Below are 66,804 nucleotides of genomic sequence, written 5' to 3' on the forward strand. Positions count from 1 at the left end.
TACCAGTATACTTGAACTGATATAAACTCATATGTTGTGTGCAGTGTTGTTGTAGTTGTGTCAGTCCCAGGTGGGTGAGGTAATATCTTTTATTGGACCAACTTCTACTAGTGAGTAAGCTTGTATCTCTCACCAACAGAAGTTGGTCCAATAAAAGATATTACCTCACCCACCTTGTCTCTCTAATAAACCCATACAGACACTCTTATTCCAGTATAAAAATGACTTTTTTGGTTTAGTTTAAATCCCTTCCCAAGGAAGATGAGCTAAACGAAAGAAATGGGATTATATTGATGTAACTATATTGGTTTAAATTCACACTTTAGCTTAGACCACTATAACTTTGCCCTCATACTAGGGCCTGATGATGTATGTGCCAGTAGCAAAACAGATACTTTGAAAGTGTTGTGATGATGTTTGTGCCATTGGGAGGCAATGGTGAAAAAGTTTAAGGGCAAAATTCTGTCCTCCGGATTTACCCCCATGTTACTGAGAGCAGAGTTTAGCCCCAAACGTTTAACCAAAACAAACAAAAAAGCAGTTTAATTGTTTTAGTGTACTTTTTGTGAGCCTTGTAGACAGTTTCTCTTCCTACTGAAACAATGTAAAAAATTGGAGACAACTAATGTTCTGTTCATGTCAGAACAAACACTTTGATATAAAAAAACATAATAAAGGCTCAAATTAAATGTATACCCCAAAATAAAAAAACACACTAAGAGAACCAAAAGAGTGCCATCATGGCTAAACAACAAAGTAGAAGCCGTGATTAGAGACCAAAAAAAGCATCCTTTAAAAACTGGAAGTCAAATTGTAATGAGGAAAATAGAAAGGAGCATAAGCTCTAGCAAATCAAGTGTAAAAGTATAATTAGGCAGGCCAAAAAAGAATTTGAAGAGCAACTAGAAAAAGTCTCAAAAACTAACAGCAAACATTTTTTAAAGTACATAAGAAGCAGAAAGCTGCCAAACAATCAGGAAGGCCACTGGACAATAAGGTGCTAACGGAGCACTAAAGGAAGATAAGGCCATTGCGGAGGAGCTAAATGAATTCTTTGCATCAGTCTTCACTGCAGGGGATGAGAGGAAGGGTATATCTACACTACGAAATTAGGTCAATTAAGTCGATTTTTTAGAAATCGATTTGATACAGTCGATTATGTGTGTCCCCACTTAAGACCATTAAGTTGGCAGAGTGCGTCCACAGTACCGAGGTTAGCGTCGACTTTCGGAGCGTTGCACTGTGGGTAGCTATCCCACAGTTCCCGCAATCTCCGCCGCCCATTGGAATTCTGGGTTGAGCTCCCAATGCCCGATGGGGCAAAAACATTGTCATGGGTGGTTCTGGGTGCATGTCGTCAGCTTCCTCCCCTCTCCCCCGTGAAAGCAACAGCAAAAAATCATTTCTCACCTTTTTTCCTGGGTTACCCATGCAGATGACATACCACGGCAAAACTCCAACACCTGAGCCATTCTTTTTAGGTGACAAATCTGAGGAACTGTCTAAGATTGAGGTGTCAAGAGAGGCAATTTTGGAATAAATTGATAAATTAAATAGTAATAAGTAAAGCTCCCTGTGACTTTCTGTGACCTCTGTGACTTCTGCTGTGGCCCGTGTGGCTGGCCTGGGAGCCACCTGAGCAACTTGGGCAGCCCCAGAGCCAGTTGCCCTGGCTGCTGCTGGGGCAGTCTCAGGACCGCCTCCCCAGCAGCAGGAGTTTGGGTTTGCGGGGGGCTCAGGACTGGTGATTGGGGTGTGGAGCTGGAGGTCGCTACTTCTCAGGAGCCAGGTAGGGAACCTACCCCAGCCTCGCCAATCCTCCACCTCCCCTTCCCCTCAGGACCCGCGGCACCCTCCCCCCCGCGACCGCACCCTCCTGTACGCACAGCGCCCTTCCCAGGTCATGCTCCCCCCCATCACCTACAGCACCCCCCAGGCCACTTCCCTGAGCTGCCCCCCCCCTCCAAATTTTAGTCAGGGGTATATAATAAAAGTCATGGACAGGTCACGGGCCGTGAATTTTTGTTTACTGCCTGTGAGCTGTCCATGATTTTTACTAAAAATACCCGTGACTAAAACGTAGCCTTAGTAATAAGTTACCAGGTCCGGATGGTATTGACCCAAGAGTTCTGAAAGAACTGAAATATGAAATTGCAGAACTACTGACTTTGGTATATAACCTGTCACTTAAATCATCATCAGTACCAGATGACTGGAGGAAGCTAATGTGACACCAATTTTTTTAAAAAAAAGCTCCAGAGGTGATCCTGATAATTAAAAGCCAGTAAGCCTAACTTCAGTACCAGGCAAATTGATTGAAACTACAGTAAAGCACAGAATTATCAGACACATAGATGAATGAGATATGTTTGGGAAGAATCAACATGGCTTTTGTAAAGGGAAATTATGCCTCACCAACCTATTTGAATTCTTTGAGGGGTCAACAAACATGTGGACAAGGGTTATTAGTGGAGATACTGTACTTGGACTTTAAGAAAACCTTTGACAAGGTCCTTCACCAAAGGCTCTTAAGCAAAGCAAGCAGTCATGGGATAAGAGGGAAGGTCCTCTCATGGATCAGTAACTGGCTAAAAGACAGGAAACAAAGGGTCGGAATACACTGTCAGTTTTCAGAATGAAGAGAAGTAAATATTGGTGTCCTCCCGGGATCTGTACTGGGACCAGTGCTGTTCAACATATTCCTAAATGATCTGTAGAAAAGGTAAACAGTGAGATGGTAAAATGTGCAGACAATACAAAATTACTCAGGATAGTTAAATCCAAACTAGACTATGAGGAGTTACAAAGGGATCTCACAAAACTGGGTGACTGTGCAACAAAATGGCAAATGAAATTCAATGTTGATAAATGCAAAGTAATGCACATTGGAAAACATAATCCCAACTATACAAACAAAATGATGCAATCTAAATTAGCTGTTACAATTCAAGTGTAAATTGGAAAGGCCTTGGTGCTGCTCTAAGGCCGTACATCTACACTACAGGGGGGAGTCGATTTAAGATACGCAAATTCAGCTACGTGAATAGCGTAGCTGAATTCGACGTATCGCAGCCGACTTACCCCGTTGTGAGGACGGCGGCAAAATCGACTTCTGCGGCTTTCTGTCGGCGGCGCTTACTACCACCTCCACTGGTAGAGTAAGAGCGCCGATTCGGGGATCGATTGTCGCGTCCCAACGGGACGCGATAAATCGATCCCCGAGAGGTCGATTTCTACCCGCCGATTCAGGCGGGTAGTATAGACCTAGCCTGGGGTTTTAGCTACAGATGTAGCTGCACTGGTGAAAATATGCATATTCTTCCAGATCAAGGATAAGTTGAAATAAAGGCAGTGAGAGAGCCCATCAGCATGAGACAAATCCAGACCCGTGACCTGAGGAAGAGCTCTGTGTAAGTTCAAAATCTTGTCTCCTTCACCAACACAGTTCAGTACAATAAAAGATATTACCTCACCCACCTTGTCTTTCTAAAATCCAGCTCTAATGTCACAGCTGCAATGCTGCTTTGCTTGAGGGTTGATGTGTGTGTGTAAAGACACATACTGGGGAACCTGTAGCACAATCAAAATGTTCAATATTTCTGCTATTCCATATTACATAAAACAAACCATTTAAAAGTCTCTTTAAGAAAAGAAAAGGGGATCAGATTTTTCAGTCTCTTACAGCAACATTACACTTGCCTCACAGTGCAAAGTTGCCCAATCATTGGAAAATTCTTCCTATATAAAGAAATCCACCAGTGATGTGGAGTCCCCAGTTTAAGTGGCATGTTCAGGGGAAAGGGAGTGCAGCTGGGATATTCCCTTACACCGCAATCACAAGCTGTGAGAACAACCTCCAGGGACTATTGGAAATGTGCAATTTAAAGAGACTTTCAAGCTGCTGTGAATGATGAGACTGTCCTTGAGGATCATACACCGTCACAGAGGTGGCCTAAGATCACCTTGATCCCTATACTCTAATCTCACACTGAGGGCATCTCAGCAGTAGTGGAGCATTTGGCAGTCTTGAAATTTGTTGCAAAATGGTGAGCAATATTTTTTAAAATCCAAGACAATTTCTGTTAAAATAGCCATTCAATTCACTACAGTAAGAACGTTACCCCTCTATTCCAAAACCCACAAAATCAGAAACATTTTTTGTGAAATCAACAGAATAAACAAAATATACTGAAGTTCTCTTCAGTTCCTTAGAAAGGAACAAACTTCTTAGAAGATGAAGAGAAACTGCAGTAGAGAGCTGATACATTAATACGCTGGTTGTGCGTAAATCATATTTAAGATAACACAGCCCTTCCTCATGTAGAATATATATTTTAGGGCTATTTCAGGTTTTTGTTCAAATCTGCCTATATCCCAGTGGGACCTCAGCCTGAAATACTGCTCCAAGGGACACAGCACATAATCAATCCCTTTGAAACAATTTTGGTCGTGGTAAATCCATATAAGTGCTGATTCCAATTAGGTTGATGAAGCTGCAAGGGGACTGCACTTCTTGTAGTCCTAGAGAGGCTCTCTAACAATGCTGCATCATCATGCATAAGATCACATGGAGGCTGCATTCAAATTCACTGTACGATAGTGGTGTTCGATATTTTCACAGCCTGAGGCCTAGCATATTATTTCAAAAAGGTCAAGAAGGCCACAGTCAATAATTTGGAGCAGATTCTTCGCCCTGGTCTGCTCCCTTTGCACTGCTGCAGTGGAGCAAAGGGAATGGAAAATCCCCCAAGTTTCCTGCTGAGGAGTCCCTAAAGTGGGGAAGGCTCCAATAGGTGCAGAGCCAAGATATCCAGGTCCCACACCTTCCTGCCTACAGCCCCTAGTGCAGCTGGTGTGTCCAGAGTGGGAAGGGGGAGTGGCTGGAGTGTTCTGGACTCCAATTATCTCATTGGGGGGACCAATAGCCAGCTTGTGAAAGCTCTGCTCTCACCTGGGCTGGTGCAGAGAAACATGAAGCCATGAGAGGATGCTGGTTCTCACTTTCTCTTCTTTATTCTCTCTCTCCTGGGCTGTCCAGATTAGCTTCATGGGGGAGAGGAGCCATTCTTTGCCAGGCACTCCCCTAGGCTCAGGCAGAACCGGTCAGGCTCCTAGTTTGCTCACCCTGGGGCTCCTCCTGACCGGAAGGGAAGCAAGCTGATTCAAACATTTCTAATTAGAAATCAGAGGATGTGGCTGAGGGAACATTTTCTATTTGTAATCAGATGCAAATTTTCTTCATATAGTCACCCTTAAAGGCCCCAAGTAGCCTTTGAGTCACAGCTTAGATAGATGTTTTGTGGGTATGTCTACAAGCATGTTAAGCCTGGGCTCTGACTCAGGTTTGAGCCCAAGTCCCCCTTCCGTCCACACACAAATTAGTCTTACTCAAGTCAGGATGCACTCAGGACCCGGTTCCTAAAATCCTGCGTGGCGGAGGTAGAGTCCGAGTCTCACTGTGACTCAGGTCCAAGCCCTTTCATTTTGCAGTGTGGATGCAGCTGAAACCACAGACCAAGTCAGAAGGTCTATGTAGTGCAATATGGACGCGTTAGCACAGCTGTGAGACCCGGGTCCAGCAGTTTAAATCCAGATTTAAAATGCAGCGTGTATGCTAAAGCACAGGCTTGAAAATACTGAGTCCACAAGTCTGGGTTCCACAGACCCAGGCTTAGTGTAAACATACCCTGAAGGACTTACAGCTCCAAAACACATATCCCGACCCTGTCCAGTAGGCTGAAGAAGTAAATCCACTAGCTAGCTAATCAATTGAGCTAACACATACATAAGAAGCAGTGACTTAAATTTTAGTAGAGGGCAGTGGTATACAGCCCTCAAGGCAGCACTGTAGACCAAAGTCTCAAGTCCAGATTTTAATATCAGCTGTGCAATAATATATGTTCATATAAATTATGCAGCAATGTGAACCACTCATCTGAGTTTAGACTCTTTCCATCAGCCCCTCAGAAGCGTCTCAGTAGCATACCATTGACATACTGTCTCTATGAAAGTACAGTGACTGTCCCCTGGCTCTGGGCTAATAATTCTATAACATATTGTATGTCTGGAGAATTATGCCTCAGGAATTCTTTTAATTAAATCCTATCAGGACTGTTACAGTTCCAAAACTGATTATACAGTATTTTGAAAGCCCCTTCATCAGTTCTTCAGACACAGCCATAACATTCTCATGGAAATCTCATGACTGCTTTGAAGTCGCCATTGTACAAAGGATTCTGCTTGCTGTTCTTTGGGCTCTTTGTAGGACTTCACAATTGCAGCAAACCCTCCTTTTTATAAGATCAATAAAAACCTATGAAATCTTTAGCCATTTGTTTACAGTTTACAAAATAATCATCTGTTTATATGTTATTTCCATCCTACCAGCTAGTTGTAGAAAGGAATTCTTGCCAACCAAATAGTGTTTGTGAAATACTACAAATATATGGTATTAATGTTGCTGTTAATGGGTGGCAGTTCATCTACTGATTAGAGCAGGGGACTGGAATCCAGCACACCTGGCTTCTGTTCTCAACTCTGCCACTGATTCAGTGTGTGAATTTGGGAAATACGTTCTTTATACCTCAGTTTCCTCATCTTTAAAACTAGGCTAATGATTCTTACTTATTTCACAGATGTGCTGTGATATTTAATATTTACAAAGGACTTTGAGCTCCTCATCTGAATGGGTGCTGTATAATCACAACGTATTATTATTTAGAAATGAAGTTTCCATTTGGTGTGGTTGTTGGTGAGCTGTAGAAACAGGGCCAGTTTTCAGCAGGGGCGGGCAAGCAACGTGGTCACCTATGCACCAACTTTCAGGGGGCATCACACAGCAATGCCCGCTGCTCAGCTTTTGGATTGTTGTTTGTTGGTTTGTTTATTTTTGTGTGCAAGGCCACTCCATGGTAGCGTCAGCCTGTCTAGAAAACTTTCCGATTTATTCTTCCCCAAATAATTCCATTATCAAACTTGAAATATAATTAAACATACTTTTGTTTAATTTGGTCTTTTAAATATCCCGGTGTATGTACAGCTATCAAGTTTTAACTTCCTATATAAAACATTAAGAAGTAATAATTTATGTAAATAACACAAATATTGAAATTATGAGGAAAATGGTTTAACTACTGATATTATTGGCTTATAGCATTTGGATAATGCAAATATATGTATATATTCTAGCTCTTGCTTGAAAAATTAAAAGTACAATTCTATTTGGCTTCAGTTCCTTGCTATTAAATAGGATTTGCTTAGAAATATTCGTTAGAGAGCTTCATTTTGATTCTGAACTCATTACTCTGGCAGAGTTTGCATTGATTCCAGTGCAAGATATAGTCCCTTAAATGGCAGTTGCAAGGAGAGTGCTCAAGTCTCAGCACAAGGAAATGTTACTGGTAGGAGAAAAAGTGCAGAAGCTGTAGGTATATGTGTTTTTCAAAATGGGCAAGAATAAACCCAATACATTTTTCCATATCAGAATTCTGGGGACATTCTAAATCACAATGGAAATGGCTTGTGTAACTGGAAATATTTCACGGCAGTTCAGCTGTTATTCTATTTACAGTCCTTCAATATATTGTTTGATATTTTGAAATTAGATAAAAGTGATTGTATAGAAACAAAATAAAGTTTAAATAGACAAATTAAGTGGCTTTTTCAGTTTACTTTCAAGCAGGTATAATAAATTGCAACACATCTTTCTAGAATATCTTATGTTCAAGAGGAAACCTTTGCCTTCCTATACCTACTCAAGCTCACAAACAACCAAGATGTGTTATAGAAACAGAGAACTATATACACAGCTATTAAGAATTACCCATATGAAAAGTTGGAATACATGCTTTGGAAATAATCTATCTACAAAATATATCTTGTTTTGTAAAATGTGAAAAGGATTTGGAAATAGATTAAAATTAGGGGGGAAAACAAAGACATATCAGAAATTCCACTATGTATTTCTGTGCTATCTGCCAATATCTTATTAAAATATTTAAAGATACAGCTTGTTTATCTTCTTCATTCCCCCTTGCTCATTGCTCACTGCTGCCACCATGTGTTATCACTAATTCCTTCTGAACTAAGAATACCCCTTGAACAGGTACATACTGAATTTGGTAATGGAGGCCTGCCTGGAAATAGACATGATGCCACACAGAAAAAAATGTAATGTTACAAGCAGGAGGCAAGTCTTCCTTTAGAAAAAGTGGGCACTATTGGGAAGGATATGATGACCTTCAGAAGCACCAATATGGCTAAACAGCAGCCCTTGCAGCATTCTGTGTTGCAAGCCTATGTTGTCTGCTGGCATACAGCCAAAACACAAATAAAATCTGCTCTTCTTCTATGCATGCAAAGGTCATGAATGTTAGTGGAACTTATGCACATGCATTAAGAGTTGTTAGTTTAGAACATTTCATATATACGCAAACACAAATATCCTCCGTCTCCTTCACTTTATAACAACTGAGTGACTAGGACATTTGACCTTCTTGAGCTAGTGCAAGACCCAGAAGTTTCAAAGCCTCTTAAGGGCCTAAGTGGCCAGATAGATACCTGATAATGGATAATTATGGAATAGACTGCCCATAGGAGAAGTTTTCTCCTAACTTCAGGCAGTTAGAGGTTGGCTCATTCACCAAAGTATGAAGGTCTATACACCTCTACCCCAATATAACGCATCCCGAGATAACATGAATTGGGATATAACTCAGTAAAGCAGCACTCCGGGGGAAGAGGGGGGAAAGCGGGGCTGCTTACTCCGGCGGATCAAAGCAAGTTCGATATAATGCAGTTTCACCTATAACGCAGTAAGCTTTTTTGGCTCCTGAGGACAGCGTTATATCGGGGTAGATATCTTTTTTATTTTCTTTCCTATCAAATATAATTGTAGATGTTCTCATTATTCATATAAATGGATATATATTTTTAATCCTAATAACATCCAGGCCTCAATGATAACTTGTGTCAATATGTTCCACATGACAGTTATGCATTGTGTTAAAAAACTTAGTGTACTCAGGACATACTAGGATGAGATGGCAATTTATTATACTGTACAACCTAAACTTCCTTAGTACTTCTTTGCTAAATTTACAGTTATTTAAAGAACTCTTTTAAGATGAGATTAAGTGACAATTTGTTGCTGGTTAATCATAATTAAGTTTACAGGAAATAGTTTCAATTAATATTTGAACTCAAGTTTGTGTAGCCCCAATACAGTAAAGCACTTGAAATATATGCTTAACTAAGGCCTCCATTTAGCAAGACACTTAAGCACATGCCTAACTTTAAGCCCTCAGTGTTGCCAACTCCCACAATATTTGGTGTTTTACTTTTTGCCCCAGCTTCTGGGGACAGTGATTCCATGACAATCTCAGCTTTTGTTGTAAAGAAAGTAAGTTTCTAGCCCTCACGTTTGCAGAGAAAAGTTTGAAAATGTGAACCCTAAAGGCTCAAAAACCAGAAGGCAAAGAAATAGAATTGAAAAATTTTTAAATCTAATGGTTATTAAGCCAATCTCCTGATTTTTTAATGTTTGAGGTTGGTAGTCTAGTTGAAACCACATGCTTAAAGTCTGATCCTGCTTCCCTTAAAATTTAGCCTAATTAAAGGCTAATGCAGCTCCCATGACAAATTTTCCATTAACTTAAATGCATGATAATTCAGTGTACACTAATCTTTATAGTCAAGTGGTCCTCAAAATGGCTAAGCACTCTCCAAATAGCGTTGAAGACATAGTCCCTGCCCCTGAAGAGCACACATCCTAAAATATACTGCAACAAGCTAATTACCTTAGTCTGTAGCTTCAGGAACTTTGTGTAGCTTCCCCCTCCCTATTGTCTCACCTCTAAGGAATTTTCCAAACAAATCCCTGGCATTAAGAAAACCACCACACAGTTGTTGGAAGCACTGCAAAACAGGTCTGGGTGCTCACCTAGCTAATCTGTCATAAACATCCTATTCAATTGTTACCCTGCCTGCCTCCCCACTCCCTTGTTTGTCTCATACACCGGGGATGGGTTGTCTTTTAAACTGTAAATACTTTGAGGCAGGAACTGTCATTTTCTAGATGTCTATAGCACATAGCCCAATTGAGTCCCAGCATGGTTTAGCCTTCTAGTTGCTAATCTACTATAAAATGTTTAATAAAATAAAATAATAAGAAGAACATGGCAGCTGTCATGTTGGCTAACACCTAGAGATTAAATTGTGTACCTTTAGAATTGGAAAACGCATGAGTCTCTATTGGAGCCAGAGAGCCAGGCTCTCACGCTGAAAGCCACATCATTTTGCACACATAGAGAAAGGACTGTACAAGGGGTAAAATGGTGGAGAATCAGCCCCCCAGTTTCTGTGCCATATTCCAGTTGCTCGTGATTTCCAGTTGTTTACACATAGTGTCCATGGTGGTATTTGTTCTTCGGTGTCAGGGAAATGGGAAATACATAACGTTCCTGTAACTTGCTTCAGAACTCAGAAATAGGTGCTGGTGCCCTGAATGCCCTATTGTCTGAAAACAATCAGCTTCACCCTGTTGAAGCAGGTGCCACAGCATTCAAAGGGCGAAAGGGAGGAAAAAAGTATTTTGAAGGAGGTGGAGGGATTCCAACCATAGTGTACATGAATTATATTTGACTACTAAAGTGATCCCCATGAACCTCATACAAAGCACAAAAGGCTCTACATCAACTACCTCTGAGACAAATCTAAATAAAATATTGTAAATGAACTAAGTAGTTATTAAACGTGGCCTCTGTTCTTGGCAGCAGCATGGGAAAAGCTAGAAATAATTAAACAAGTGGTTGTTCAAATGACTGCTGACTGAATTTGTTTCCTGCCCCAGAATGTTGCCGCTCATAATTTCACATTTCCATAATAAAAGTAAGACCCAGTTCAGTGTAGTTTCTAAAAAACTACTTATGGTGCTCAGCATTATTCAGTTTGAATAGCTTTTTTCACACATCCTATGTTACTGTTCACACTTTTATATTTCTTATTTAGTTACAGAATTTTCAGCAATTCTCATAAAGCTGTCAAATAAGGATCAGTTTGTTATCAAGGTTTAGGAAAGTTGCAGTGCTAATATACTGTGCTAAGCACATTGTCAGGGCTTAACAAAAAAAACCAAACAATACACCTTGCTGCGTCCTGTTCTCTGGTCTCAGTGAGGAGGACTGGAATGCTAATATTGCACAAAGAATAGCCTTTGACTTAGGCCCAGATTTTTAAAAGTATTTAGGCATATAAAAATGCGGCTAGGTGCCTAGTGGGATTTTCAAAAGCCTCTAAGCCCCTAACTCTCACGTACGCACCTTTGAAAATCCTTTTAAAAATCAGGCCTGAGTCTCATACCATAAACACTGTCAATGTGATCTAATACATCAGAATAAACTTTTTATTTTTCTGTGACAGAAATACTCTGAGGATTTAAAGGTGTGGTGTCTAATTAAAATAATTATAACTGGGATTAATATGTGCTCCTCACCTTTAATATGTACTTTCTCCCCTCATTGTGTGTGTGTAACGCCCATGATTGTTAAGGGTGAATTACATGTGTACATTGTAAGGAGTGTGAATTCCAATGTGTACACTTCCTTAAAATCTATTACTACTAGGCCAGATCGTGGGCCACCTCTATGGGAAGTCCTGCTCAAAAACTGATAACACAGTCTAGCTCCTTATGAAATATTAAGCACCCAAAATTCCCATTAAGTCTGTGGAAGTTGGTACCTCTCTAGCATGTCTATATTGCAATGGACACAGTGGAACTTGGGTTCAAACTCCATCACTTTGTTGTATGGACACAACTCAGGCCCGGATCCTCAGATTCATGTCCTGAGAGTCTGCCAACACTATCCCAAAATCCTATGGGCTAGTGTTTCTTGTCTTTTCTATCCCAAGACTAGACAATTGACTCCCAGGAAATGATGGCAACCCTCCTGGTTCAAGCATAGCTGCTCCACGTTTAACCCTTCCATTTTATTCTGACTGCTGAAATACAAACAAGGTGAACCATCTCCTGTGTTAGCTATAGCCGCCAATAAGACAAAGTCCTTTGCCAAGTTTGCTGCTACTCTGTCATGGAACCACAGCCAGCTTCTGGTAAATCTCTGGTGTGAGGTGAGCAAGACGTTTGACTGCAGTAAGAGTCCCAGAAATTACCTTCTATACCAAGAAACAGCAGACAAGTTGGCAGTGTTGGGGATTCAGTGGATTGGTGACTAGTGCAGGTAATGGATGAAGCAGCTCAAAAGCAACTATTGGTAAGCTAGAGATGAGAACTGCACTTCTGGGAATTCCCTGTCATCCTGCCTCTTTTACGAGGACTTTGACTGAGTGCTAGATACTGTGCTGAGCACTGAGTAACCAGCAGTTCACAATAGCCTGATCAGCCAGAATGCTTCTGATCCTGAATCTAATATAGCACTGGAGAGGAGCAAGCAGCTGTCAGATCAGGCTAGCAAAGTGACTATGGTGCTCAAAGACCTGAGGAGTCTTTGTCATTGGAGCAGCTGCAGCATGTCCTGGGTCTGTATTCAGAGGAGCTATTTGATGACCTCCTGGAGGAGAGGTCCACTGTAGAACTGGCAGGAGAAACAGAAGAGGCAGAAGTAGCCTTAGAGCCTGGTAAGTTTCTGTCTCTGTTGTTATCAATGTACAAATGGGAGTGATTTCTGGTTTAAGACCCAATTCCATTTTTAGTACAAGCCATGGATAGCAACGTGTACCCCACTGATGGTAGAATGCACACCAGTGCCTTGGTGTCTCCCCCGCACTCCAACCCCACATGGAATTCAAAATGGCACCTGGAAGCACAAACAGTTAAGCAACTATATACAATGAAATTTTTACTAGCTACTCGCACATTCTTATAAAGATTCTTCCAAAGGTTGCAAACTGAAGAAGAAGTAAAAAAGCAACAAAGGTTGCAGGGTCCCATCAACATGCCACTTTTCAGTGCTCCAGAGAACTTCAGCTGTGATAGACCTTCAGAATGGACAGACTGGAAAAACATTTTTGCAACAAAACTCCCTAAAGAAACTGGAGATACTCAGGTATCATCTTTAATTCATGCTATGGGGAAGCTGGCAGAGCATATCTTTAAATCCCTTACCTTTACTGAAAACAGTCACAAAGATGACTGTGAAAGGGTTCTGGCTATGTACGATTTATACTTTATACCTCAGAGGAATATGGTTTATGAAAGAGCATGTTTTCACCAGACAATCCAGGAACCAAGAGAAAATGTTGAATCTTTTTTAAAGAGCTTTGCATACTTTGTCTGAAAACTGATTTTTGATTACAAAACACCAAGATATCAAAGGCAGGTTGATTATTGGGTCAAAAGACAAGAAACTCTCACAGCAACTACAGTTAAGTCCACCCATAGCTATACGGATGGCAAAGCAGTCTGAACTAGTCAAACAGCAGAACAAGAGTCAGAACAACTTGAAAAACCTGAAATTAGTTTATAAGCTATAAACAGATACAGCATGAATACTAAAAGTTATTATCATAAAAGCCCTGAGGCCATTAGGCAGTCCCAGGCAAACAACAAAGCCTTTAGACTAAATTGTACAATATGTGGAAAAATCCATAGCCCAATAAATGTAGGAGTATAAAGTGCACAAAATATGGACATTCTGCAACTGTTTGTTGAATCAAGGCAGTCAGGGAGTTGACTGATATTACAGACAATCAAGATACATTGAGCAGATGTTTTCAGAGAACTGTCCACAATGACTCTAAGATCTTCTTCTTGAGTGGCCCATCATTTTTCATGTATAGTTGGGATTATGTTTTCCAATGTATATTATTTGCACTTATCAACACTGAATTTCATCTGCCATTTTGTTGCCCAGTTTTGTGAAATCCCTTTTTAACTCTTCACAGTCAGCATTGGGTTGAGTAGTCTTGAGTAAGTTTGTACGGTCTGCAAACTTTTCCACTGTTTACCCCCTTTTCTAGATCATTTATGAATATGTTGAACACTACAGATCCGAACACTACTATTTACCTCTCTCCATTGTGAAAACTGATCATTTTTTCCTACCCTTTGTTTTCTGTCTTTAAACCAGTTACTGATCCATGAGAGGACCTTCCCCCTTATCCCATGATTGCTTACTTTACAGAAGAACTTTTGGTGTAGAAGCTGGTCAAGGGCTTCTGAAAGTACACTACATCAACTGAATCACCCTTCTCCACTTGCTTGTTGACATCCTAAAGAATTCCAATAGACTGGTGAGGCATGATTTCCCTTTACAAAAGCCATTTGATTCTTCCCCAACATAGCTCATTCACCTGTGCGTCTGATAATTCTGTTCTTTATGAGAGTTTCAACCAATTTGCCTGGTACTGAAGTTAAGGTGATCCCGTGATTGCCAGGATCACCTGTGGAGACTTTTTTTTAAATCGGCATTACATTAGCTATCCACCAGTCATCTAGTACAGAGGTTGATTTAAATGATAGGCTGCATACCAGAATATGTAGTTCTACAATTTTGTTTTTGAGTTCCTTCAGCGCATCTGGTCCTGCTGATGTATTGCTGTTTAATTTATCAATTTGTTCCAAAATCTCCTCTTTTGACACCTCAATCTGGGACAGTTCCTCAGGATTTGTTACCTAAAAAGAATGGTTCCCTCACATCTCTGCAGTGAAGACCAATGCAAAGAATTAATCTAGCTTCTCTGAAATGGCCTTTATTTCCTTGAGTGCCCCTTTAGCATCTTGATTGTCCAGTGGCCCTCCTGATTGTTTGCCAGGCTTCCTTCTTTCGGTGTACTTAAAAGAAAATTTTCTGTTAGTTTTTGTGTCTTTTGCTAGCTGCTCTTCAGATTCATTTCTGGCCTTCCTAATTATACTTAGACATACTGTACAGGGCCAACAAGCAGCTACAGTACCAAGCCACACAGTCCAGTGGATAAATCCCTTCCAGGGTAGCAAAGAGTTCAACACACTGTCTGCCCTCACCAGGGTCTTCAGTCCCATCTCTGGGCCCCAAAATCCTGCCCTTCACTTGGTCTTCTAAGCGAGCCTTCTCCCCTTCTCAGTGCTTAGGCCTGCACATAGCTCCCTTCCCTGCTCCTCTGGTCCAACCAGGAACTGACCTGCTTAGCCCCTGCAGCTCCTTTTATCTGATCCCACTGGGTTCTGATTGGCTGCTTCCATGCAGCCTCTCTAGGCAGGCCTGGAGGACCAACTGTCGCTGCTCATTGCTGGAGCGGGCTGTAGTAGTACCACAGGGCCTCCAGCAGGGGGGTCTTCAGGACCAGGTATGCCTTGTCACTCCTTTGTAAAGCGTGATGTCACATGCACTGTAGGGACCCCAGAATTAAGTCCCGAAGGGAGCCCCCATACAACAAACACTGCCGCTGGTCCTCCATGTTGCTGGCTCCAGTTACCAGGAGCGTGCAGACACAAAGGACAGCTCAGCAGGATGTGTTGATGAGCTGGCACAATTTCTGGTAAAGTGCCATGGGACGGACAGTCAAGTTTCCCCAAAATTCACCATAAAGGGCTACAGCTGGGGAGGGCACTAGGAAGCCCACAATAGGCCAGATTGACTCAGATCCGTGTATTGCAATGTGGATGTGTGAGTACCGGTGTGAGACCCAGGTCCAGCAATTGTCAACCCAGGGTGACTACCTAGGGTGGACACTCAAGCATGTGCTTACAAATATAGAGAACTGCAGGCTCAAGTCCCAGACATCCATGCTTACATTGCAAGGTAGACATACCCTCGAGTGCTATTGGAGCAACTCCAAAATCTTTCAGTTTAAGTAGTATTATCTGGATAGATGATGGTTGGAGGTGGCTTCTACTTAAGAGAAAATAGATAATACAAGAAAAGTTTCTTATTTATCACCATTTTTATGTAGTTCACCTGTGACAACTTCATTCCATTTACTGTTATCAGACCATGTTCTATGGATTATGTATTATCCATAAGCTGTATTTCACAGTGCAGAAAGCCCTTTTTATAATTGTTTATACCAGAACATTAGCCTTATAATCAGTAGCACTTACACGCATGGAATAGATGGACTGATTTGCATAGCTGTCCTCTAAGGAGTGTAACATCAGTCATATTACTAATTTGTTTCTGAGGCAGAAAATTAAAAGTGGTCTGATAAGAAAATTCATTAGTTATCACATTGTTAGCTATTGGAGGAAGACATCTGCTTTATTTTAATGTCTCTAAGTTTAGAACTTAGCTGTTCTGCAGTAGCTTCATATTTGTGGTTTTCTGTAGTCATTGTCAATGTAGCTTATGCCAAAAATGTAGGTTTTATTAAGATAGTTCAGTGAGGCTTGGGCTGATCAGTCACATCGGGCTGGTTAAACTTATGCTGGGGGCCATATTGGCTCCTGGATTGGTCCAGAATCCTGGCGGTGTAAAGGTGAAAGAAAGCCACGTTTTCCCCTGCCCTGTGCTATGCATCTGATGAGGCATAGCGCAGAGTCTGGCCTAACTTTTCTAAGTCCTCTTTCTCTGAGTTTGGCTACCATCTATCCCTCAGCACTTCCATCTACCCACTGTTAAGGTTTTGGATTCACCAGCTCCTGTCAGCTTCAGAGATAAGAATTTCTGTTTAGTCAGCTCCATATCTCCGAGGAACCTCTGTCTCTACAGCCTTTTGTGAAGCTCAGCCTTTTCAGCAGCCTCTCTTGCAGCCACTTACCCTGACACAAGAATGCTGTATAGAAGCTGATAACTTTTCCTTTCCTCTCATCTTTCCATAAGAGCTTCTACCTTCAGGAAAGACATTAGTTTAAAAGAAAACCAAGAACAGCTGATGCACTATCAAATCTCTTAGAATCCTGTCATTTTGTTGTTACTGCATTTCATGGTTGTTTTTCATCTCATCCTCTTTTAGAAGACTTAGTTTAGAATGATTGCGTGTATCTAGTTTGTGTGTGTGTGTGTGTGTGCGCGCATGTGTGTGTGTGTATAGTTTGTGTGTGTGTTTGACAGCGTATTTCTAGTATTCTCATCTTTAATCTCCAGCTAATTCAGTCATATCACTGTAATGCAAGGAAAGGTTACACGTTCCAAGTACCAGGCTAAGATATCAAAAGTCATTCACCTATAGGTATTGTAAGGGGAACATGAAACCATCCACCAACATTTTAGAAGTCTAAACACTTAGGACAAAGGAGTATAATTTCGGTGTAATGGACTGAAATTAAGAAGGGGAAATTTAGGCTGAAGATCAGGAAAAATTCTGTGAGATCTACTAGACTGTGTCATAGTCTCCAGAAGGAAGTAATAGAAGCCTGGTCACTTTTGACTTTTATAACTAGATCGGTAATGTACTAGATAGTATGCGTTATTATTATGTATATGGCTCTAGTGCCTAAAGGCCCAGCATTGTGTTGGATGCTGTATAAATACCTAGACAGAGACTCTCCCTGCTCGGAGGAGCTTATCATCTAAACAGACAAGGGTGGAGGGGAAAACCCTAGCTCATACATCCCATTAATGGGAGAACTGGTATTAGAAACTTAGTTTCTTGACTCCCTCTTCACTAGACCACACCGCTCCCCCAGAAGCAATAATCCTGCATTATCAATGAGATAAACTAGATGACCTAAGAGAGTTAGTTTCTATGATACACTGTAGTATAACAATTTCATATAGTCAAAGTAACCCTCATTTAATTTCTATGAGACTTAAATATCTTTGCCTGGGTGCAATGTGTGTTATATTAATTGGAGATCTCAATAATTAGATTCTTGTGGCTAACCATAGTTTCATCCGTTTAGTGAAAAATCAAAGCAAAAGATGATGAAAAAGAAAGGACAATTCAAGCTATTATTTTTTATTCCTTATTACCCTAGCATCATTCCTTCCACTCTTTCTGTTTTAGATTAAGTGACTTGACTTCCTAAGCCAATCCTCCTGCTAAAGTAATGCTCTAATTTTAGGCTTATCACACAGCAACAAGACATAGTCTTTGTGTGAGAGTGCAGTGTAGCTCTAAGACAGCTACTGTATGTTGTGTGTTGTTAGGATTCAGAAATAATTCAGAAACAATATTCTAAATCTTTTTCTAATTAATTTTCTATATTTTTATAAGGGATTTTGTTCCAAGAAAACTCAGAACAATAAAATACATGTCCTCACAGTGTGCTACAAAGTGCTTATTATTTTGCTATTCTAATATACTCTTACTGTCTTTGCAAACAGATGCTCCAAATGCTGTTCTAAATTAAATACTAAGGGCTAGATTTGCATGAGGGTCTATGCCAGCAGAAGACAGTGTAAATCTTGGCACAGGATTCCACCAAAGGAATCATTGTGCACATACAAGATGCTTTCAACCTTTCCTCTGTTGTAGGATCTGCAAGCAGCCAAGCCACCCCCTCAAAATGGGCGTACTAGCTGGGGATGGGACTTGGCCAATTAGGGGATGCACTGATGCAGAGCATTCTCACGGAGCCTTTGCTGGCAGAGATCATGGAGCACTCAGCAGAAATGAAAGCTTTCCACTGCTTGAACCCCCAGAGAAGGGGGTGGATACACTGCTTGCGTTCTTCTGGGAGTGAATCTTTTCCGGGGTGCTGCAATCCTTAATGAGAGGGGGAGGTGCAAACAGCACCTCCTGCACCAGCCAGGGTGAATCTGACCCTGGGTCATCAAGAGAGCAGTAGGACTAGATCCTCTTCAATGGAGCTGTGCAAATTATACCAGCTAATGCTTGGCCCTTAAGGTATCAAGTCTTTGTAGAAAAGTTTTCTAAAAGACTAATTTTATTTTATTAATAGAAAAATAAAATACACTAGGAATTGTGCTTCTCTGACTTTAGCCACAGCCAAAGAATATTAAATTGACTTCATTTTGTTGATTTACTGTTTGTCGATATGCCTGTACGTGGCTTGAAGCTTGTGACTATCACATGAAATGATTTTTTCAGTGGAGGATTGTGTGCTTACACAGTCATTAATTTATTAATTATTAATTATTATTATTGGACTAGCACCCTAACATGATCAGGGTCCTATTGTGCTGGTTGAAGACACCTTCAAAGACTTGGGCTCTGCCCCAAGGGTCTTACAATCTAAAATGGCTAGTCAGATATAAAGCATAAAGTAAGTGCCCACTATCTGCTTCTGCTCCTCAGCATAGTCATGGTTAATTGGCTCATTTCATATAAGTCCTGAGGAAGTATTTGCATGAGGAAAGGGAAATGGCCAAACACATCCATTCAGGGAGAGCGTTCCACGCATAAGGGCACAATGGAATAAGTCATGGAGAACCTGACAGACAGAGGGATGAGGCTGGAAGCATTGGCAGAATGGAGATGGGGAGCAACATGATGAGACAAGAGTGGGCAAGCAGAGCACAGAGTTGTGAAGTGCCTTTAACATGAGGACGAGAAGATTGAACTTAATGCAGGGTTGAGAGAGCCAGTGGAGGGATTCAAAGTAGGATGAAGGACATGGTCAGAGCAACAGGCAAGGAAGGTGATGTTAGCAGATGCTTTTTATTCTCTGAAAGACTGATGTTAGTGTTAAGGAGGCCAAAGAGGAGGATAGTATAGTAATGTTGCCCCTTTGCCAACGTAACAAAATTTGGGGCCTTGCAGGTTATTTCCCCCAGTGGAACAGAAATCAGGGATGCAAAGTCTTATTGCAATTTGTTTATTTATACAATGTGCTCAAATCCCATTTCCTTGAACAACGGTAGTCACAAATGGCACGCAGGCAACTCCTTCTTGGAGAAACTTCAGGCAAGGCACCTCTGTCCTGTCCTCAGAAATAGCTGTCTTGTGTCTCTGTCTCTCTCCAAGGTCTTCCACAAGTCTTAACAATTTAACATTAACATCAAAGACCCCTAATGGGCAAGCCATGACAATAGTCAAGATGGGAGATGGTGAGGGCCTGGATGAGAGTTTTGGCTGTATAGATTGAAAACAATGGATGCACTTTACAAATGGTTATGAAAGAAGCAACAGCAGGATTTGGACACAGCCTGGATGTGCTGAGAAAGTGATAGGAAGGATTCAGAGATGCCCCAAAATTTCGGGTCTGAGTAACAGGGACAGTAGTGGTGTTAACAACAGTGACAGAGGATGTAGGAAGTGGAAAGGGTTTAAAAAGTAGCTTCTGATTTTGTGTGACTCGGTTTCTGGGTGCTCTACTTGCGGCATCTAGATTTTCAGGGATACTGAGCACCCACAGCTCCAACTGAAAATTAGAGTTAATACATGTACCCAAAATAAGTGAATGGGTTTTACAATTACTGTCCTGTATTTATGCAACATCCATAAGCAATACTTCCATGATAGATATAAATACAAGAAATCTATTTAATTAATACATGGATTTGTGTGTGTTAGCATGATGGAAATAAGTATTCTGTTCAACATTAATTGAATGAAACACGATGGCAATGAAATGATTCCTTTGTTGGGAAGATCAGCCAAAGCATTTTGTAACAGCTTGACAGCCAGACTTGCACATATTTGCGGGTCTAATTAATACACTTATGCTTACAAGAAGGAGGGAGCCTGCACCATAATGCAGAGATGGAAAGATGCAAGGACCTACTGATTAGCTTTAAACATGCTGAAGTGCCATTAGGAAAGATGCTTTACCAGAGGACTATAAGCGTCAGAATGCAAATTTCTGTTATGCTTAAATGAATGCATAGGAGAAAGGGGCAGAGAACAGACCATATGAACCATATTCACTATCTAGGTATCATATCTTTAAGTAGTCAAATGATGGCCAAAGAGGATAGTCATTCTAAAATATAACAATTCTAGATCTCCCAGTTACATAAACCCAGCAGGGGCAGTGTGAGGATGGAGTTTGGAGATATATAGTGTTAAACATGACGATGACAAAAACCTTACCCCAAGCAAAGTTTTGACCCCCAAAAGGGTGAAATGCCAGAGACTCCATGAAGTCCTCTAGGGACTTCACTACTGCTACTGATCTTACCCGAAAGGCACTCAGATACTAATGTGAAGGACAGCAGTATAAAACTATAAAATAGATAGATTCAGAGTCCCTATTTGAAATGAACTACTTTTTAGGAGCACTATTCTTGTAAAGTGATTTCACATCCTATTCAGTGGGCAGTTATTTATCTAGCACCATAACTATGCCTGGTGCTTAACAGAAAAGCAACACTGACGAATCCCTCCCATCTCAAAATCTCAAGTTAGATACAATATATCATGGGTTGGCAGAAAAAACAGTTGGGAGAATGTGGAAAGATGAGAGTTACAACAATGAGAGATTCTGAAAGATGTTTATTGTTATGTCCAATCTGTTAGCTCCATTTTTTAAAATGTACTCTATTAAAATACGGAACAGCAGCCAGAATGAAGGGCAGAGTGGAGGTCCGCATTGGAAAGATGATTGAAAGGAGGTGTCATGAGAGTTAGGAAGGAGCAGCGGGAGCTGTGTGCTACACAGGATCAGGGTAGGTATTCCAGACATCAGGACAGCAGAAGAAAAAGCATAGCATAGCTTGTGGAAGAGATGAAGGGAACATCAAGTCCAGGTGAACTGGCAATGGCGTAGAAGGAAGGCATAGTATGCTATAGAGTATAATCCAAAGAAAAGGAATGTGCTTTAAGGAAATGTTAGTGAATATTTCATCATGTTGACTCTGTGTAGTCTCAAAATCTTCATAGAGACAGTGGCTATAATTGACTCAGACTTTGGACAGAGAGGGGCAACTCCTCCCACAGCAGAGAGACACATGATCCAAGAAAAGGCAGCTTTCAGCTGTGCTCTGCAAGGTAACATGCATTGTCCTGTTGCTATATATCTAAGATTCATGTGTTAGCTCAAAGGGCCATTTCACTGTCAGCCTAGTAATTAGTATTTTATAAAGCATTGCCCTTCTTGTAGGAGTAGTGCCCTAGTTTGGCTGCATAGAGTGTATAGGGTGGTAGTATCAATACACTCAGGCAAACTCATTCAACTCCAGTAAGAGCTGATCTCCTGAGTGCTGAAAGGCTGTCAGCAGATGCTTAATATGAAACGTAACACAAAACAGACTAGGGACTAACTTTAATTGAGTCTCGGGATCTAACAGTAATTGCCAATACCCTTTGGGCAAGTTAATGGTAGCTAGGTACTGAGACTCATTCTCTCGACTAAAGTCTGTCCAAAATTTCATCTTTTCCTAGGCATGGGGTAAGCTTCAGATACTGTTAAGGTGTTAAGCCTCTGATAGTTTGTACGGAGGCCAATAGACCCATCTATCTTGGGAGTTAGAACAATATGTTATCCCCAAGGGCTGTGATAGGGTCTATTTACATTCGGGGCCAGTGTATCTCCTTTTCCAGGTTTTGAAATTGCACTCCCAACGGACTGGGAGGTGAGGAGATTTCAGAGTCCTGATATTAACCTTGTGAACAGCGGGTGTGCTCAAGTCTGACTTTAAACATTTTGCAATTAAAAGGTTAAGTCTAGTTGATGATCATGAGCTGGGCTCTCTGCTAATACACAAAGCCATCCAAGGCACTGCGGGTGCAGTGTGGGCACAAGGAGTTAAAGGACCTAGTGACTATTCTCATTGCTTAAAGCACCCACTTAAGTGCTTTGCTGGACCAAGGCATTAGGGCTAGTTTCTGCCACCTTTACTCATATTGAACAGCACCTTATTCCATGGATAGCCCTGTTCGTTTGGACAGTGGAACCTTTACTCACCCAGGCTGTGGTTAACCAGCTGATAGGCTGTTGAACAGGACATTCCCCCATCTACACTGACTGCAGAGTTGTGCTCAGTATCGTGCTGGTTAATGAATTCCTCAAAATTGTGCTCTAACTTGACACAAGTTTCTAGTGAAGACAAGTCCTTAGGGCAGAAAGTCCGGGGATACAAGAAGGTGTGCAGAGGAGGTGGTGGTGGTGGTGGTGGAGGTGGCGGGGAGTCTGAGCTACAGCTGGTGGCTAAGCAATGGCTGCTCTTTGTCAGCCCTGAATGATGACATTTCTTTTACTTTGTGTTTGATCATGGTTTAAAATAGAATAGAACCATAGAAGAGGCTTAGTTTTGTCAGTTCTGCTCCTTTTTTATCTTCCAAGTAGGGTGACCAGATGTCCTGATAAAATTGGGATTGTCCCAATTTGTAGATGTTTGTCCCGATATTGCGCTCCGCCAGCAGTTTTTATTTATTTATTTTCTCCACCGGCAGCACTCGGCTTTTTTTTTTTTTGCTCCGCCGGCAGCACCTCCCCCCCGTGTCCCGATATTTTCTTCTTCCTCTCATCTGGTCACCCTACTTCCAAGGCTACTTTGCCAGTTGGAAGACCCCCCTCCCCCGCCTCAGCTTCTCAGACCACATTACGGCCAAGTTGTCCAAATGTCACAGCATCTTCTCCAAATGGCAGGAGAAGTCTATAGCCATAGTCTCACCTGATACATAATGAACCTATGTAACAGGTTTCCATTTTGTAATTATTACAGATGTAACCCTTCTGCCCCTCTAAGTTGGCAGCAACAAGGGCCGGGTTCAGTATCTAGGGGTTCCGTTTCAATAACGCAATGCAAAACCAGCTCGAGCCCCCACCCAGTGACCTGGAACAATAGCATACCACCCCCCCAGGTGCCTCTAGGAGGCAATACTTCCCCTCTCGCAAGCACGGAGTCTGAGTGTAGCAAAAGCCTTTTAATAAAGGAGGGAAACAATGCGGCATTATGTTGGGGAAACACCACAAACAAGATTCATAGCACAAACCATGAGCAAAAGACCCACTTCCAAGTAAGTTTGGCAGTGTCCTTTTCCCCTCAGGGTCTTAAGTCCAACAACCCCAAAGTCTCTGTCCCTGGTCAGTGTTGCCCCAGAGTTCAAAAGTTTATCTGCAGAGTTTTACCCCCCAAGCCTGGGCGGAAATGGGGGGGCACACACGGGGTGTTAAGAGGCACCTTACGTGGTCCGAGGCCGACTGCCCCACCTCTCCGTGGAATTCTGCTGTAGCCTTTACCTCGAATGGTTCCGCTCTACCAGCCACACTGTGCCTCTCCTCCAGCCATCACCACAAACTGCTCTGCTCTCCGTTCCGTGGGCCGCTCCAACCGTCCCACAAACTGCTCAGCTCTGCCAGCCGCTCCACTCCACCAGCCATCTCATGAACTGCTCCAGCTGTCCTCCCAAACAGCTCCGCTCCACTCGCTGTTCCATGGGCCACTCCAACCGTCCCACAAACTGCTCGGCTCTGCCAGCTGCTTAGCAATATTTCTTCAGGCTCCCCTACTAGTTAACACAGTACTCATTAATCTCAGCTCAGCGCTTTTAGTGATTTCAGCTTGTAGTAGGGGAACCCTAGTGCTGGTGCACCATTGGCCCAAAGTGAATTCAGCTCAGCAACTTCTAGCTAGATTCCTAATGGAAGCAAACTTAGCTCTGCTATTCAACAGTGGAGAGAAAGGTAGTGCAATTGGTGTTCCAGGCCCTCAAAGAGGGGCCCATACCATCAGATACACATACCTATCCCCAACCTCTTTCAATTCACTGGGCTGTGGAACCCATGTCCCTTGTCTAGCGAGTGCTACTTAGGAGATGGTGAGACCCTCTGTCATAAAACAGTTTCATTGTCCTTGATTCACATAATCAGGGTAACAACACTTTATTCCTCCTGCCCCAATAACAGAGAAACTGGGGATCCCACAGCAGCCAAAGTGACCATTTTGGGCTGCCGTGGGCTCATGCTAGGCGGAGTGGGTGTGCCTATGCAAACAAGATCAGCCCCTGGAGTTCTTTTCCACACTCACCATAATTCACCACCAGATGTCAGGGTAGAGCTCATCCTGACTCTGCTTACACAAAAAAGGGAGTTATGTGCCGAATACCTGATGGCATCACAGGGCCAAAAGTTTGAATTTTGTTTGCTTTCGTTTTTCCTGTTATCAAGCAAGCTTTGATACTTCTAGAGTCAGAGTCAGCAAGCTATATTGAAGGTGAGGAGAAATTTTACCATGCCATAAACTAGATGGATCCAACTGAAAACTGGGAATAATATTGAATGGGAATTTTAAATTACTTTGTGCAATACAATTTTGATCCATTCATTCCTAATCCTGTTATCCTCATAAAAGCAAAGAATGTCATTTTCTCCTATCTGTTTCCTTTGAGGGCCATTCTGGTCAGATTTCTGTGTCACAGATGCAATTAAGGGTGCCAACTTTTTCATGTATACTAAGCAACTGAAGAGTCATAATGGATCAAAATGGGTTTTAATTGTTTATTTCAATAAAAACACATTTTAAGTTCTTCACTATATTTATTGGCACTAAACTAATTGACAAAAGCACTAATCAACAGTGATTATTACTAGCTGAATCACAATTCTCTGAGCTATTATTGTCAAGAAAAATATTTTCCTGGAAGCTGTCAAAAAATATCATTCCCATTCTTAGTCTAGCCTCTTAGTCATTCAGGTAAAAAAAGGTCCCACTGTGGTTCTAGAGGATGGTAAGTGGATAACTAATATAGCCTGGCCAACCCTTACTCTCTCATCCCAGATTCATTGGCATTAATGTGCCCAGCTCTGTGTAGCGAGTTCTATATAGATATTGCTTTTGACTGTATATCATTACTTCCCCACCCATATGTCATTTATTGTTTTGAAATATCTTCTGCTTGGTGCCCAGAAGTAAGATCACAGAGGTTTATAGGGGGGGGAGGGATAGCTCAGTGGTTTGAGCATTGGCCTGGTAAACCCAGGGTTGTGAGTTCAATCTTTGAGGGGGCCACTTAGGAATCTGGAGCAAAAATCAGTACTTGGTCCTGCCAAGTGAAGGCAGGGGGCTAGACTCAATGACCTTTCAGGGTCCCTTCCAGTTCTATGAGATAGGTATATCTCCATATATTATATTAGTGCTCCATTCCTAGCACGCATTCTCTCTCTCTCACACACACACACACTCTTAATTGACTTGAAACTTCAGCTTGATAGTTTTTTCATATAATGAATTCCACCAACTAACCAATGGTGTACTTTACTGTAATTGTCAGGACTGATCTGAATTCTAATTTGGAATAAGTCAGCATAATTGTAGTAATTTTATCATCATTCACATTATATGCATAGTGTGCTATAAGGCAGTAGTTCTCAACCAGGGATCTGGGGCCCTCTGGGGGCCATGAGCATCTTTCACAGCGTCCTCCAAGTATGGCCAGCATTAGACTCTCTAAGGCGTAGGGCAGAAAGCCAAAGCTCCACTGCATGGGGCTGAAGCCTGGGGCTCTGACCCCCACACCCAGAGTTGCAGCTGAAGCCTGGGCAATTTAGCTTCACAGGGACCCCTATGGCGTGGGGCCCCAGGCAATTGTTGTGCTTGCTACCCTCTAACGCCAGCCCTGGATTTGATATGCAGAAAACCAGTTGTTGTGGCACAGGTGGGCCGTGGAATTTTTATAGCATGGTCAGCATGGGGGGGCTGGGGGGGGGGCTCTGAAAGAAAAGGGTTGAGAACCCCTGCTATAAGGCACTTAAAGAGTTAACATTGAATGTCTCATTACACCTGGCAATAGTGCTGACTGTCACTTCAAGGTTATCAATTTCAAGGTGTCTACCCTGTGTAATAATTGCAAATATCTCTCTCTCCTTCCTGTGCAACAACATGACAGATAACTATTCATTATATTTCCTCATAAAGGATCATCTTCCCTTCATCACATAAGCTTTCAGCTTCTTATGACAGTTCAGGTCTTAACAAGAGAATGAAATGACACTGCCAAATGATTAATTCAAAGATGAACTCAGAGGAGTTTAGGGACATAAATAGAAAATCAACTTATCAACAGGCTCTGATCTTGTTTCGCTCGCCTATTTCAGAGTTTCCCCATCAGTTAGACACCCAGCCATGGTATAGTTCTTGTACCACAGGAAGCTTGGGGGCACTGGAGAGAATATTGGAACATCGAGAAACATAAAGGACTCTCCTCTGAACTGGCTGAGTAAGACTCCCATAGTGCTCCCAGTTGCCCAATATTATACCAGAGAGGGGAAATTTCTTCCTGACCTCAGCTCATGCACCAGTGGAACATTTTGGCAGGCCATTAACTAGCTGTAACAATGCATATTTTGATTGGTGCTGGATGGTTTACACAATGTTATTATTGTGTCTCTGAGGGCACAGGTGTTCATCTGTCAAATGGATTATGGTAGGGAGAAAGTACATGTCAATCTCATCTCTTTCTTTTGATGTGAAGCCAATAAACCATTCACTGTCGTTGGTGTGAGGATTTTTACAGCAGCAGAGATCACGTGGTTCATGTCTGTTTCCTAACCCTAAGAAATTCAGAGGAGATTCTAGTGGCTCTCTAGGGCTGAATGTCTTTGCCATATTGATCAGGTCAGGAGCAGATGAAATGGTAAAGCACCCATAATTAAATAATCACACTTACTGAAGGCCACCAGGTATTACAGAATTACAGAGGTTTAACAATAACTGTGTTTTGACAGGTGCTTTCAACAATCTTTTTCTGACAATCCAGCATTGTTACATATAGAAAGGGTAATATTAACCATGGCCGTACTCGATTAAAGTGACTTATTCCAGACACGCAGTATTCATACCCTTGGTGATAATTACCATAATCTCAAGAGGTGTTGGGGGTGGGGAGACTTTCCATTGCTGCTGGGTTAACAGCTTTAGTCACACTATACAATACTGTGGCATTTTCAGAAATTTACCCATAACTAATCATTTGTGTTTAGGGTGATTCACAGCCTTAGCTTCTTCATTCTTTATGGGGAATTCTTGCATCATGAGGCTTCTCAAAATCCAACAGGACTGGCACTTGAAACAGGCTGTCATGAACATTAAGTTGAAACTGCTTTTCTTGTGTGAGTGGATGATAAGAGCTTTATGAAGAAGAACAATGGATGCTACTCTGAGCAGATTATCCAAGCCTTGGAGAACATTGCATGTATTTTAATTAAAGTGATACTGTCAAGTAGAAAATCATGGATCAGATCCTTAGCTAATGTAAATTAACACAGCTCCATTGACTTTACTGGAATCAATGGAGCTCTGCCAATTTACAGCAGCTGAGGATCTGACCACATATAGCTAGAAAACATTAACATCCATGTTACTGCTAACACTTCAGATGATTAAAACAAATAATTTTAAGCATTTCACCAGTTTTGCTGTTGATGTACTGTTTGCATTGCACTCATCTGGCACAATGGGGCTGGACACATCAGGTCTTTGTTTACAGTCAGATTCTCTTTGCTCATCCTGGAGTAACTCCATGCTGTTATAAAAACTGGGTTTTACTGAAATTAAAGAAAGCCACAAAAACATTTTCTTAAATGTTTGGGCCTAAACTAAACTGGAGGGTGGCATCCCCTTTGTGTTCAAGTCTGTTTTGTGTTCTTTAAAGCAAATAGAGCAGATATTCAAGAAACAACAGCAGTGCTTGCTTTAAGTGTGCATCTCCAGCATTAAATCCCAGCAAATTCTCCCAGCCCATCAACAGCCACAGCAAACCCCCAAAGCTGCTGTGGTTCTGCTACACATGGGGAGGATGAGCAGAGACTGCACAGGGGAACTCTGTAGTCCCCTACATACCACAAAGACAACCTCCACATTGACTCTCTTTATGGCTACATCTACCCTTGTGCGCTTCCCTGGGGTACTTAGACATGTACTGTTTCACGTGTACCTGTACTCACGTCAACTGTCCACATATGGTGTGCTGGGCACAGGTATACACTATGCACAAGCATTTACCTATATCCACACTACCCCTTTTCAGTATGCAGTGGCAGTGCTAGTATTTCAGGTTCAGAATCCCAGAGTCCTGTGTGTCACAGGAGACACTCCGGGAACCGCCTTGTTGCGTGTTGCTGATACGGTGCACTGCCTTCAGACATTTGGTGACAGCAGCTTGCAGTTCTTTCTCCTTTCTGCCAAACTGCATTGATGAAATGGTGCAAGTCCATGATGATGTGGTTCCACTCCTGCTCCTGCTTGCAGGACAAATGTTCATGTGGTGCAGTACCAGAGACTGGATGGAATGGGACCAGAAGTATTTCAGATGCTTAAAGACGGCAGATCAACAGGACAAATGAAAATTCACTGGGTTCCCATGGAATAGATGTGTTGAATGTTGGGTTCACAATGGTATGCTCGTGGCTGGACATCCGGTTATGGAGAAGTGACATGGTGTGGTAGTACCACATTATCTTGAAAACTTGAGGTGATGGCCAGTGGCTTCAGAATGAGGAAGCAGACCTTCATGGAGTTGTGTGAGCAGCTTGCACCAAACCTCTAGCATCAGACCACTTATTTTTTTGCAAATCCATACCAGCACAGAAGTGGGTGGCTATTTGTCTATTTGCCAACCAGTTCAGAGTTGGGAAGTCAACTGTTGGGGTCATGGTTGTATACCTTTGCCATGCTAGCAGTACTGTAATGGGTGGTTGCCATAGCCAAAAATTCCTGAAATGGCAGAGGGATTTCAGAGGGTGGGGTTGCCAAACTGTGCAGAGGCTATTGATGGAACATGCATCCCAATACTTTGGTCACCGAAAGGGACAAGTTGGTACATGAACTGAAAAGGTTACTATTCACTCATTCTCCAAGGCTTAGTGGACCAAAGAGGGTCGGCTCCTGAACACCAACACTGTACATATGGGAAAGGTCCATGACGCTAGGGTGCGGAGATTGTACTGCCAGGGAGAAGAAGGGACTTTATTACCCACAGAAATGATGTGATTTTGTATAATGTATCTGTGCTGACATATTTCAGGGGACCTCACCTACCCACTCCTAATGTGGCGCATGAAGCCATACCCCCAGCATCACCAAAGCCAAGAAAAGCTACTGCCTGAGTAGCTGCAGAATGATGGGGGAGTGTGCTATCTGAAAGCTCATTGGCTATGCCTGCAGACCCTGTGGATACCAGTGTAGCTGACACAGTTCACATCATTGTGGTGTGTGGTGCCTTGCACAACATACGTGAGACTAACGGGGAATACTTCCAGAGCGAGTGGACATAGGACAGATCTGGTTTTCAGAGCCTGTTCAGGCAGCCAGATCCCACCCATGTGCACACTGCTTTTAGTTCCTGGCAGGCAAGGGACATTAATGAAGCTATTTGCTCACACATTGTAGATCAGCATGGAGCAGAAGGTGACCTGGGACTGTACTGAGGGACACTATTGTGACAGTAGGGTGCTGTTGAAAAAGCTCAATAGAGCATTGCTACATACTTGTATTGCAACTTATCTCAGTGGGTCTCAATCCCCAGCAGCTGACACTAATGTACTAACCGAAAGCAGAGTATCGGGCGAGGGCCCTCAGTATTAACATCTTTGGCTGTGGTTTTGTGCTGCAGAGAGTGTATATGCACTTTAATGCCATCATTGAGCACTGGTTTAGGTACATGTAAACAGCTCTGCTTGCTTTATGGAGATCACTTAGGCATTGTTGAAGTAATTTAAAACCAGTTCTGTAAGATTTTGGGAGCGCTGTATTATTGCCTAGGCCGACAAATTTGCAGGGGCGGAAACTCCCCTCTGCGCCCCACCCCCCTGCTCCAGCTCACCTCCGCCTCCTCTGCAAGCGGGCTGCCGCGTCCTGTTTCTCTCCGTTCTCAGTGTCAGCGATCTTCACTGTTAATTTACTTTTGTTTCCTTTGTCTGAATTGTCACTTAAGTCCTTAACAGAGCTTCTCATCCTGCCCCTCATTGCATCATGTCATACGATGAGCCCAGCAAGGTTGATGAGGGGTCATGAATCACTTCAGGATCTGTATTCACAGCCCTGGAGAGCACCCAGTCCAGCTCATTATAGCATGTGCAAGTGCTAGGTCCGCCCTGGAATGATTGTTGGAGTCCTTCATTCTCTGGTGCAAAACGCTAAGGTACTTCATACACTCCCAGCACTGGGATAGAGTCCGGTGAATGCCAGCCTCCATGAAATCTCCCAGAGCAGGTGAATGTTCCTGCTGTTCCAGGCAAAGTCGTGGAGGATGGTGTACTCTGACCACAGAATGATCAGAACCCAGGTGGGCTCCAGAGACCAGGTGGCAGCTCTTGTAAGTTGATCTGTGATTGCCTGTGCTGATCAATAGCGTTCACAGGAGAATTGATGTTAAGTGCTCAGCACAGGTCACTATTACCTATGGCAAGTCAGCATCAGGGACTTTACCACCAGCAAAGGGGTCAGTGCATTGTGGGAATAGCCCTGAAGAGCTACTGATGCCTGGGAGCTGGTACACGCCCCTTGCCCATCCATGCTGCACCGTAGAATGGGTATGAGGCCGTGCCACAGCAGAGGTTTGCACATTCCCACATCCCTCCTGTGTGCTAACTTTCATGATGTGCACTCTCCTTCAGGACCATGCTTCAGGTCTTCAGATGTGGACAAAGGGGGGTTGTGGCACACCACCCCACATGTAACCGCGTACAGTCGCAAGTGTAGACGTAACCTATGGGAGCATAAAATAGATTTTGAGGGGCGATCGGGGGAGTAGCAGGGCATTGCCAGTCTATTTACAAACTGCATTAATCCACTCACCAAACATACCACATGGGACAGAGGTCACAGAAGGTCACCACTGTTTGCCTAAAGTAATGGCTGCTGTCCATCTGTGCAGGGGCCCCCTGTCTCCAGGTTACAGGAAGGATTTTGTACCACTCAATAGACAGGACATTATAACACCAGCTCTCATATTCTCCCTCTCACAGCTTTCTGGTCACTCAAGCCTGACATAAAACAAAGTTCCACTGAGCTGGAGCCTGCTGTGTCAGGTGATGTTTCAGTCACTTGTTTTCTTGGTGCAGCTCAAACAGGATTTCTCTAGCTCTGACAGATTGTGGCTAAAACCTCCACACAGCTTGTCCTTCAGAAGTCCCCAGATGTCTCAGCTGACACTTCCCTGGCATATACTTCATGGGAAAAATGTAAAAAAGCTGTCACTCATCCACTTTAAATTTTTCTTGTTACTGTGCTGCCGTAATAGCATCAATCAATATTTAGGAAAATTGTCACTAGCTCCAAATTTCTCTTTGATTGCCAAGACTTGTAGATTTGATTCTTAGGGAACTTCCCTGTTTTTGTCTACAGCATTTTGCATAGTTGCTCTCTTCCTTTCATAAGTCATGGCACTCATCTTACTTCTAGACCTTTAAAGGTTGTCTTAGAAAGTACCTTTGCATTCATGAGATTAGATAGAGCCACATATCAATAAACACGTTTCAAGCATTCCCTTCTGATTTACATTTTCTCTAAAGTGATCTGATCACCTCTGCTGTTCATTTTATTAACTGTTTGAAATTCAACCCTAAGCAGTGGGCCAGCACAGTCTATGAACTACTTAAGCCATGAAAATAGAGCTTAGTGGGATTTAAAAGTTGAATATATATAACCCACTGGCCACTGTGTCCTCATCTATGCCTGATCCACACAGGATGCAAGTCTGTGACTTACGTGATGGCCACCATCTTGACTGACACACCAGGGAATGAACTGGGGAAACCCCAGAGTTAAAAGCATGAGTCTTTACAGCATCAGCTAAGAGCCTGGCTATCAAGGTGAGAGCTGTAATGGACCCATATCCATACCCATAAGGGGGTTCCTTAACACACATCGACTAGTGAGTTACATGTAGGCTTTGTACTGGCTCTCTGCACTGGGGTTTATATCATTTCCCCATAGGTGTATTTTAGGATCTCTTTATTCATTCCTACTAATTCCACAGGGTCAGTTCTTGAAAAGGCCCTTTCAGCCCTCCATTTTTCTAACGGTAGATAAAAGGCATTCTATGAAATTTACTGTGTGGGAGTCATTTGGATGAGACCTTATGAACCAAGATCCCAACTGCCTCTGTGCCCATTAGAGCTCCTTTGGCACTTTTCATAGAAGTAGGGGTTTGCCCTAGTGTCTCTGGCCAAACATGTTGCTCCCTCTTGTGCAGTGCCCCATATACTGGTTAGAGTGTCACCTTTTTAGGGTGGGGACAATCTTTTTTTTCTGTGTTTGTACAGCATCTATCACAATGAGGTCCTGCTCAGTGACTGGGACTCCGAGACACTAGCACAAGACAAATAAGTAATAATAATGGTTGTTTGACACCCTCCACCCCAGAGGTGGCTGCATTTCCGTGCCGCTTTACATGTATAGCTGAAACCTTCATTTGAAATAATTTAGGATTAAATAAATGTGCTAGTAAGCTAGATTTTATTTATAGCACAAATGGGGTGGAGAGGGGACAGCATTTTGGCATTGAGACAGGGGTCATAGTCTTAGCTATTTCCTGTTTTCTTTGAAAGTTTTCATTGTCTCAGATGCTTCTGGTCTCTGTTCCACTCGTTTAACTTCAGTCTGTGTAAAATATCTCCTGACATATGATCAACAGCAAATCCTTTGTGATACTGTTAATCATGCTGCTGTAGGGCCCCCCACCTCAAAAAGCTGGTGAGATTATCAATCATCATTTTTTTAAGTCTGCCTTGAGGAGTGTCACTTCTTCTATTAGCATTTTGATTTCAAGAGGAACTGTGGGCATGGCAAGCTCCCGGGATGGTTCTTAATAGCAGTATTTAGAAGCAATGTGAGAGTATGGAATATCTGATAGAGCACAATTAATCAAAAAGCTTTTTGGTGATCACTTTGTGCACAGGGAGGGATAAACAAGATAAGTTCTTGATACTACACACTCTTATACTCATGAACTTTACTCACATGAGTATGCTGATCCTTTCATAAAAAATACCTCAGCCATCACAGGAGCTCCATTCCAGTCTAGGTCAGCAAGCAACCATACCTTTGCTGTGGTGATCCCTGGGATGTAAAAATCTCTTCTCCTTCACAGCCTCAAATTATCCCTCCTCATCTTTCAGCAGCAGCACCTGAGAACCAGTCTTTTGCAAAGCTGCTTTTTATTATGACCCGTCAGCTCTCATATGCAGTATCTCTTCCCCTGTGTCATCCCTATATGCAGCACACCTTCTCTGCATCTCCTACAGGGTTTGAGTTAATGATATGCCTAAGGCCCCAATTCTGCAAACACTTGTGCACATGCTTAACTTTACACACCTGAATCCACTGGATCAAGTATGAACTGAAGCATGTGTAGAAGTGTTCCCAGAATCAGGCACAAAGTGAGCTTGGTGTCCTTCAGAGAAGTTTGTAAAATAAGAAATCCATATCCCTGTTTAACCCAGGAATTAGGAGCCTCTGAAGGTTTATGGGCAACTTTTTTGATTTTAGACCTTTTGATATCTAAATTTTATAAAAAATTCTCTTAAAAATGGGAGAATACAGGTGTGTGGGTGTTGAAGGTGTTTGGGAAGCAGATCCAAAACCAGATTTATCACAAAGCAAAGTAGGACTAGGGCTATAGTAATATAATATCAGGAAAATTTACACAGTAATCAACCAGTCCATCTATTTTAATGTTGCATAGAAATATTTGGACCCATGTAACATTATCAAAAGCAAACCACAGAGATGGTGGTATGTGCCAGGTCTACCAACACATTATGTGCTACATGAATATTTTCTTATAAATATCTTTAAAGTGCCTAGCACACTGCTGCAAATAAATTATTAAAAGTTAATAAATAATTTCTGTTCACAGATCTGTTTGCAGAAAACTAAAGTTTCCAATAAGATGAGGATTTTTAAAAAGTCTATTCTATTAAAGGGTATCACAGATTTGAAACTCTCTCATGATGAGTTAAAACTAAACACTATTTGCCTAGAAGTCAAATACGAAAAGATTTCTGCAGGCATAAAAGAATGTATTTGAAAAGTATCAGAGGGGTAGCCGTGTTAGTCTGAATCTGTAAAAAGGAACAGAGGGTCCTGTGGCACCTTTAAGACTAACAGAAGCAGTGGAGCATAAGCTTTCGTGGGTGAATGCCCACTTCACTTGCGTCTGTTGAAGTGGGCATTCACCCACGAAAGCTTATGCTCCACTACTTCTGTTAGTCTTAAAGGTGCCACAGGACCCTCTGTTGCTTTTTATTTGAAAAGTGGATAAAATGGTCGTACCTTTCTGAATAATTTAGAGTCTGGAATCTGATCCTAATGAAGACATGGGGAATTTTACCATTGATTTCTATAGGGACAGGATCATGTCATTTGAATCTCAATGTAACAAATAATGATTTAGAGTCTGAGGCAAAGCCCATTTAAATCAATAGGAATCATTCCAGCCTCAGCTTACTTTGAAACCATTGTTAATCTACCCTGTTCAGATGTTCATTCGTAATAACCTTATAACTTTGATTCTTTAATCCTTGTCTTGTCTGTGTCATTTGATAAAAAAAGTGAAGATACAAATTTCAGACTTGATTTCCTAAAGTTAGGCACCTCATTCAATATTTAATCACCTAAATGAGAGGCCTGATTTACATAAGTCCTGAGCCTTTGCAACCCCATCAACTTCAATGAGAGTTGTGTGTACTTGACACCTTTTGAAAATCAGGCGTCTAGTGTTACGTGTATATATATGGGTTTAAGCGCCTACATTTGAAAATTTTGATGTGTGGTGAGTGCACAGTAGCCCTGGTCTTGCAGCCTTTAGTCACATGAGTAAAGTCTCATTAAAGTCAATGGGACTTCACATGCAAGTAAGAGCTGCAGGCTACAGTTGTTCTATTAAATGTTTACTTAATAAAACAGGTGAACATAAAAAGGAGATATCTGAATGTCAGATTATTCTTCAAGTTTGTGGAAATAATTGCCAAAGAGCCTGCTTAATTTTTAAACATGAACACACTCCTATTTTTAAATTGTTTCCTTCTTTCCCAGGCACAAGTGTTTGAGCAGCTGCATGTAGTAGCACTGGCTAGTCTATTGTAGTAAATGAGAGCGATTATTGGTAAATATGCCAAAATGTCATTTGTTTCATAATGCTAGTTCAAACATTTGGATACGTCTGCCCCATTGTCTTGTAGCAAAGAGAGTATTATCTAGAGCAATTATAGTGCCGTTGTTCTTCACTATCTGCCAAAGCGAAGAGACTGACATATACTGTATGGTACAGCCATGCAGTCTGTTCCTTGCAGTACAAACCAGGCCTGGTGCTTTATGAAAGAAAAGAATGTTAACACAGTGTCAATTACAGTGCTATTAAGACACTTTCACATAAGTCTCTGAATTAGTCTGCTCAATTGCTACAAATTCTGAATAACTCTGAGAATTTAATCCATGTATAATTTATTCCCGTTCTTTCCCCTTACCGGTAGCTAGTTTTGTGATTTTCTTTAATGTTTAAGTACTGCATAATTTTTTTCAATTGTACTCTTCTAGACTTCCCTGTCTTAATTACATTCTTCATAATGCTCCACTATAGAGGAGTAATTATTTCTAATCTTTGCCCTTATTTCCACTAAGTAAAAATCCGGGGGGGGGGGGGGGGGAAAGTAATGATTTTCTTGAAGTTTCTGTATACATTCAGATCTGACAAAGTCATCAAAGTAAAATGGCTCCAAGGTCATCTCAGATAAGGAAGACACATGAAACAGCTCTGTTAATTTGTAGTATTAGCCTAAATGTAAAAAAGTGAAAAAAATAAAATTCACACAAGACTGAAACCCTATCTTTTTTGCTTTCCCTACTTCTGGGGACTAGGTGTTGTAGAAAATATGGGGCCAAATTCTGTTCTCATTCACACCAGCTGAATCTCATTGAATTCAATGAAAGCAGAGTTTGCATTATAATATATAAGATAACTCTGTTTGAAGATCCTGAAATAACATGGCTCAATGGTGTCCGTCGTACCCTTTACCTCATCTTTACATTCCTGACTTACCTTATCCATTGTTATCTTGTCCATTGTAAAAGGTTCCTGGGGGTTCCCCATTATCTTAGCTAGTACAGACAGTCTGTTTCCAGCCTGCTGATCCATTTATCGCCCAAGAAATGAGACCCATGTCCAGTTACTCATGTCAAGCCAGGCCTACACAGATTAGTTCATCCTTGTGAAGACTACATTCCCTACTTCAATACTGCTGTCCAAGAGAGTGTTAGCTAGAAGGTTACAAAATTTAGACATGCCATATGGCAAAATAATCTTGTACACCTATACTTTTCCATTCATAAATGGCAATCTACTCAGTCATGTCAGTCCCATCTCTTTCCCTCCTGAGCTCCTACCTCATTTTCAGCTTACAACTCCACCACGCTCCCCACACGGCAGCGTGGAGAGGAAACAATTTGTCTACGGAACTCCCTGCTTTCACATACTGTGTACATTGGCAAATCCCCCTGCACCTGGCAGAACCTAAAATTCTGAACATGCATACAGTGGCTGTATAATTGGTGTATGTGAAAGTGCTCTTCCATTGTAACACTCAGTTCCCCCTTCTTCAGCCATGGGGGTTTTGAGCTATTCCTGTCTATTTTACCATATCATAGATTATTAGTAGATAGGTGTCAGCCTGTAATTTGTTTCACAATGTGAGTTCTGAATGCTTCTGTTCTAGTCTCTTTCAGCAAAACTAGTCCATTATTTGGTACTGTAGTGGGGTGAACACCCACTCCAGCCCGGAAGGGGTTGGAAAAGCCCTGCAGAGGGCTGGGGCTGGGGAAGGGAGCAAACCCTTGGCTGATTGGGGGAAGTGGCTGCAGCTGGGGCCACGCCCCAAACTAAGCAACTGGCCCTTATAAGGTGGCCAGGGAAGCTAGAAGCAGCAGCCTCTCTCTGACTTGAGAGGGAGGCTGGCTGGGAAATTCAGTGTAGTGCTGGGCCTTAGGAGCTGGGAAGCCCTAGGCCAGCAACTCCCCATGCTGCAGGGCCTAGTTCTAGGCCTCCTAGGTATTGGGCTTGCAGAGGGGCAGCTGGAGGGTGGTTAAAGGTAGCCAGTCCAAACCCTTTGTTGCCTGTGATGATTGACTGATAGACTGCAGTTTGCCCCAGGGTGTGAGGGCTAAACAGAGACTGGCAGTAGCCATGACTGTGGTGACCTGAGGTTTTTCACACCCCAGGGGAACACCTGGGGTGTGGAAACAGTAAGACTGTGGGGTACTGTAAGAGGCAGAACCCTGAGATAAGGACATGGGGCCAATGGCAAGTGGATCACTGGCCTGCAGAGGGTGTTCCTGGGTTGAAGAGCTAATTCCTGAGGATGACCAGCAGGAGGCGCTGTATGGGTGAGTCTGTGCTGTATCTCCATTGCAGGCTTTCCCACACATCTCCCTAGCAGGCACTCGAATCGCTTAATCGCTGATGACATCAACAGCTAGGGTTTCTTGAATTCCATTTTCATGCAGTTACAAGGCAAGGAGCCACATTCAAGTAAGTTATTTCACATAGGGCAGGGCCTGAGCCTGTGAAGGACTGAGATGCAATAAGAGCCCTAAACTTCAATAGGAGCTGAGTTCTCAACACCTCTCAGCAGGTGCTCAGTGCCTAACAGGCTTGAGTCCATGATTAAATCACTTCCTGAAGGTCACTGAGTGACTCAACAGCAGAGCCAAGAATTTGACCCAGCTCCCTGAATATCCGTCATCTGCCAACCATGAACACAAAACCATGTTTTACTTACAGCCTATGTTAACATTTGCTTTCTATGTATCTGCCATGTGATTAGAGCCCTTTCATTCACTTCCCCTATTTAAGTTTTGTGTTCCTCTAGAAACATTAAGAGGAAAATTGTCACCCCTCCCCATAACTGTGAATAGTGAAGAACTTCTGCCCATGTGTCTCCCACCTCCTGCATAGGAGGAGGGCTCAGCCTACCAATAGTCCTCTCCACCCTTCTGCTAGACTCTGTGGAAAATGCTCTTGTGGCCATACAAGGGGAGAGAGTGGAGCCTACATGCAGCTGTGTTTATAATGATACTTTCCTTATCTTTTTTCCACAGACCCCACAGTGAGGATCTCTCCAAGAAAGGGTCAACCAAGCAGCCATGACCAAGGTGCTGTCCTGATTTAGGGCCAACTCCTCTCTCAAAGGCCAAAACAAGGGAGGGCAAAATCCACAAACTTTCTGTTTCATGATCTGCTTCAGGGGGAAGTCCAATAAATTGGTTTACAATCACACCATTTGTTATAGCAGTGCAACTCTGCATGTAGACAAAGCCTAGAATGATGGCAAAATAGAAAGGAACCTCTAGAATTCAGTCGTGTTATTCCGTAATTTGCCATAGGGGATGCAGATGGGGAACATGAGACCTTCCTCCCCAACAGAGTGGGAGTAAATACAGAGTGGGAGGTAGGAATTCGAAGATACTGGCTGATCTGTTGTACCCCCTTCTGAACCCAATAAAACCATAATTCCCATGGTAGAGGTGCCATTACACACTCTGATTTTTAAATGCAGAGAGATCTTGCCATGTGTTACTAAAAGGACTGAAGAACCAAAAGCAAATGGCAGACCAAATTCCATAGACAGTCCCCCACCCGCAAGGAAGCCAAAATAGCTCTGTACACCACTGTTTCCTAGGAAGCAGACATACTGCAACATACCCATGGCTGACTCTGATTCTTGCATAGCAGCCCACTCTTGCTAGTTTGAGAAGCGATTGCTGAGGACTGTATCAGGATTTTCTCCCTGGCAATGCAGACTGCTTCTGCTCAGCCATCTGTCTAAACTATTGCCTTTTAAATTTCACTGTTTCGTGTCCTTGCATGCGTGTAAGTTGCATCCATGTTCCCATCGCCAGATTTCTCAATGACATACTTGGTGGTTTTCAGAAAGTTTCTTTGAAACCAAAGAATGTTTTTTTCATACATCATTGTAGCACTAAAGAATATTGTTGGGGTTTTTTTAACAAACTAAATCCTGGCAATTTTATTTTAGATTACTTGTGATTAAAAAATGACAAGTTTATTGACGTGCTCTGAGGGTTGTTTTTTTTTTTTTGTCACCATTCAAGCTGCTAATTCTGCTAACGGATTCTAAAGGGAGGTACAGAATAATAAATAATAATAATGATTCACTTGCATTTCTATTGCATCTTTCATGTCAAAGGATCCAAGAGTGTGTTACAAGCTATATATGAGAATAATTGAAATGCATCCACCTCTGGGGATGGGGCAGTATGTAGCAGTTGTTTACAGTTATCAACAGCAATACACTACAACAGGGGTAGACAACTATGACACATGTGCTGAAGGCAGCACCCGAGCTGATTTTTCAGTGGCACTCACACTGCCTGGCTACTGGTCCGGGGCTCTGCATTTTAATTTAATTTTAAATGAAGTTTCTTAAACATTTTTAAAACCTTATTTACTTTACATACAACAATAGTTTAGTTGTATATTATAGACTTATAGAAAGAGAAACATTTTAATGTATGACTGGCATGTGAAACCTTAAATTAGAGTGAATAAATGAAGACTTGGCACACCACTTCTGAAAAGTTGCCGACCCCTCACTACAACCTAGATAGGGTACGACATTTATCTCAAGTGAAATGCTTTGTGCAGCTTGGACCAGAATCCAGGCAGATGTAGAGTATACAGCGTTACCCACTTATGTGATTTCATCACGGATCACAATATATTTGGTGTTTTTCTTAAAGCCCCAGCTCTTGGATTCATGTGATTATGTGAGAATGTCAGGTTTCATTTTTAAAAATAAGTTTCTAGCACTTATAGTTGTAAAGAAAATGTGAAACCTAAAGGCACAAAAAGCCAGGAAGAAATTAAATTAATCCCAACTGTATTTTTAAGCCAATTTAATGATTTTGGGGGGGGCTGACTCATGGTTTTTGAAGGCTTGCAGTTGGCAATGTTGAGTATGTGCAGAACAGATATTTAAAATAAAAGCAGGAGCACATTGCATTGCTTGGGACATTATGTATGTATGACTTCCCACATGGAAAACATGCAAGATGCAGCCCCCACAAAAATAGTCTTGGAGCAATACTAGTCCTTCTCGTGTTTTCTACTATCATCAGTAAGCGGATGGATCCATGTAGTCACATCTCCAAGTGAGGGGGGACTGTGATAGCAAGATAGAAAATACATGAGCACAAAAAGTGGGTAGCTCATTTGCATGCGGTTCATCTCAGGTGACTTCCCAAATTACAGCCATGAAGGAGAGCTTTGTTTTGAACTTACTTATTTAGCACTTGCGCGTTTGAGGCAAGGAAACCTTTCCTTTGACTATATCAAGCTGCTACAGCAATAGAATCTCATACTTTCTAGGCCTTTTGCAACACTGAAAGCCATGGATATGTTCAAATGGATAGTGCCCTAATTCTGTAACTTCTTCCAAACTCTATTTCAAGGGCCTGATTCAGATCTCACATTGGCTGTAGACTTCTGTATCTCCCCTGACTTCACCCTAAATGTAGGCAGGATTTAAAGAGACCCTTGTCCTATGGGCATCTTAAATTTTTTTTTACTGCTACTGTAACATAAAGAGAAAACTGTGTGAGCACTGGGGACTCTTTCTCCTTCCTCCATGTTAGTGTCATAGCACGTATGTTCTGTTTTTATTCTGACCAGGTACACAAAGCAAATTGAATGGTGGTGGTTTTTTTTGTTTTTTAACATTAGAAGAATGACATTGCAACAGAGATTGGTTTAAGGACAACAATGCAAATCATTCCAATTAGAATCTTCAAAGCTAAAAACTTCTATATAAACCAGGGTCACAGATAATTAATTTGACCAAGAGTCCTGTGGCACCTTATAAGCCCCACGAAAGCTTATGCTCCAATACATCTGTTAGTCTAGAAGGTGCCACAGGACTCTTTGTTGCTTTTTACAGATTCAGACTAACACGGCTACGCCCAAGATAATTAATTGTTAGGCTTAAAAATTCTGATAGTATCCTTTTATCATCTGTTCCTATCAGGAGATGTAATTCCTCCTCCTTTGTGTACAATTAGAGGTGTACCAACATAGAAACTTCAAACCAAAATCATCTGAATATTGCAGGGGACGGGGGCTGTTGGATTTAAATTTCTGAATTGAAAATTGTTGTTTTTGGCTTTGGGCAGACTCCAAACCAAAAGGCGCTCCTTCTTTGGTTCCAGTTTGGATGAAGCTGATAGCTTTTAAGAGCAGATTATGAAGTATGGATGCCTTAGCTGGACCTTAGCCATGAAACTGAATCTTTAAAAATTCTTTCCTTCAGCCTATCTCAGCATATTGCACAATTCACTTTTTTAAAGAAACAAATTTCTCATGTTGCCACAAGGCTGTTTGTGTCACACACATTTCTGTCATTTTCCCTGTAGACTATAATTTTTCTATGAAAAAGGTCAAAAAGAAGAGTTACTGAACATAGGAGATCACTGTTATTTCCCTTTGCATTTGGGTCAGGCTGCCAAGGACAACAAAGGCATTCAGCTCTAGTGAGCTTGCCCTTTTAGAGAACTACTCAAGGAAAGAGGAGGCGATAGTTAAAATAAAAACATTCAGGAAGCTAAGAGGTGAACCTCATAGCTGTGCTGTTTGATAGGATGAACACCAGAGGGGGTCAGCAGAACGGTGTCTGTCCAACTGCACAAAGAAACCATCAGTGCAACCAGCTTAGACAGCTCGAACACTATCATGCTGAATCTGACTATTAAAAATCTCTTTTATGTACTGCATTTGTAGAGCACTGGGGTATGCAGCCCCTCAAAACAACAAGCCAAAACTGATCAGAGCCAGAACACACAGATATTGTATCAGACTGACCTGTATCATATTACTGGAATGCCTAGGAGCCTTAGACATGGACGAAGATCCTATTGTGATGGGATCTGTGCAAACAAAACAAATGCAGAAGAAATAGATTGTTAACATCGTATTCTGTTTATACAGCATTTTTGGTCTGGACAGTGCTTTGCCAAGTTTCTTGGCCAAGTTTGCAAACTGGTCCCTAAAACTTGGACCTGCATATTTTGCACATGAAACTGTTTGCACTTACCAGAGATAGTTGTGTGAAACTCATCTATCCAGTGATATTAAAGACATTTCTATGGTGGATAGATTCAACCCTGCAAGTGTATGCAAGAACACTGTAATAGACAATTTTAGAAATGAATACATATTGTTTATATTGAGAAATAATTTCTTATGGTGTTTGAACTAGGGTTGCCAGGTGTCCAGTTTTCGACTGGAATGCCTGGTTGAAAAGGGACCCTGGTGGCTCCGGTTAGCATTGCTGACCAAGCCATTAAAAGTCCAGTTGGTGGCGCAGCAGGGCTAAGGCAGACTCCCTGCCTGCCCTGGCTCCCTGTGGCTCCCGGAAGTGGTAAGCATTTCCCTCCAACTTTTCCCCAGGTGAAGGCACAGCCACAGGGGCTCTGTGCGCTGCCCGCGCCCCAAGTGACAAGCTCCACAGCTCCCATTGGCCAGGACCCGCGGCCAATGAGAGCTGCGGGGGCAACGCCTGTAGCTGGGGGAAGCACGCAGAGCCCCTGTGGCCACGCCTCTACCTAGGAGCCAGAGGGATATGTCACCACTTCTGGGGAGCTGCCCAAGGTAAGTGCCACCCTGAGCCCACATCCCAAACCCTCCTGTACCCCTGCCCCAGCCCTGAGACCCTTCCTGCACCCAAACTCCCTCCCAGAGCCTACACCCCTCTCTCCCTCCCCCTTCTGAACCCCAACACCCAGCCCTGAGCTCCCTCCCACACTCCAAACTCCTCATCCCCAACCCCACACCAGAGCCTGCACCCCCAGCCAGAGCCCTAATCCCATGGACCCCAACCTCCTGCCCCAGCCCGGAGCCCCATCCCACACTCCAAACCCCTTGGCCCCCACCCCCAGCCAGAGCCCTCACCCCCCTCCTGTACCCCAACCCCCTACCCCATCCTGATGAAAATGAGCGCGGGTGCAGGAGAGTGAGTGACTGAAGGAGTGGGGATGGAGTGAGCGGCAGGCAGGGCCTCAAAGAAGGGGTGGGGCAGGGCAAGGGTGTTCGGTTTTCTGCAATCAGAAAGTTGGCAACCCTAGTTTGAACATGTTTGTTGTTTTATTTGTATTGTAGGCATATAAGATAATGAGAGCAGGAGCAGCCTCCTTAAAATAGAGAATAGGTCCTGGGGGCAGTGTGTGCTGCTGTGTTAGAAAGTCAGCACATAGCCTGGGAATGGAAGGACTTGGTCTGCAGAAAACTCACAAGGAAAGTTAGAGTTCAAAGAACAAGTAAAGGAGTTGGGCTTAACCTCCTCCTATGAATAAACAGCTGCCTCCCAGCTGATGCCGGGAGGCTAGGTGTCAGGCAATAGCTTGAAGCTCACCCAATCTTCATCAAAGTCAGCAAGTTGCTCAGGAAGGCACCTGCAAAAGTCCCTGGGTCAGGGGAAAGAGCACTGTTTAGATAGGATGGTCTGCACAGTGTAATGAAGGGAGCAGAGAGGCTTGCCTTGACTCCCAAGCAGATAGTCTGTGGAGTTAAGAATTGCAGGGAGTAGATAGAAGACCCTGGGTCAGGGGAGAGGGACATGACTCAGATGCTGAACTTGTGTTAAATAATTTTGTTTGAAGAAATGAAAGAGAAACCCTGAAGAAAAGGAATTAAAATTTTGTGGCTGGGAAGTGTTCTTTGGTGCTAGTGAGTTAGCCCACTGGTTTACAGTTCTTCTTCATAAGCCAAGTTGTGTCATTGAAGGGGCAGCAAATTTGGAGGTTCCACTGAGATAAATTGTTCTGGGCCTTTTTAAAAGGAGTGTTGATGAACAGGATAGGGTTAGAAGGGACCACAAGGCTCATCTAGTCTAACCCCTAGCCAAGATTCAGGATTTGTTGTGTCTAAACCATCCATGGCTAACCAGCCTCTTTTAGAAAACCTCCAGTGAAGAAGCTTCCACAACCTTCCTGCTCTTCTCTGGACTTTCCTAGGCAGTCTGTTCCATTGTCCTACTGTTCTTATAGTTTTTCTGAGATTTAATCTAAATCTGCTATGCTGAAGTTTGAACCCATTGACTCTTGTCCTAGCCTCTGTGGCAAAACAGAACAACTTTTCTCCATCTTTTTTATGGCAGCCTTTCAAGTAGCTGAAGACACTATCATATCCCCCCCTTAATCTCCTCTTTTCCAAACTAAACATACCTAGTTCCTTCAGCTTTTGCTCATATCGCTTGCATTCCATCCATTTTTGTTGCTCACCTTTGGATCCTTTCCAGTTGCTCTACATCCTTTCTATACATTGGTGACCAAAATTGGACACAATACTCTAGCTGAGGCCTAACCGGTGCCAAATAGAGCCGTACTATCACCTTCCATGACTTGCATGCTATGCCTCTGTTCATACAACCTAAAATTGCATTTGCTTTTTTTGCAGCAGAATTGCATTGCTGACTGATGTTGTATTTAAGAACCAGCACAACTCTCAGATGCTTCTCAGCAGTGCTGCTGCCAAGCCAGTTATCCCTGATTCTGTATTTGTGCATTTGTTTTTTCTTCCCTAAATGTAGCACCTTACATTTGTCTTTGTTGAATTTTATTTTGTTGTCTATAGCCCAGTTCTCCAATGTATCAAGATCTCTCTGAATTTTAGCTCTATCCTCCAAAGTATTGGCAAACCCTCTTACCTTCATGTCATCTGAAAACTTGATCAGTATGTTCTCTATACCTACATCCAGCACATTAATAAAGATGTTAAACAACATCCCTGTGGAACCCCACTTGAGACCTCTCTCCAATCCAACATCATTCCATTAAACAACCACAAACAAAGAGTAACTATTAAAGAATTATTATCCACTTACTGGTAGTTCTGTCAAGCCCGCCTTTCTCCAGCTGACTTATCAGAATGTCATGTGGGACTATGTCAAAAGCCTTGCTGAAGTCCCAGTATATTATGTCCACCACATTCCACAAATCAGTTACCAGATCAGTTACCCTTTCAAAGAAGGAAATCAAGCTGGTTTGGCATGGAATAGAAACATAGAACTGGAAGGGACCTCGAGAGGTCCAGTCCCTTGCACTCAAGGCAGGACTAAGTATTATTTAGACCATCCCTGACAGGTGTTTGTCCAACCTTCTCTTAAAAATCCCCAATGATGGAGATTCCATAACCTCCCTAGGTAATTTATTCCAGTGCTTAACCACCCTGACAGTTAGGAAGTTTTTCCTAATATCCAACCTAAACTGCCCTTGCTGCAATTTAAGCCCATTGCTTCTTGTCCTATCCTCAGAGGTTAAGAACAATTTTTCTCCCTCCTCCTTGTAATAACCTTTTATGTACTTGAAAACTGTTATCATGTCCCCTCTCAGTCTTTTCTTCTCCAGACTAAACAAACCCATTTTTTTCAATCTTCCCTCATAGGTCATGTTTTCTAGACCTTTAATCATTTTTGTTGCTCTTCTCTGGACTTTCTCCAATTTGTCCACATCTTTCTTGAAATGTGGCGCCCACAACTGGACACAATACTCCAGTTGAGGCCTAATCAGCGTGGAGTAGAGCGGAAGAATTACTTCTCGTGTCTTGCTTACAATACTCCTGCTAATACATCCCAGAATGATGTTTGCTTTTTTTGCAACAGTGTTACACTGTTGACTCATATTTAGCTTGTGATCCATTATGACCCCCAGATCCCTTTCCGCAGTACTTCTTCCTAGGCAGTCATTTCCTATTTTGTATGTGTGCAACTGATTGTTCCTTTCTAAGTGGAGTATTTTGCATTTGTCCTTATTGAATTTCATCCTATTTACTTCATACCATTTCTCCAGTTTGTCTAGATCATTCTGATTTTTAATCCTATCCTCCAAAGAATTTACAACCCCTCCCAGCTTGGTATCGTCTGCAAACTTCATAAGTGTACTCTCTATGCCACTTTCTAAATCATTGATGAAGATATTGAACAGAACCAGACCCAGAATTGATTCCTGTGGGACCCTACTGGTTATTTGTTCTTGATAAATCCATACTGTGTGCTAGTGATTACCTCCCTTCATCCTCCAGGTATTCGCAAATTCAATGTTTTAAACATTGCTGTAGTAGCTTCCCAGGTATTGGAATCAGGCTAACTGGTCTATAGTTCCCTGGCTCCTCCTTTTTCCCCTTTTGTAATGAAGATCTCTGACGTGTTCTTTACTTATCCCAATCTGCATCCCTTCCCCTTTGTCATCTATGGTAACTTTGCTAGTCTTCTAGTCACATGTTATTTTTTGTGAGAAGACTAAAGCAAAATAGGCATTGAGGAGCTCTGACTTCCTATCACCTTCCGTTACCAGCTCACCTCCACTGAGCAGCGGACTCACGTAATCCTTGACCTTTCTTTATTGTCTGACGTATTTGAAGAGACAGAGATTCAAAATGTGATGCTTGAGATTGAAAGCTGTTTATACCCCCTAACAGAGCTTTAATATAAGCAAAGTTTGTTATAGAAGTAGTGTATTTGCAAAAAAACAAAACAAAACACTCAGTTCCAGTCAGCCCAAAACTATTCATGAATTCGACAGTTTCAAATAGTTTCAGACAGATTTTTTATGCTCCATTCACAAGATTGGAGGGGAGGGAGGAAGGGGAGGTGGTGTTGACTTTATAACTTTTAGCCTGGCAGTTAGGGGCACTCACCTGGGATGTGGGAAACTTGGATTCAATTCCCTCTTCTGCTGATGTGGAGAAGGGATTTGAACTCTCCCATATGACAGGAGAGTACCCTAGTCATTGGGCTATAGCAGGGGTGGGCAAACTTTTTGGTCCAAGGGCCACATCTGGGTATGGAAATTGTATGGCGGACCACGAATGCTCACAAAATTGGGGGTTGAAGTGTGGGAGGAGGTGAAGGTTCCGGCTGGGAGTGAGGGCTCTGGGGTGGGCCTGGGCATGAGGAGTTAGGGATGCAGGAGGGTGGGACCGAGGGGTTCAGAGGGCAGAAGGGGGATCAGAGCTGCAGCAGGGGGCTGGGGTGTGGGGGTGGGGCGGGTGCAGGCTCCGGGCAGCATTTACCTCAAGCATGTCCACCCTCCAGCTCCTACACGGAGGCGCGGCCAGGCAGCTCTGTGTGCTGCCCCACCGCAGGCGCCGCCCCTGCAGCTCCCATTGGCTGGAGCGGGGACATGCTGCTCCTTCCGGGAACTGCGTGGAGCAGGGTGAGCCCTCAACACTGCTCCCCGGCTGGAGTGTCGGAGCGGGGCATGCCCCGGACCCCACTCCCTGGTGGGAACTTGAGAGCCAGATTAAAATGTCTGAAGGGCTGGATGCGGTCCCTGGGCTGTAGTTTGTCCACCCCTGGGCTATAGGGAAGTCTGGGGCCGGGGTCCCTCAATCTATCCTGTTGAAATTTCTTCCACTGTGTATAAATAATTATTAGTCACTGGTGAAGGGACGCAAACTTGAGTGTCCTCACTCCCAGGCGAGTGCCCTAATCACTAGGCTATAGAGTCATATATATTTTTTCTCTCTCTCTCTCTCTCTCTCTCTGACTATGCAACCCAAAAAGGACAAATGAAAAGGCGTTATCAGAGATGCTGTCAAAATGGGGCATATTTGGGACAAACGTGAATGGGGCAACTCAAATCAAGGATGTGATCACTGTTGTGTGAAGCAAGAGGATGTCATGTGCAAGATTAACCACAGCAATTGGGAAACAGGAGGATCAACAACAATGTAAAGGAAAATCCCAAGATACTTGTTCCTGCTGCCGGTAGAAAGGAGAAAACATTGGCCAGGTTATGCTTTGTTCAGGATATCAGCAAGAATTATAGATAGACTGTCAGATGCAGCACTGTAGAAAACACTGTATGCCACATCCTGCAGGTAGCCACAGAATAATAGCAATGAATTGCCCAAATTCTGTGGTTCACCAGCATTTTACTATAGGTGCTCCCACACAGCAAGGAAGTGTGGCCAAGTTAACTGGAAAAAATGTTAGCTCTGTTATCCCCACCACAAGAAAGTAATGGCATTATGGGATACAGGTGCTCAGGAATCAGTGATAATAAATGAAAGAGGACCGTTTCCTGGAGCTAGACTTAAGACCCACTGAAGAACTGTTAGATATTGAAGAGAAATTAGGTGTAAAAGCCGTGAATGGCAATGAACTTCCTTTTGAAGGCTGGATCAAAGCAGAGTTGCATACATTATGAGGGGTATTAGCATTTCCTTGGATCACCCTAATAACTGTTTCAATTATACTGAAGCCCTATTTCTCATAACTCACCAGCATAGGAACACATATCTTGTTAGTACGATTACTAGCAGCGATAGGATGACCAGATCTTCCGATTTTAATGGGACAGTCCCGATATTCAGGACTTTATCTTACTGTGCTTATTACTCCCCACCCCATCCCAATTTTTCATACTTGCTATCTAGTCACCCTAGGCAAAGACTCTAGGTGAATCAAGTCCAACGTTTGAATACTTTACACACTGGATAAACAGGAATTATAAAATCTGCCACTAAAGTGTAGGCACCTCTTTTAATATCCCATATTTACAATCCGTAACATCTTAGAACAGAATTCCAGGAAAGAAGTATTTCAAATCCAGACGAAAGGCCAGGCAGACCATAATTGTCTGCATTGGAATTTGGACAGAATATTGGCTGAACATCCCTGGCATGGCAAAAAATGCCTTAGGCTGGCTCTTTAATGATCATCAATGGCCAGAAGCTCTGTTTTAAATCTTAGCCAAAAGATTATAATGAAACCAAACATCCTGTGATTGTTCCTTGCTTCAGATCTTTAAACACAATACCTAACAAACAGCAAAGTCGTATTTATCAAGTAGCTTCTCCCATTCAGGCCTAACAGGAACAGAGTCCTAGCACCCTTCATGAATATAAAACAAAAGGTTTCTCCTCTCTTTCATTGGAACTAGGCAACAGAAGTACACAAGTGTTGAAAGAGAAAGAAGGCTAAAGGGAAAAAAAATTTGAAAGAAATAAGAAGGTTAGGATGGGGAAAGAAAATTATGATTGAGTAATGTTCATCCTGCTTATTATTAATTTGTGTTATGGGCCAACTCAGTCCTGGGTTGCAGGATTACACAAGGTCTCCGATTTTTTCCCTTCTCACTAGGAGCACTGTCTAGAGAGTACAGACTTGTGCCAAAAGAGGCTTATGTCTCTATTTTGAATTTTGTACTTAACTGTGGTGCATAGTTGTTTTTCCCCCAGCAGATCATTTGCAGGATGGGTGTGTGTTGGCTTCACTGTCAGCAAAAAGAACATCCAAAATCCATAACCACATAATAACATCTGGGTGAAGTTTAGCCAGCCGCAGATTTGGGAACAGATTTCAAATAAAGGCAGCGGGTTTTCCCTCATAACTTCTTTATTTGTTGTTTTCACACTTTCAATTCTCAGAAACTGTTGGGCAGACAGTCGTACAAATACAGCATACGCTCCAACAAAGACCAATGTATAGTAAAAACGGGATTCACTAGAATTTATAATATAATGTAAAACTTAGTGATCTTGTTTACTAATCTGCATATAATGGCTGCCTCTATCAGAGTGAAATTCACCCAGCTATGGAGGGCCTTTACTTAAGCCATACGTTGGATTGCACGGCAGGGCAAGCATTGATTGAGGGCTCCACAGGAGACCATTGCACCCCCAAAAAACTGTGAAGGAGAGCTCAGCCCTGGTGCTGAAGAGCTCCCTACAGGGTTTGCTGGAGAAAGGAGTATGGGATCTATGTTTACAGACCTAGTGACCCCAAATTTCTGCACAGCAGGCACAGAGGGGCAGTGACAGTTGAAAGTATCCCTGGGCTCCACACACACTGGTGGTCAAGGAGTGCCTGTCCTTTTTGGCACTTGCTTAGATTATTCCCAAAGCCACGTCACATTGTAGTTTCAACATGGCTAATGTGAAGCTTACCAACAGGTTGCTCCTCATTATTTGAATGCCAAAGGGGCCATGAATAGTTTGGATAACAAAAGTTTAGCTACTGTACATTTCAGAGTTCTCCTCTTAGTGGAAAATCTTTGAAGGTGGACTCCTCTATCACATCCAGGCACTGGACTTGGATTTCTAGCACCACAAACACTATATAAATCTCTGTCAAGTACAGGACTGTAAAGAAAGCCTGTTAATAGCACACCAAAGTCCTTTGCATAGTTTACTGTGCTTTGCAGCAGGTACAAAAGTAAGAATGCATACTTAGGAACGGCAGCATCCTGTGAATGTCCATACTGCTACAGACAAAGCTACAGCTTTCCAGTTGCAGAACAATGACCTGACATATATCAAGGCAGCTGTATTTGTCTGCTGAGGCCTAGGAATTTTCCAAGACACATCCTAGTCAATCTTTTTGAAAGCCGAAGTTGGTTGGAATTTGAAAATGTTTCTCTTTTTTTCATTGGCTTCCAGGCAAAAAGTCATCACATTTTGTTCATGCTACAAGTGCATAGGAAATCCATTCCACATCTGGACGACTAAATTGACTGGAGATACTCAAGCTTTGAAGAAAACACATTTATGAAAGAAAACACTGGTAAGCTCCAAAAAGTGAGATGGTGGTTTATATCAAATCAAAGTCCTTCATAAATTCAGAACAGTGCACATGTGTATTTTTATTTGGAGCATGCAGTTTTTGCTTTGAGTCACATCAATTTGAAACATTTGTATTGCTCCATGCACGTGCACTTTGAGAGTCATCATCTCTTTTACTTCTTTTTTAATTAACAGGATTTCAAACTGTTGAGATAATTTTCAAAGATGATAATGGTTGGCACATATGTCTGTATATAACATTCCATCACTTGATCTCTGAAATGCTTTTATAGATAGCAGACATTTCATGGCTTTCTTTCCTATGGGAAATGATGCCTCCCCTCCCCCCCACCACACACATTTAAATTTCTCTTTTGGCTTCTCATATTTTGCCGGAGGGCTTGTAGCCTAGTTGCAAGTGCTTGCTGCAGTAAATATGACTCTTTCTGGTGTGAAATTCCAGGTACAGTATTATGTCAGATCAAATATTTGTGAAAAAATGTATGTTGGCTCCAAAAGAAAAGATCATCAGAAAAATCATTCTAAACCTGCCAGGAAAATATTTTTCCCCTTCAGCATGAAAACAAAACGTAGAGTCAGCCGAGAGATCTGTTGATTAAAGAAAAAGTAATGCTCTTTGTCTTTCTTTTTTTTAAAAAAAAAGAGATATTTAAAAGCTCTTTGGGAGAAATTAACAACAAAAAAAGAGCTAGTTGGTTTATTTCAGTGAAATCAAGTCAGATTTTACTGGCATGTCATACTGCTACTAATATTAAGGACACTTTTACCGTCAGTGCTATTTTTGGCAATGGAGCTAGACAAAAACTAAGTTAGAAAATAACTTGACAAGAATATAATACAAAACTATTTTATTGGCTTAGAAGTTACTCCCTCCTTTATCTTTCTTGCAGGCAGGAACAGTTTCTGTGCTAAGTGGAAAGCAAAGTATTAAGGCATAGGCAAGCTTGGATGTTTATTGTCATTACATTTTATTAAACTGGCTACCTTACAATAAGCTTGACAAAAGCCAAATAAATACAAAAGAAAAGAAAAAAGAAAAGAAAACCCTTTGTTGGGTATCAAAGCAATGACAGATTTTCATATACGTGTAGCATATCTACACAGGCAGAATGGTGCATTCTTACAGCTACTTAGGATACCCCAGGTCTCAATCAGGGCCCAATCCTGTTAATATTGAAGTAACTAGTAAAATTCCCACTGACTTCAATACGAGCAGGGTGGTGCCCCAGGCTGCTGTTGCCTTATATAGACAGCTTGAGTAGCTACTTAGAATGTCCTGATTTGGGGAGGAAAGACTCAGGGCAGGTCTACACCGAAAACATACATTGGCCTAGCTACGTCTTTTTTAGAGGTGGCAAATCCACACCCCTGAGAGATGCAGCAATGCAGACCTAACCCCCAGTGTAGACGGTGCTAAGTCAATGGAAGAATTCTATCACCTCGCAAGGTGGATGATTAATGACAGCATCAGGAGAACCCCTCCCATCACTGTAGCAAGTGTCTACACTGAAGCACTATAGTGGTGCAGTTGCAGCTGTGCCGCTGTAGCATTGTAAGCTTAGACAAACCCAGAGTGCTGACTTCACACTTACCCTATGCACAGGCACTGCTTCACTCAGTTTAGGGAGAAGGGTGATCAGATGTTCCCAAATCTAAGCCTATGAAGACATGGCTCTGCCAGCTCCCAGAGCAAGGGAAGAGGTGAGAGTCTCTGCCAGCACAGAGCAGAGGACAGTGAAAGGGGGCAAGAGGAGACTCTTCCCACCATCTGGAGGATGAGAGGATGCTGTTCCCCAGCACCTGTTAGAGTAAGGGAAGGAGATGGAAACTCCCTGGTCGCAGTGGGCTCACTGCGGGATGGACTTGGCGGACAGTGCCGGGGGGGGACAGCCCAGGGACTGTGTCCCCCCATTGGCGGGGACTGGTGGTGTTGGAGGTGTGGGCTTGGCTGCCTTCCTGGAGATTGTGGACCTGAATGTGGCCAAGCAGGATATACGTGGCACAGCATGGTTATCTTGGTACAGGACTCATTATTCTGTGCATGTTCTTGCAGCAGCAGTTGGTCAAGCTGCCCTGGGGCAGCATGGCCCTCTTCTTCTTTGACCACGACCACATCCTCTTCTGCTACATCGTGGACTATCTCTAGAACCTGCAGGGAGTGCTCCCTGAGCACAGCCACCTGCAGCAGAAGGCGGAGTATTCCCAGCTGTCTGACCTGGGGTGCTGTCTACCACAGAGGCTGGTGGGGGAACACACCCAGGTGCTCTGCACTGATGGCTCCCTCTGAGCTAAAGAGCCTGCCCTGTTCGGCTACCTGGAGCCAGAGCTACTCAAGGGAGGGGGCGCCACCTTGGTCCCTGCCCCACCTCCAGCAACAAACCAGAAGCCCTCCTCTCCCCTTGCAGATGCAGGGAAATTAAGTATCCAACCCCACGACCTGTCCCCAGGGCAAGTCCTTGACTATCCACCATAAACTGGGACCCACCCAGATTTACATTCCTAGGCCTGGTCTATACTACCCGCCTGAATCGGCGGGTAGAAATCGACCTCTCGGGGATCGATTTATCGCATCCCGTCGGGACGCGACAATCGATCCCCGAATCGGCGCTCTAACTCCACCAGCGGAGGTGGTAGTAAGCGCCGCCGACAAAAAGCGGCAGAAGTCGATTTTGCCGCCGTCCTCACAACGGGGTAAGTCGGCTGTAATACATCGAATTCAGCTACGCTATTCACGTAGCTGAATTTGCGTATCTTAAATCGACTCCCCGCTGTAGTGTAGATGTACCCCTAGACACACCACTTGTATAAAGGCCTGGTGATGGTCCAATGCCTGTTGAAGTCAGTGGGAATCTTTCCATTTATATTGATATGGGCTGGTTCAGGGCCCAAGTGAAGACTTTGAGTTGTGGGAAAGACAAAGTGAATTAGGCTGAGTTTAAAAATAAAAGATAAAGAGTGTGGTGCAGAAGCAAACAGCAGCAAGGACAAAGAGAGGTTAACATACTAAAGGATAGGATGACATAGGCAGAAGAACAGAATACTGGGATCTGATTTTCAGTTTTGAAAATATGGTCACCTTAGGCAGCATCAAACTGAGGTTTCTACAGAATCCAAGAAGTAGTCACCTCAGGAGAGTCTATATCACAGGGGGAAAAAAAATCTTAAAAGCCAGAATCCTTATCGCCAAATCTGGGAATAAGTCTGCATGCCTAGTACCTAGAGCAATACTTTTGATCAATCCAGTCAAGACTCTTGGCAAAAGTACTAGCATTTCAGCTGGATAAATTATTTCCATATTTAAATCAGCCAAAATCAAGCTCTATTTGTCAGTAGCTGTAAATCTTCTGGCAATTTAAGAAGGGATGTATATTTCATATTCTTTTCTAATATTAACAGATCGTCACTACACTATTTCTGTGGACTCTAACAAAGAATTGATTGGATGGAATGGCCATTGAAGTTCCAAATTTTAACTAAATGAGAGTTAGGGATAAATATTTGAAAATTGTAGTAGCATATTTTCTGCAATCCCACAAGCCACTGTTCTTGCCCTTCATCTTATCCCGTCTCAATGTTACTTGATTTAATCATTGAACTCCTTGAGCAAATCATCAAAAGCACAAGCCAAATCAAAGGGATTTATCCAATGACAAGACACACAACACTGTCTACAGATGATATTCTTGTTTTCTTTATACAACTCAGTCACTCACATCTAGCTTTTTTAATGCTAACTGAGGAATTCAGCAAATTATCAGGCTAAATCAAGCCTCAGTAAATTAGAAGTCCGACAGCGTGGTGAAGCTATGCCATAACTGAAGAATCAGTCTCCATTTAAATTGGCTCCGAGGAAAATTAGGTATGTGGAAATCAAATCGTTTCAAATCTGATCCAAATCCAAAAATGAAGCATTACCCTTTCTAATTCAGCTACTTAAAACTTAATTGTTGGGTAAACTTGTTTATAACTATGATGGATAGGATTGCCCTGTTAAAACTCAAAAGGCCAAAAGACAGGATCCTTGGCAAAAATCTACCCAAACATGAAGTTTTAGGAATGTCTTAATCTTCCCATCTTCAATTTATATTTTTGCACCGCGTAGATATTGGGTACCAGCATACTGCCCAGCCCAGAAGCCTACTTGCCACCTGAGACTTCCTCCCTCCTTTCCCGATCTATCCAGAATCACAGTGACTTCAAAGTAGATCAACAAGGTCTAGCATGAGTTTCTTTAGTCACCCTCTGCCACATCCCCTTCTCCCCAATACTCTCCTTCCTCTTTTGTCCCAGTCTCTGACTCTGTGGTAGCTTGCTTACTCTTTACCTACCTCACTTTTAGCTCCCCTTTGACTCTGGGGTGGAAAAGCCACAGTAGACCAGTGCATAAAGAAGTTAACGATCCATCCTGGAGAGATGGGGCAGAGGCATGGCCTGCCAGCAACACTTAGCAGCAATATCAAGCCCAGAGGGAAGGCCTTCAAGCTGGGAGGAAATCTAAAAGGAGGAGAAAATCTGCATTGTAGCTTACCCTCACCTGTGTGTCCTGTCTCATCTTCTTCTCTAAGGAACTGTCTTTGTGTCTTGCACATAGCAAAATACATTATCCATGCTTAATAAACATAGAATCATAGAAATGCAGAACTGGAAGGGACTTCGATAGGTCACCTAGTCCAGTCCCCTGAACTGAGGCAGGACTAAGTATTATCTAGACCATCCCTGACAGATGTTTGTCTAACCTGTTCTTAAAAACTTCCAATGATGGAAATTCCACAACCTCCCTAGGTAATTTGTTCCAGTGCTTAGTTACCCTTACAGTTAGGAAGATTTCCAAATGTCTAACCTAAATCTCTCCTGTTTCAATTTAAGCCCGTTACTTCTGCTCCTGTTCTCAGTGCATAAGGAGAACAATTTATCACTCACTTCTTTATAACAACCTTTTATGTACTTGAAGACTTATCTTGTTAGCCCTCAGTCTTCTCTTCGCTTCTCCAGACTAAACAAACCACTTTTTAAAAATCTTTCCTTATAGGTCATGTTTTCTAGACCTTTAATAATTTTTGTTGCTCCCCTATGGACTTTCTCCAATTTGTCCAAATATTTCCCAGTGTGGTGCCCAGAACTGGATACAGTACTCCCATTGAGGCCTTATCAATGCCGAAGAGCAGAAGAATTTCTTCTCATATCTTGCTTACAACATCATACTGTTGACTCATTTAGTTTGTGATTCACTATAACCCCCAGATCCTTTTCTGTAGTACTCCTTCCTAGGCAGTCATTTCTCATTTTGTATTTGTGCAATGGATTATTCCTTCCTAACTAATACTTTGGATTTGTCCTTATTGAATTTCATCCTATTTATTTCAGACCATTTCTTCAGTTTATCGAGATCATTTTGAATTCTAATCCTGTCCTCCAGAGTGCTTGCAATCCCTCCCAGCTTCGTATCATCCGCAAACCTTATACATTTACTCTCTCTGCCATTATTCAGATTGTGGGATGCTCTGCAGGGTGGAGGATGTCAAAGGTGAGATCAAAAGACTCACTGACCCAGAACCATGCCTCCCACATGTTATTTGCCAACATTTCTGAGAGTAAAGAATGTGAAAGTTTTGTCAATAGGGCTTTATTAATGAGGAGAGACTGATGGAGAGGGAAGTGCACTGGCAGTTCATTCATGTACAACTCAGCAACAATAATGAAAATGGAGTATGTGTGTGGGGAGGTATGCAAAGAAAAGTTACTATTGTGTAACTGATGTTTTCTGACTTTTCAGATGAAGACTCTTCCAGCTTGTAATCAGTGAGATCAAACTGAGGAGACACAGATCAGGTCAGGCTCCGTTGATTTCAAGTGGTGAAATGCTGGTGTGTGTTTGCTCATGCTTTACAGAGGAATTGAAACTCTTTTCCTACCCTGGCTTATCCCTTCTGTTAATATTTGCTCCACCTCCTCTTAATGGATTCACTTTTGCCTAGAATCTTATATGACCAATGACAATTCACCAATACAATCTGAGTAGCAAGTACTGAATATTCATAGTGAGGGGTTCACAATTAAGACAGCATTAAACATGGTCCATTTAGTATGTTCAAAAAAAATCTGAGGAAATAATTGTCCACCTCAGTATAGTGTGAGAGTTAAGGCCAAGTTAATCAGATACATGATTTTCTGTTTCCCCCCCCCACTAAGATTCCTATTTTTCTGCTAAATTGTGATTGTTTTATGTCCTTCCTCCCACCCACCATCTCATTTGTCTGTTTTGTCCACCTGTTGCTTTCTGTCTGATACCTGCACTATAAGTTCTCCAGGGAAGAAACTGTCTTCTTTGTTATTTGTCTGTATGGTGCTAGCCCAAAGGGCTCAGATCCTAAACACTGCTGTAATGATAAAGTTATGATCAGAAAGTGTGGCAGTAGGAGTACTCCATAGCATGATTCAACAAGCATTGTGGGTTTTTTTTTTTTAAAAAAAAAATCTCCCTATCCCCACAGCAGTATCAATCATTTGATGTTCCAATAATAATCATTTTCAAAAACTTGGTATGCACAGTTCTGCCAATGCTGTTGAAACCGGGACAGTTTGTGCTACAATAAAGTATATGAGGGAGAGGGTTTGGGGTATGTAACATGGCAAAAGGCAGTAATTGATGCTAATTATAAGCAAAAGTGAGAGCATGAAAGGTGCCTTCCAAATGGACTTGGAGTCTAATTAGTCCAGTGTCATTGCTATGCATGCAGTGCATCTCTGAACTGTACCTCATAAGGATGGTGAAATTGCTCATCTTAGACTCAAAGGATCTTGCTTCCTCTTAGGAACTTTCTTATTTTTCTGCAAAGTATTGACATAAGAATCAACATTTCCCAACTGAGATTACAGAAAACTTTGTACAAGGCAAAGCACTGATTCCTATCGCAGGTCACTTTACCTTTTCTGCTATGTCCTTCATATTGTGCATTTGTTAAATATGTAAAGCCAGGAAAACCAGTGTAGGCATTAGTAGGTTGCTCCCTTTAGTGAGCAGGCATATAGGTATCTCTGGAGGAAAGTCTAGGTAGTGGTATGAACTGGTTCCGCCCAACTCTGGTCCTTATGAGGTCAAAATGGCAGGTCAGTTCCCAGGAAAATACAGACTAGGATTTCAGTGCAAGGATATAAGTCAGCATTAGTTACCTTGAACATTGTTAATGGACCATAAAGTACACTGTTTACTTTGCTATCAAAGTAAACTAGGTTGACATGATTAAGCATAAACATGTCATATCCATGCCGTGTGAATTATAAATGATTTTATATAGACTGGCCAGGACTACTGAGGGGGAAAGCTACATGGGCTTATTTTACACTTGTGGGGAGGGTCAGAACTCAGTTAGCAGCAAGAACTGTAAGAATTAGTGATGGAGATGAAGCAGGAGCAACTCATTCTGTTCATAGGGAACTACATTTTGGCTGCCTGTGTGCTGGAGCCTGGGAAAGAAGGGACCATCATTACTGCACCTGCAGAGCAACTGGGCAGAATGCTGACATTCAGTGCTCAGACAGCACTACGATTGGGTACAGCTGCTTTCCACACCGAAGCCAAGCAAGCAGACCCCAGCAATCCTCCAGTCCCAGCGTGCTTCCCAGCATCTGACAACACCCATAAAGGGAGACATATCCAGCACTTTTCCAAGGCAATCACTGAGCCTGCTGTTTGGGCAACCATAAGGCAATGCATCTGTGCAGGAAGAACTCCGAAGATTCCCGTGGCTTGGCTGCCACAATTCTGCTTATGAAGCAACTCCTTCTCCCAGCTGCTTGAGGCTCCTGGGATGCTGTACAGCAATTTAAATTACTATGCGATTTGTAAAAAGCAACAGAGGGTCCTGAGGCACCTTTAAGACTAACAGAAGTATTGGAAGCATAAGCTTTCGTGGGTAAGAACCTCACTTCTTCAGATGCAAGAGATGCTATTTGTAGATCATTCTATTAATGTACAGTTCCTCCCCATGGTGTAGAGCTAGTGATTTATGTACAAGGTATTAGGCTCCAAAAATTTCATAGCCTTAAGAGGTTCAGACTAGCACTGGACTTTGTGCACCTCCCCCAAGGCCTTTTCAAGGTTCCCCCCGTCACTAGATGAGTTGCATCTTATCTGGCTTGCTCCCACACCTCTGCTTCACTCCTTTTCTTTGTAACCCTACAGGATTCAGAGTTACACTAACACTGTGCTCCAAAGCCCAAGAGCCAACAGTACAGTGAGGGTCAACTCTGAAAAGTGCTTCTGTAAAACAGGACATCGTCGGGTACCATGTTCGGTGTCTCTCAGTAACTCCATATGAATTATGCTCAATTCACAAGTTAAAGAGGTTTATTTAGGTTTACTAACTGCCCTGCAAACTCACCCTAGGCTCTGACCATGAAGAAGAGTTCCTTCCACCTTTTACATCACCACTGGTAGTAAAGGCTCTGCAGAGCAAATTCTGCCTTCAGTTACACATGTACAATCAATTCCCTATGAGAACCTACCATCTACTCAGGAATAAGAAAGGGAAAACTAGGGGGAAAGTAAAACAGGAATTAAGAATTCTTACCAATTAGGAGACAGGGCAGTGCAACAAGCAGCAGCTGGATATAAGATGACCATTTCAGGGCTAGAGCAGGCTGTATCTGCCACATTTAAAGGGCTAATGACCCCCAACCCTTCCCCAAAAGGCATGCTGAGGAAAAAAATCTGGAGAGTGAGTAGGGATCCAATGGCCACATAGAAAGGTGCACTCACCTCAGGGGTTTGGAGCAGGAATTTGGTAGAAAGACTATGCTGAGGTCAGAGAGGTGCCTTGCATTGTCCCCATCAAAATCCACTGAGATTCAGTTGAGTCACAAGCCATAGAAAATTGCCACTTATACACATCCATTACAGTTTATTAAATGCTCAGTTATTCTGTTGGTTAAATCATACTACTCTTGGGCTATTCTAAGCTTATAGCATCATTCAAAAGGGATGTTAGGAAGTTCTAGGAGACAAACAAAATTCACACTCCTGTATCAAAATACCATTTGGGCTAAGGGAAGAAACACTGGGCTGGGAGCCAAGAGACCATGAGCCCCTTTTCTCCAGTTTGCCAAGGGGTCACTTTGTTCTGCTTATGCATTGTGAGGAGACATGTGGCAGAACAAAAATGCCCAAATAAAGGAAGATCTTAAGTTTGACCCCTGATGAGCATATACTAGGCTACAGAGTAAATTTTTCAAAAGAACCTAAGTGACTTTGGATACTAAATCCCATTTTTAAACTTATGATACTAAATTAAAGTAAATAGAAATCATGTTCCAAAGTTCTTACATCATATTTGAAAATGGGATTTAGGATCTTAAGTCACTTAGGTGACTTAACATTTTAGCCAGTCTAATTATGATCACATACTATTTTTCCCACAGGATGCCTCTCACACCTGTAATCAGGCGTGGACTCACCCCTGCAGCACCTCCTGCTGGTCATCTCAGGAATTAGCTCACCAGCCTCCAGAGCACCCTCTGCAGGCCAGGTGTCCCCGCCTGTCTTTGGCCCCTGTGTCCCTCCCAGACCCCAGAGCCCTTGGCATAGGTGCTGCCTCCCCTGGCAGTACCCCACTCTCTCTCTGTGGGTCTCACCACCCCCTATCCCAATGTCACCTCAGTTGTGGCTACTGCCAGTCACCATCTAGCCCCCATGCCCTGTGGGCATCACCAGCAACAAGGGGTTTGGACTGGCTGCCTTTACCCACCCTCTGGCTGCCCCTGTGCAACCCCAATACCTATTTGGGCCTAGGACCAGGCCCTGCAGCCTGGGGAGTTGCTGGCCTAGGGCTTCCCAGTCCCCAAGGCCTTTCCCCAGCCCTGCCTTACTCTAGGTCCCCAGGTGAGCTCCCTGCAGTCAGGCCTCTGCCTCTCTCTCTCTCTCTCTCCTGTCAAAGGAAGACTCCTCTATTCTGCCTACCCTGGCCTTCTTATAAGGCTGAGTGGCTCAGTTTGGGGCGTGGCCCCAGCTGCAGCCACTTTCCCAATCAGCCAGGGTTTTGCCCCTTTACACAGCCCTAGCCCTCTGCAGGGCTTTTCCCACCCCTTCAGGGCTGGAGCAGGCATTCACCCTGCTACACTCTGGTTCAGCAGAGGAGTAAGGCATGTGTGAAAGGTCCCATGAGCTATATGTATAGTTATGTAGCATAGACATCAACACTATAATTAGGGTCAAACTTAGCCACCGAATTAGGAAAAACTGAAGTGAGGAGTTTGCAATTTTTCTTTTGAGACTAACTTTCTCCTGCTTGTTCTCAGCCCAAATGGGATTTGTTTTTAAAAGCGTCACCTAAATCAATCCAATCTTTCACCTCCAACTCTAAAAGCTATGTACTTTCTGCTATTTTTTAAAAAAATTGTTCAGTTACATTTTTGAACCTGTTAAAATAAAATGTTTTGTCTGAAAAAACATTTGGTTTGAAAGTTAGGATGTATTTGGTTTACAACAGATATTGAGTAGGCTGCAGACATCATACCTAGAAATCTGATGCTGTCTTTACGGTATTGTCATATAACAGGATGCACAGCAAACTTCTAGAGGATGCCACAGTTCTTCCCAGTGAAAAGCTTCTTTTGCAGGATGTGAGCCACGACTCCCAACACTTCAACACATGCCTAACTTTACTATTGCAAGTAGTCCCATTAATAGCAATGGGACTACTTACAGTAGTAAAATCAAGCACAGGTATAAGTACTTGCAGGATAGGGGCCTCAAGTTGTATATAAAACTTTCTTTTTTCCCTGTATGCTTCAAGGACTTAGTACTATTGTAATGGGTTTCCTTTCTCTATTGGGTAGACCAGAGCACCACCAGATAAAGGACTGTAAGCTCTTTGGAGCAGAGCCTGTTTTTGTTCTGGGTCTGCACAGCACCTAGCGCAGTGGGGTACTGACCCAAACTGTGGGGAGTCTAAAAGAAAATTCAGTGAGGGAAAATGTTTCCCCAGAGGATTCAACTCCAGATACACTGGGAAACCTTACCTTGTACTGGTGTCTAGTGGACTGTACCATGGACAGAGACTTTGGAAACTTGTCATGCCAACACAGAATTTATTTGATTTTACTCCCAGCTCTGTGCTCATTTCTGTAGAGCATGCTGTGACCCAGAGTGCCTGGGGTAGTCCTCACTGACAATGACAAGGTCACGACAGGCTGCAAAATGGAGCGCAGACACTCCCAAAACTGGTGGTTAACACTGAAGTTAAGCTCACCCACCAGCCACAAACTGTGCTTCTGATCACCCACACTGGTTATCGAGAAGCTAAAAAAAAAAAAGAAATCACACAGCCCCCTTTCTTGCATTCCAGTTCTCTGGCTTCCAATCAGCATATAGGTCCAGTACAGTGAGAAGTTATTTAAAAAACTCTGCTCACTATATAAAATGTTCTTCTGACCCCAAAGGGCAAACCATGTTACCGGGTCAATATTAATTTGGATCTTACCCAAAAATACTATACTGCCAGCCAATCTTTTAGTGTCTAAAACTAAAGGTTTATTATAAAAAAAAGAAGAACAAAGAGTTGTTAAATGATCAAGTAATCAGATACATACATAGACTATAAAATCCATATATCAGGTTCTTAGCAGGGTTGGTGAGTTTGCTGGCTTGAAAGTCCCTCTGAATCACATCCATGGCTTGGATGGGCCATTTAGTCCTTTGTTCAGAGCTTCAGTTTGTAGAAAAGTACTTTAGAGGTAAGAAGCAGGAATTCAGACAAAATGGAGAAGATGCAGCTGCCTTTTATATTCTTTTGCCATGTGGCTGGTATTTCCTGTGTCCCAAAATATGCTTCACAGCAAATGGCATGGAAAAGCCTTAGAGTTCTTTGTCCACAGGCATACCCCTACATGTCTTGCTGACTCAAAGTGTAGTCCCTGCCTTCTCTCAATGGGTCAGTTATATAGCTAATGACCCTTGATGGGCTATCGAACAGGCTAGGCTGATGCCAATCTGTCTGGGGGTGTCACCCAGAAGGACAGCACAAGTTTGGAAATACAGATATACCCTACAGATCTATAACTCACAATACAAAGGTGATATGAACATATAAACAAGATCCTACGCACCGACATTCCACTTTCCTGGTGGGTGCTCGACCCCCACTCTGCCCCCGCCCCCCCCCCCCCCACACACACACACACACTCCACACCTTCTCCCAAGGCCCCACCACACCCTGCCTCTTCCCATCCCTGCTCCGCCCTGCCCCTTCCTGCCCCTGAGCGAGCCCTGACTTCACTCCTTCCTCTTCCCTAGTGTGGACCTGTAATGTAGAGTCAGGAAGAGCTCTATTCTGAATTTCTGAGCACTGAATTGTTCTCTCCTCCTCCTGGCATATTTGTGTGGGAAGCTGCGAATCAAAGAGCACAGGACAAATAAAAGCTTCCTATTTATAGCTGTACAAAGAAGCAAAAAAGATAAAGAGGCCATGCATGTACACAGTGAGGGCCAGATGTGTGAATCAAAAATGATTGATCACTTAGTGAAATAAATGCATTTACAGTACCAAGAGTATCAGCTATTCCTGTAGACTTAAATGTTCGCTTACTGCTTAAGATGTCATAAAGCACTCTGTGATCCTCAGAAGGAACAAGTGGTTCCTAAAATGAATGTCAGTGCTCTATGTGAAGATTCAAACTATGGCCCTGACACTGCAATCAGCTCTACACAGGCGGACCCCAGGCCCATAACTCTTATTATAGCTAAAACCTTTGAAAGCCTAAGCTTTAACTCCACCAGCTTAGTACACACTAAAGCACAACTTGCCTTGTCTTGATTAGAATTTTAGAGTGTTAGTTAGATCAAGTTAGCTAACAAGACACCTTTAAACATTAGTCCAGACAAAGCCTTAATAGTCATTCTGGTGCTGTACAGACCCACAGCAGATTAAAATTAAAAGCTTTTAGCTGTTATAGGGCATCCTGTGAGAGCCCAGGGATTGCATGGTTGGAAATCAGTGAAGCTCAATGTAGCAGCAGGGCCACAATTTGAATTCTGACACAGAACACAACTATATTCATTTTCAGGACCACTTTTAAAAACAAATCTTCCTCAGTGAAAATCCCTTCCAACTGAATAATTAATACTCTCAAGCACACCCACAGTTCAAGAATATATAATTCCCTGACCCTGATTAGAGCTGGCTACATAAAAGAGAGCTTTTAAAAATTGCACTTTATCATCACACTGCACTGTGGTCTTTGGGTAACATTAAACATAAAAGTAAATGTGTTACAGCTGCTCAGAGACTAGTGAGAGTTTGAAATTACACAGGGTTAGTTTTTGGAACTCTCAGGTAGACACTATTAAGGAGAAAACCTTCATGGCAAATGCTATTATTCTAAAGCATTTGAACTTCCTTTACACCCCTTTCTCCTCTTCAACTTTTTTTATTGAAGTGTAATACTAGACTCATGAATCTAGACCTGCTGAAGTAGAAATGATACAAAGTATATAGTATTATCTAATTTCTATCTGTGTAGGAGCTGAGGATTTGAAGGGGCTTACAAAGGAAGATAGTATCATTCCCATTTTATAGATGGAGAAACAGAGGCACAGATAGTGAATTGACTTGCTGAAGATCCTGCAACAAGTTGGTGTGACAGAGCTGGGAATAGAACCAAACTCTCCTGGCTCCTATTCTAATGCCGTATCTATCCACTGAGCAAAATGAAATGCAAGGATACGATTTAGTCATGGAAGTCAAGGAATTAATGATTCCATGACTTTACTGGACCTCCGAGACTTTGCTTCAGCAGCTTCAGTCACAGCTGGGGCTGGAACCGCTGCTGTGTGCCTCCACCCTGTGGTTCAAGCCAGGGCTGAAGTCAAGGCTGTGCATTCTTGCCCGGGACTGTGATGGGGGCAGGAGATGGGGGGTGCCCCCATGGCGGTGGGGCTGGAACTGTCAGTCCCCCACATGGGGCTCCAGCTGTCAATCCTTCTCCCCTCACCAAGGGTGAAAGTAACTTAAAGGACTTACCAGTACGCCGGAGTCCTGAGCAGGGGGAGGGGCCTCAACTGGAAGGGATGTGGCCTCAACCAGAAGGGGCAGGGTCTTTAGAGCCCCAGACCCTTTAAATCAAGATTTAAAGGGCCCCAGGCTCTGGCTGCAGTAGTGGGGGCTGGGAGCTCCGGGCCCTTTAAATGGCCCCCTAGGCCCCCAGCCGCCTCTGCAGCTGGTAGCTCTGGCCGTGATTTAAAGAGCCCAGGGCTCTGGCCGCTGCTACCACAGAGGAGTCCTGAGCCCTTTAAATTGCCACCTGAGCCCTGCTGCCAGAGCCCCAGGGTAGCAGAGGAGGCTGGGGGCTTGGGCAGCGTTTTAAAGGGCCTGGGGCTTCAGCCACCGCTACCGTCCCGGGCCCTTACAATTGCCGCCAGAGCCCCGCTGCTGGAGATTTAAAGGACCCGGGGCGGTAGTGGCGACCAGAGCCCGAGGCCCTTTAAATTGCTGCCTGAGCCCTGCTGCCGGAGCCCTGAGGTAGCAGCGGCAGGGCTCCGGCAGTGATTTAAAGGGCCAGGGGCTCCCAGCCACCGCTACCGCAGCAGAGCCCCAGCCCTTTAAATCGCCGCCGGAGCCCCAGGGGTCCTGGCCACCTCCACTACCCAGGGGCTCTGGCAGTGGGGCTCTGGCAGCAATTTAAAGGGCCCGGGGCTCCAGCCACTGCTGGGAGCCCCAGGCCCTTTAAATTGCCGCCTGGGGAAGCTGGTCCGGTACAGCGTACTGGCTCTTGCTGGTTTGCCGTACCAGAGCGTACCAGCTTACTTTCACCTCTGCCCCTCACCTACTTATCCCCTCATTAATTTTAGTAAAAATCTTAGACAGGGCAGGGCTCCCATGAATTTTTGTTTATTGCCTGTGACCTGTCCGTGACTTTTACTAAAAATAACCATGACAAAATCTTAATCTCAGCTATGACATAGCCCTTTGGATCATATGAAAAAGGGAACTGGTCCAATAGCTTGTAATGGCCTCTGTTCTGCAATAGGTCATTTTGCATTCTGTCGAATATCTCCTCCTGTGTGTCTTATATAGATCAGAGAGAAAAACATTAAACATAAATCTTTATATGGACAGTCTTTGCATAGTCCTTTCAAAGCTGTTCATTGAATTTGAAACCCAACAACCATGGCAGTGGCAAGGGTAAAGAAACCAAGCATGTGTCTTTATGTAATAAAGTATCAGAGGGGTAGCCGTGTTAGTCTGAATCTGTAAAAAGCAACAGAGGGTCCTGTGGCACCTTAGAGACTAACAGAAGTACTGGGAGCATAAGCTTTCGTGGGTAAGAACCTCACTTCTTCAGATGCAAGTAATGGAAATCTCCAGAGGCAGGTATATATCAGTGTGGAGTTAACGAGGTTAGTTCAATCAGGGAGGGTGAGGTGCTCTGCTAGCAGTTGAGGTGTGAACACCAAGGGAGGAGAAACTGTTTCTGTAGTTGGATAGCCATTCACAGTCTTTGTT

At 42.9% G+C, this 66,804-nt stretch overlaps 1 long non-coding RNA gene across 1 annotated transcript; it reads left to right on the top strand.

The window, feature by feature from the left end:
- Window positions 1-38,752: 38,752 nt before the first annotated feature.
- Window positions 38,753-59,138, top strand: LOC117871552. The gene is made up of 4 exons (XR_004644273.1): window positions 38,753-38,864; window positions 51,163-51,286; window positions 57,080-57,135; window positions 58,738-59,138. It is a non-coding gene; the product is annotated as an uncharacterized LOC117871552 (long non-coding RNA).
- Window positions 59,139-66,804: the final 7,666 nt, after the last annotated feature.

The sequence above is a fragment of the Trachemys scripta genome, chromosome 2 (assembly GCF_013100865.1).
Source record: "Trachemys scripta elegans isolate TJP31775 chromosome 2, CAS_Tse_1.0, whole genome shotgun sequence".
Classification (NCBI taxonomy): Eukaryota; Metazoa; Chordata; order Testudines; family Emydidae; genus Trachemys; species Trachemys scripta.